This window comes from Malus sylvestris, chromosome 15 (genome assembly GCF_916048215.2).
Source record: "Malus sylvestris chromosome 15, drMalSylv7.2, whole genome shotgun sequence".
Lineage (NCBI taxonomy): Eukaryota > Viridiplantae > Streptophyta > Magnoliopsida > Rosales > Rosaceae > Malus > Malus sylvestris.
In genome coordinates, this window is record NC_062274.1 from 15,260,863 (window position 1) to 15,331,634 (window position 70,772).

General features: G+C 37.0%; 6 protein-coding genes and 1 pseudogene across 13 annotated transcripts; 3 read left to right on the top strand and 4 right to left on the bottom strand.

Moving 5' to 3' along the window:
* Positions 1-4,636: 4,636 nt before the first annotated feature.
* LOC126601562 (probable RNA-dependent RNA polymerase 3) lies at positions 4,637-12,443 on the top strand. Of its 5 annotated transcripts, XM_050268285.1 has the most exons (9): positions 4,637-5,289; positions 5,649-5,771; positions 5,884-6,033; positions 6,208-6,325; positions 6,440-6,569; positions 6,841-6,915; positions 7,561-7,750; positions 8,257-8,455; positions 8,553-12,443. In XM_050268285.1, exons 1-9 carry the CDS (start codon positions 4,779-4,781, stop codon positions 8,731-8,733), a joined length of 1,677 nt encoding a protein of 558 aa, XP_050124242.1. In that variant the 5' UTR covers positions 4,637-4,778; the 3' UTR covers positions 8,734-12,443. The 5 variants fall into 5 exon arrangements, with proteins under 5 accessions (XP_050124242.1, XP_050124245.1, XP_050124243.1 ...); XM_050268288.1 differs by lacking the exon at positions 8,257-8,455; XM_050268286.1 differs by lacking the exon at positions 5,884-6,033.
* Positions 12,444-14,187: 1,744 nt separating this feature from the next.
* LOC126601560 (probable RNA-dependent RNA polymerase 3) lies at positions 14,188-22,986 on the top strand. Of its 3 annotated transcripts, XM_050268281.1 has the most exons (21): positions 14,212-14,604; positions 14,713-14,758; positions 16,292-16,643; positions 16,727-16,859; positions 17,084-17,213; positions 17,328-17,402; positions 17,828-18,017; positions 18,436-18,634; positions 18,824-18,911; positions 19,025-19,165; positions 19,408-19,482; positions 19,599-19,670; positions 20,001-20,107; positions 20,321-20,469; positions 20,596-20,821; positions 21,110-21,335; positions 21,429-21,574; positions 21,745-21,901; positions 22,123-22,261; positions 22,341-22,507; positions 22,592-22,986. In XM_050268281.1, the coding sequence occupies exons 1-21, from the start codon at positions 14,402-14,404 to the stop codon at positions 22,823-22,825; spliced, it is 3,255 nt and encodes a 1,084-aa protein (XP_050124238.1). In that variant the 5' UTR covers positions 14,212-14,401; the 3' UTR covers positions 22,826-22,986. The 3 variants fall into 3 exon arrangements, with proteins under 3 accessions (XP_050124240.1, XP_050124238.1, XP_050124239.1); XM_050268282.1 differs by lacking the exons at positions 14,212-14,604; positions 14,713-14,758 and adding an exon at positions 15,902-16,048 and having other exon boundaries at positions 16,211-16,643; XM_050268283.1 differs by lacking the exons at positions 22,123-22,261; positions 22,341-22,507; positions 22,592-22,986 and adding an exon at positions 21,993-22,067 and having other exon boundaries at positions 14,188-14,604; positions 21,745-21,925.
* A 6,913-nt stretch (positions 22,987-29,899) lies between these two features.
* Positions 29,900-31,053, bottom strand: LOC126602711 (uncharacterized). The gene is made up of 2 exons (XM_050269606.1): positions 30,738-31,053; positions 29,900-30,528 (listed from the first exon to the last, which is right to left on the bottom strand). The coding sequence occupies exons 1-2, from the start codon at positions 31,051-31,053 to the stop codon at positions 29,900-29,902; spliced, it is 945 nt and encodes a 314-aa protein (XP_050125563.1).
* Positions 31,054-32,965: 1,912 nt separating this feature from the next.
* LOC126601561 (NADP-dependent malic enzyme) lies at positions 32,966-37,469 on the top strand. The gene is made up of 19 exons (XM_050268284.1): positions 32,966-33,240; positions 33,699-33,819; positions 34,023-34,097; positions 34,304-34,455; positions 34,533-34,638; positions 34,751-34,816; positions 34,942-35,037; positions 35,130-35,201; positions 35,301-35,384; positions 35,480-35,578; positions 35,698-35,745; positions 35,848-35,901; positions 35,997-36,095; positions 36,183-36,272; positions 36,378-36,455; positions 36,554-36,628; positions 36,725-36,815; positions 36,940-37,068; positions 37,182-37,469. Exons 1-19 carry the CDS (start codon positions 33,104-33,106, stop codon positions 37,268-37,270), a joined length of 1,761 nt encoding a protein of 586 aa, XP_050124241.1. The 5' UTR covers positions 32,966-33,103; the 3' UTR covers positions 37,271-37,469.
* A 532-nt stretch (positions 37,470-38,001) lies between these two features.
* On the bottom strand, positions 38,002-53,495 carry LOC126601563 (2-oxoglutarate-Fe(II) type oxidoreductase hxnY-like). 2 transcript variants are annotated; one of them, XM_050268291.1, is made up of 11 exons: positions 53,256-53,495; positions 52,957-53,152; positions 52,753-52,851; positions 52,563-52,614; positions 51,950-52,071; positions 51,764-51,864; positions 51,595-51,653; positions 51,258-51,314; positions 51,044-51,089; positions 50,594-50,673; positions 38,002-38,287 (listed from the first exon to the last, which is right to left on the bottom strand). In XM_050268291.1, the coding sequence occupies exons 1-11, from the start codon at positions 53,361-53,363 to the stop codon at positions 38,197-38,199; spliced, it is 1,011 nt and encodes a 336-aa protein (XP_050124248.1). In that variant the 5' UTR covers positions 53,364-53,495; the 3' UTR covers positions 38,002-38,196. The 2 variants fall into 2 exon arrangements, with proteins under 2 accessions (XP_050124248.1, XP_050124247.1); XM_050268290.1 differs by lacking the exon at positions 38,002-38,287 and adding an exon at positions 50,088-50,430.
* On the bottom strand, positions 38,516-41,630 carry LOC126605598 (2-oxoglutarate-Fe(II) type oxidoreductase-like; annotated as a pseudogene).
* Positions 53,496-65,503: 12,008 nt separating the features above from the next.
* Positions 65,504-65,899, bottom strand: LOC126602712 (E3 ubiquitin-protein ligase RDUF1-like). Its single transcript, XM_050269607.1, has one exon. The coding sequence runs from the start codon at positions 65,897-65,899 to the stop codon at positions 65,504-65,506; it is 396 nt and encodes a 131-aa protein (XP_050125564.1).
* Between the last annotated feature and the right edge of the window lie 4,873 nt (positions 65,900-70,772).

A 70,772-nucleotide genomic window follows, 5' to 3' on the forward strand; every position in this document is an offset into this window, starting at 1 on the left:
GTGAAGTTACAATCTTGTCAAGGAAGCCATCAATGCTGATTGGCTTTTCGTGAAAAGCATTTTCTTACTTAGCAACAATATTTTCTTATGAAATTCTTGCCAAGGGGCGTTCTTGATTGTTGTAACACATTTAGTTATTTTACAAACACTTGGGCTTTATTTGAAACTACTTTTTCATAAATACTTATTTAGCTATTTTAGAAACACTTTAGCTCTCTCTTTTTCATAAATGCTTATTCTCAAAGACTATGGTTAGAAATAAACACATTAATCAATACTTAAATAATAAATCAATCATCAACAACCACTTCATGTAATTTATAAAATTTGGCTTACAAAGTTGATCTTGCATTGCTCATAGAAAAAATATATTTATAATAAGGTGAAGTACCGATTTAATTCCTGAATTATTTTTTTCGATAAAAGAAGTACCGGAATTTATTAAAAATCGCTAATTTCATCCCTACTATCATATTCAAAGATATTTCATCCAATTTTTCATTAACTTAAATCACTTGACACATTTTAGAGCATAATACCTTTTTTTTCTCGCCTATAAACCTTTAACATTTCACATAGATTGCGAATCTAATGTCTAATCTATCCTCCAAAGTTAACTATATACATTATTCTTTATGGAAAATTACCAATCTATCCTCAAATGTTATCACATACAAGTAACGTGACTTAAATTAACGAAAAATTGAATATAGTAGCTTCAAATATAATATTAGGGATATAATTGATAGATTTTTAGAATTCAATGATTGATTTTTTCTGAAAAAAATTAATTTAGAGACCTAATTTTCGTTCAGAAGATCATTCAGAAACTAAATTGGCAGTTTACCTTTTATAATATTGTCATGAAGAATGCATAATTGAAAATTTTGGATTTGAGATGAAAATCTAGAACCTTGAGGGACCATTTTTTTTTTTTTTTTTTCGTTTTTTGCAGGAAACAAGAGGGTCACTGAAGGGGTTAAAAATCATTATCTTGGGGATGTTAAGGAGCGCTCACGTAAACTTAATATTCGGAGACGCACATATCGAGTACGAAAACTAAATCATTTAAAGTATTTAAATATTCTTCGTTAAAAGGCAGGGATGATTGTAATTTCGGCCTTCGTGAAAAAGACCGAACTCAAATTCTTTGGTTTTGTTTTTGTAGAACAAATTGTTTGGTTGTGGAATCGATGATGGCTGCCAAGGAACCTTTCTTTATCCAAATCAATTGTCTCCCAATTCCCAAAACATATGTTATTCCATTCATAGAACTTATTACTTGTTCCCAAATCCCAAATCCCAAATATTATTTGGATTATTTCAAGTAACCAACAACGCGACAAAGATCAAAGTGTCTCCATCACCATAAATCCTTTATATGTTATATACTAAGACTTTTTATCACAGATGGTTATGTATGTTAACAATTTATCAATTTATCATTTATCTGTCGGGATCCATATTAATATCGTTCTTGCCGTTTAATCTGTCAAAATTTTGTTAGTGTGTTAATGTGGCATACGTATGAAATCCCCAAAGCCAATGACATTATTTCATATGAATTAATGACCGACCCAATTGATAGAAGACTAAATTGATGAGCTTAAAATATGAATGATCATCATATGGATGACATGTTAAAACATAAAGAACCAATTGTTATAAAAATCTTGTATGTTATTGGTGCTTGAAAAGTATTTCCTAGTCAAAATTTTATCGGGTGAAACTTTTGAACATACGATATTATTTACACTAAGGGGAGGGAGTGGACTTAGCCTCACAATATGCTAGCAATAATGTGGTTCAAACTCACATTTGGCGAGAATCGAACCTAAGACCTCTTATTTACAAGTGAAGAAGAATACTACTAGATCGCAGTACTAAGTGGCTTATTGGGAGAAACTTAAAGTGTGATTACTATTGACGACGCTTTAGCTTTTATGTGGAAATCATATTCTTATTCAGGAATGTTTTTACTCACTGCCTTCTTACTCAGTGTGCTTTGTTAGTTTTCTATTAACACATTCAGCTATTCTATAAGGGATAGTACTTTGGTACTCACTAGTGAGTGCTCATTTTGATTTGTACAATCGTCTTTTAACGCATCTTTTCTTGTTTTGAAAAAAACTGGACATCTTATTAATTTTTGTTGGACTTTAAAAAACAAAGAATGTATGACAATTTTTATTAGGTTAAATCAGAAAGTGAGTACATAAGTATTATCTTTTTAGAAACACTTGAAAATTACTTGAGACTGTTTTTTCACAAATACTTATTCTCATAAACTATACTTAGAAATGAGATTAAGCTTCAGTTGAATTGTTTTTTATTTTCTTTCTAAATGCTCGCACTTATAATTACTTTCACTAAAAACATGTTGAAATGTTTATTAAGAATTTTCATGAAAATAAACATTTGACAAATGTTTATCTAAAAAACACTTCTATGGCTCGAAAAAAAATCTCAAGTGTTTCTTAAAAAGGTAATTACAAGATGCAAAATATAATATGAAACCTCGTTTAAAAACCTTTTTAAATGTCTTAAAGCTCTTTTATAAAATTAATTTTGAATTGCATAAAGCACTTAACGTGCTTTTCATATTTCATTTGAATTTATAGTTTAAAAAAAATTCATCAAAATTACTTGCAGAAATAAAATCATTTTCAAACGAACAACTTTGTTTTCTTCAATTCCAAAATAAAAAAGAAAAAAAAAGGGGGAAATTTTATTGGAACCTATTCAACCTGTTTCTACACCCAATATAAAAAATATTTTCTTAAAATTCCTAATTCACCATTTGATTAAAACTGAAAAAAATAAATAAATAAACAAAACTGAAGTCTCTTTCCACACCCAGTGGTTCTCTTCCACCTCAAACCCCATGAAAGATTCACCGGCGATTCTCATGGCAACTTCAATTCAATTTATTTTAGCGTCACAACCACCTTATATGGCACACCATTTAGTTTCCACAAGTTTTGACTTCGAACTGTCTATACAAGATAAATGATCCCTCTTCAGCTTAACTCCTTCCTCGTCCACGACTTCACCATCCCTTCTCGGCCATAGACATTTGTGGTTATCCGCATTGTCGGCTCTGTACCACTCAGAAACTTGTAACTAGAGAGGAAGTTCTACACCAGGGTTTTCTCAATCTGCTTATCCTCTGCATTATCAAGCACTGTGCTTCGGCTTCTTGCTCTTGATCTTCACGTCTTTGACTGTTTGAATGAGTTGCGGCAAACGTAGAGCAGAAGCACCACACTCATCGACGTACGACTTTTGGTCTCCATTTGTATGGACTCGACGATGTATGCCAAACGCCTTGACATGGAAGTTGCAGAAATGAGCTCCTTCTTAGCCAAGGATTACTATGACACACCACTTGTGCAAGTTTCAATCGAAGAAGCGGTCCTAGGCATGTTTTCCGGCGAAGGGAGGGGCGGCTGCCACTCCTCGTCTTCACGTAGCTTTGACTATGCTTGTAGGCCTCTGATGCCGGCGTTATGATTGAAGAGTGTGAGAAATAAAGGAGGGAGTGGGACAAATGAGGAGGGAGATAATACGAAAGAAGAGGTGGTTAAGAGACGTCGGCGCACCGGCACCAGCGAAGAAGATGCCGAAAAGTGGTGGGCATATATGTGGGTTCATGTTCTTTTAATTTATTTTTACTTTATAATTATCGTCGGGGCAAAATGGAGAATTTAATGGCAACAATATTTAAGTTGGGTTTAAAGATAAGATAGTTGGGTTTAAATAAAATTTCCCAAAAAAATGAGAAAAATATGGAGGTAGATTCTCTGCCCTTCCACTTTCCGTACCCTACTGTTTTGTGTGGTCACGGTTAAACCATGTTAACATTTTATATTATTATTTTTTATAGAGATAATAAGATAAAAATAAATAATAATATAAAATGTTGATATGACTTAACCGTGACCACACAAATATGAAGGAACGAAAGTGAGAGGACAGAGAATCTGCCTTCGAAAAAAATTGGTTTTGCCAGAGGACAGTGACCTACTGTCAGTGACAGTCAGTCAGTCAGAGTCCTTTCCTAACCTTTATAATTTCAAGTGGAAAGTATCTCCATTAAAATCTGGTCCGATTCCAACAGGATCCTCCTCCTTGTCCTCTTCCGTTTTTTTATTTACGAGGTTAGAGCATTTATAAAAATACGTCAAATTTAAAATATTAAATTTAAATTTGATGGCTCACTTAATAATTTAAGATATTATCAATATTTTATATGTTAAAAATTATTTATTTATTTATATTTAAAAAAAAATATATAATAAAATAATATTTAAATATACTAGCATTTAAGATAAGACAAGTGGAATGTTTTTAAAAATAGTAAAAATCAAATTTGAAAGCAGCTTCAAATTTGATATTTCTTTGTCTATGTTAGCTTTAGCCATATTTTTCATATCATCTTTGATATTTCGATAGGAATAAATGATACGTTATTTGTTATAGTTATATGTCTATGTGATATTTTTAACATTTTCTTTGCAAAATGATTTTAATCTTATAATGAACTAATAATAATATAGTTAAAATTCATCTTTGATAAAAATTAAACTTTCATTCACAATTAAAAAGAATACCAGTAACCCATGGTAAAGGGCACGTCAAGACTTTGTCCTCAATTCAACGTCCACAAAATCAATCAAAAGCCCAAAGCAGCATTAGTGCCGTAGTATTTGCTTGCTCCAATTATTAGTGACGAAATCTTCATCTCCCACCAAAAAGAAGCAAGCTTGACAAACTCAATGGATCACCACCATCATCAGAACAACTGCAAAGTCAGTAACACAGAGTTCGCGGATGTTGATTTCGATGACCCCATCTTCTCAACTCCCATTCTTTCATCTCTCAACTTACCCCAACGCAACACCACCGCCAGCGCCACAGTTGCGCTGGCCGACGCCGACTGCCCACAACCGCAACTGCACGTGCCGCTGCCGCCGAAGGTGCAGCAAAAACTGAACACCATATGCGAGGAAAAAGAGCAGCCGCAGCCTGACGCCGAGTTGAGAAGGAAGCTGGGTTTGCTGGGCGAGGAGAAGGCACTCGAACTCCTCGGTGAAATTTACAACACGAAAACAAAGATCAGAACCCTCAGTGGATACATCGGGTTCATGCTCCGCCAAGAAAAATACCAATGTGCACCTCATTCTCCTTCTCCTTCTCCTTCCCTTTCCCCTTCTAAGTCTGCCCCCGCTGCTTCTTGTCTTCTTCACAGCCCGTCTTCTGCTTCCTCCATCACTCCTGGTCGTCAAGGTCAGATTTTTACTTCATGGGTTGTTTTGTTTTGATTAACTAGTGATGGGTTTTCTTTGCTGATTATTTTCGAAACCGATCTCTGATCTTTTTGTCGAAGAATGCAAGAATCCCACGTCGGAAAATTGTCAATTGATAAAAGGAATTACAATATATAAGAATGGCTTCTAATAACGCTGATGTCTTTTATGATACACCCCTCGTTTGTTATAGAAAATAGATGCAAGTTAGGACAATATCGGTGTGATTAGCAGTGAACTGTTATCATTAGTAGTGGACCGTTACGATAAGTAGTGGACCGTTACGATAAGTAATTGACCGTCTCTTTGAAATAATGACACTCTCTATGTGATTTGCAGGGAATACTAGTGGAGGACAGAGGGAACTGTATTCCTGTTTGTCAACAACTCCATCCAAATCTGCTCGAACTTCTCTTTTCCAAGTCCCATCATCTGCTCCGCATAATACATCTGCTCATCAAGGTCGGATTTTACTTCAAATTCTTTCATGGTTGTTTCATTTCTGATTGATCAACGTCGTTGCTTTTCTTTTAAATAAATAATTGTTTGTGAACCCATTTTTGGTTCTATACAGAGCACCTTGGGGACCGTGGAAGAGGGGTGAGGCCACTTTATTCCTCCTATCACTCGCTTTCTCCTTCAAAAGCTGCCAGTACTTCTCTTTTTCAAGCCCCCTCTTCTGCTGCTCCTTCCACGTCTCTCACTCCGGATCGACCTTTTCAAGGTCACACATTTTTCACTTTCTCGGTTTCAGGCTTTGCATTCATGGTGATCAACTGTTTTTTGTTTTTTTTGTGATAACTGATAACTATATATTTTTTAGCCGTTTTTGTTATTGCTGGCCCAAACAATAGAGAACCCACGTATCTGTTAGAGTCTTGAGTGTGTGTTGGTGCAGGTGAGGCTCTCACTAATCGGTCCGCGGACCAACCCGGACACGATGGGCGGGCACAATTGGAAGCTCTAGGCGAGCTTGAATTCAGGAAACAGTTTCTAATATTAAATTACGCCGGAGGGTATGCGAAAGTTAGACTCTGCCTTATTTGGTTCTACTTGTGCATTTCCACTCTATTAAACCGTGTACTTACTTGCTTTTGTGCATCTTTGTTTGTGTACGTATTTTTTTTCAGAGAGAAGTTAGAAAATGTTATAGCGCCAGAAACTATTAGGAGTTGGAAAGGTATGCCGATGCAGCAGTTTGAGAACACAGTTTGGGACGTTTTGGATAGCAAATATACTCGAAAGGAAGACCGACAATGGGTGAGTATCACTCTCAAGGCTGGTTTATCTTTAAATTAGTGAATTACCATAATCTTTGCTGGTTCGTTTTCACTCTTGGCCTACTTGTTTTTCAAATTCCTGTAAAGAAAATTGGAATTTTAACTCTGCTCACTGCCACTGGCATCCCAAAATTTTCACTGCCACTGCCACTGGCTTCTTTAGTACTGGCATCAGCCAACCTTATATCCATTATTTTTAGTATATATGCCTAATGCCCTAATGCCCCTTTCATGTTTTCGGTGGGATGTAGACTTTGGATTGGGATTCTCGACAAGCATACGTCTACCATTGTGAAGTCGCTGTGGATGGGAGCTACAAATTCAAGGTTTTTACTCCTACCCCCAGTATATGTGTGATCGCCCACAAACATGTGTCTCCATGCTTGCACATGTATAATTGTATGTCCACAAGGAGAAAGTTGATAGGTTACTTAAAGAACCTGTAGTATAGGTAATCATAGTGTAAGATCCAATAACGAAATGTGGTACCGGTACACGATACCAATAATCTACGCCTGTGGGTACTGAAGGAATCAGGTCTTCTGGTTAGGGCTTGTATTTCAAGTTCGAATCTTACCCATCTATAAGTAATTGAAAATTTTAACATCTTAGATTGGATTTCATGTGTGATCATTTGGTAGCAACTTATTTCTGCAATAAACCGGAGGAAACTTTCTTGTCATAACAGCTTAGAGTTCCGGTGATTTTGTTTCATTTCTTCAAGGATAAAGCTCCCACTGAAAATGGGTAATCAGCTGTTTGTAGTTCCTTTCTGGAAAATGCGTTTGCTTTTTATTGCTTGTTTTGATTTAGACATGGGAAACCTAGTATGTATACTATCAATTAACCAATTTCCACTGGATCCTATTGATTCAATTTAATCTAATGGCAGTACTTTTATGTTTCCGTTGGCAATGGTGACCACTTACTTTGCTGACGCTGAATAAGTGATACACTGTTATTTTCTTCAGGGCCCCTATCAACACACCACAAAAAGAACTCTCTTACAGAAAATTTTAGGAGATGACAGCACTTTAATGGTGAAATTTGCTGATGCGGTGAATGACAAAGATCCCGGGAAGAAAATGGGCCTTTATGTTAATTATAGCAAGGTCGCAAGAGAAGGGATTCTTGTTGGTTTGCGCCGATATTGTTTCTTTGGTATGCCTTTAATACCTTCTTATGGTAAATTTTGAATTCACAATTTTGAAGATGTTTTTACTTCCTTAACCACTTATTTCTTTCGTGCACTTTTCCTGATTGGGCTCATAAGTGTAGTTGCCTTAAATACAATTGTGAGCTTATTGCAACGCTTGAGTCGTCGTACCCAGTGCACAAGGCTCCCGCTTTACGCAGGGTCTGGGAGAGGTGAATGTCGGCTAGCCTTACCCCCATTTATGGAGAGGTTGCTCCCAAATTGCAATGCTTGAGTAAAAAAAAAAAACGTTTGTTAAATCATCATAGTTGATTTACGTCCCATGGTTTAGACTTAGGATGAGAATGATCCCATGGTTTAGACTTAGGATTTATGTCCAGAAACTGCTTTTTATGTTATTTAGACCCCTTATTCCTGGTGAAGTTTTAATATGCATTCGTTTTATTCAGTGTGTTGAGAATTCTAGTACAATTGATCGTTGTTTGTCTTTCGTAATATGGTTATGAATCAGTGTTCAAAGATGGTGGTAACAAAGAGAAGAAGAAAAACCCAACTTCATCACCTGTGAAGTGTTACTTTGTTCGTTTGGGCTCTAATGCCACAATTGACAGGGGTGGAGATTATATTATATCTAATAGAACAGCTCATAAAGCAAGATGCATTTTCATGCATCCACATACCGTGTCTAGTGTGAGCAACTATATGATTAGGTAGGTCATTGTTTATAACATAAGAAGTTTATTTTCAAATGTTGTATAGAAGCATTTTTCCTTCAGTTTCTAAACGATCATCTTTCTTGGGATTCAGGTTTTCACTCATTTTGTCGAAGACAGAGAGCTTAAATAAGAATTTGCTAGAGCCTACGTCGAAGGCACATTTGTTGGGGTTCAACCTCATTCGATACCTCTTCAGAATGGTGAAAGTTTCAGATAGGTTGGTGATGTGTTGGTCAGCATGTTTGCTCTTGACTAACATATCATCAACGTAAACTTCCATGTTCTTCCTAATCTGTTTAGTGAACATTGAATTGACCAGTTTCTGATAAGTCGCTCCTGCATTCTTTAGGCCAAAGGGCATGACTTTATAGCAATATAGTCCCCTGTCGGTAGTGAAGGCTGTGTGTTCTTAGTCAGGAGGGTTCATGAGGATTTGGTTGTATCCTGAGTAAGTATCCATGAAGCTCAAGAGTTCACACTCTGCCGTAGAGTCTATAAGTCTGTCTATGAGAGGAAGAGGAAAGGTATCATTCAGGCATCATTTGTTTAGGTAGGTGTAATCAACACACATTCTCCACAAGACCTTTTGGAGCATGAGACTTTTCTTGGTCGGATTCTTCTTAACAAGGACAACATTTACTACCCACGTTGGATAATTGACTTCACGGATGAAGCCTATGCCTTTGAGTTTTTCAACTTCTGCCTTCATTGCCTCGTACCGTTCATCGTAATAAGATTTTCGCTTCTGTCTCACTGGCTTGGTCTTGGGGTCAATACTTAAGTGATGACAGATGATATCAGGATAGATGTCTGGCATGTCCTCGTATGACCAAGCAAAGACCTTAGTGTTCTCTTGCAAAAAAGAGATCAATGCCAACTGAATGGGTGGTGACAAGGTGGTGCCAATCTTCACCATGCGATCCGGATAATCTTTTGAGATAGAGACATTCTCCAACTCTTCAGCGGGTTGTGCTTACTGGGTGAAAGAGTCATCTCGAGGATTGTCGGGTTGACTGTTGCCACCATGAAGATCCAAATTGGCTTCGTCTGGGCTGGTCTTTATGACTTGGTCATGTATAGAAAGGGTTTCCTTGGGCACATACATGTGTTTTTGCTTGACCGAAGTGTTGTAACATGATCGTGCACTAAGTTGATCTCCTCTGATGTAACCATTGCCATAAGAGGTTGGAAATTTCATCAACAACATATGTGTGGATACCATGGACTTGAGATCATTGATGCCTGTGCATCCGAATATGACATTGTATGTTGTTGGGCAATCAACCACCAGGAAGTTAGTGGTAATGGAATCTGTGTAAGGGCCTGTACCAATGGTAAAAGGTAAGTGTATGCTCCCCAAAGGTTGCACGATATCACCGGAGAAGCTTATCAGAGGAGAAATTGAGCGATCGAGCAAGTGTTCAGCTACATTAAGTACCCTGAAAGCTTCAGCAAACATGATATTGACCGAAGCCCCTTGTCTACCATGATTCGTCGCACTTCAAAATTGGCTATGTGAGCTTCCACGATCAGTGGGTCGTTGTGAGGGTAGATGATACCTCTTTCTTCCTCAGGGTAGAAACATATTGGATCCCAGTTAGGCTTTTGATACTTGCCTCCCCTAATGTCTTCCACGTGAAACACTTGGTGGCCAGACCTTAAAGCTTGTTCATTATTTTTCATGGCCCTATTGGAAGATTTAGATATAGGTGTGCCACCACTTATGGAATTTATCACGTTCACTTGGTGTTGGTTACGGTTACCCCTTGGAGGGTGAAAGAGGAATTGATCAATTTTCCTTCATGTGCCAAAGCTTCAATATGATCACGAAAGGTGATACACTTATCACCGTCATGGCCGTTATGCTCGTGGTAGCAGCAAAACGTGCCCCTGTTTTTCGTGGGCTTGTAATCTGGGTGCCTCGGCTTTGGCTTCGGTAGCAGATGTGCTATGTTGGGGTAAATGGCCACATATGTGGCATTCAAAGGTGTGTATGCCTCATACCTCGAGGTAGGGCCTATCTTGACATGTGCTTGACCCACTGTGTTGACTGCCTGGGGTCAGGGATTATCGTGGCAATACCCTTGGTTATAGTGGTAATGTCCCTTACTCCTTTTACTAAAATGAGACTGGTGAGGATGGAAATCTTTCCCTTTACCTTGAGATTGATATGTCTGTTGACTTGGCAAAGTATTAAGTAAGGCAGGGGGAGGCACCGCTGCAGTGTTTGGAAGGTTGAGGTCTTCTTATTTGGGTGGGTCTGGCTTCCACCCCCCACTTACTGATAGGGGATGGTTGTTGGGGGTTTCTCTTGGTATGTCATTGCCTCGGCGGAGGCATGATTATAAGCCTACGCCATCACCTCAGAGTAAGTCTTCAAAGTGTTGGCATTGATCATGTACTTAAAGAAACAGTCACGTAGGCCTGCCGTGAAAGCTTTGAGGGCAGTCTTGTCATCTACCTCGGCACAACAGGAATATTCATGGCTGAAGCGGCTAGCATACATACGTAATGACTCGTCTGACTTCTGGCGAATAGTGTACAAGTCATCCGCAGAGTGCAAGCGATCGGTCTGGAAAATGTGTTGAGAAACAAACAGTTTCCTCAATTCCTCAAATGAGTCTACCGTCTCAGGTGGAAGATGGCAATACCAGTTTAGAGCTCCACCAGAGATGGTGGAGAGGAAGAGAAGACATCGCTCTTCGTCGGTGTGCATCCGGTATGCCATGGTGAACTCAAAGAGGTTAAGATGTTCAATCAGGTCCTCATTTACAGTATAGAATTGCAAGCGAAGCTTCTGTTTTGTCTTTGCTTGGAAGGGGTGTCGAGGATCCTCCTTGTAAGAGGGTCATGCCTAGGTTGGTTCCAATCAGGTATCTCAGCTTGTCGTTCGGCCTTCAACTTGTTTACTTCCTTAAGGAGCTGTAGGACAAGAGGGTCCTGAGTAGAGTCATGTACCACTAGAGTTTTCTTTCGTAAATCTCCATCTCTACTTGGAAGTATGAAGGTTTGATCAAGAGCATGTGATTTTTCCCTGGACTCGCTGTACTGACTTCCAAGGTATGTCTGTCGAAACATCTCTGAGTCCCCTATACCTTCGTGTTTCTCTAGGACTTTTTGCCCCTTCCCCAAATTGGTAGCCGGCCTGGGACATAGGAGGGGATCGAGTCTTTCAGAGACCCTTGGGTCATTGATCTTTGAGCTTACATGGATGAGATTATCTCGACGTTGCTTTAGGAAGTCTTGACAGTTGCGAAAGACGGTTTTCGATCCTTTCACTCATTATGTAAGGAGGTGTATTCCTCCACTCTTTCTGCTTCGGGTCGAAGCAGCTGGGTTGAGAGAAGTCTTATGTTGGTCGCCATTTCGATGAGTAGCTCGCTCCTCAACAGGAATACCCATGTCGAGTGCAAATGACCCTCCGTGTTGGGGGGCACCCAATTAATGGTTGACTTCCACAAGGGTGATGAGCTCGTGTGTTTTAGTATATCTAGCATCATGGAACATCTCAAAGACCTTCTCATACTGCTTTTGGAAGATCTTATTCTTTATCGCTATTTTGTTGTTCTGAGCCTCCAACTCATCGACTTTAGCTTGAAGAGCAAACTTCTTTTGTTCCTTCTTTCATTGCTTCGCACCAGGTGCAAGAGGGGTGTCATTCTGTGTGTTATGACTTCTTTTGCTCCTCATGTTGGAAATGGATGCCTGATCAAAAGAAAGTGTACATATGGTGGAAACCAGCTTAACAAAGCTGAAGAGAGTGGGAATAAGTTTCGTTCCCACAGACGGCGCCAAATGTTGATGCATAAAATCAGTGAGGACTTTGGTACAATAGAAAATGTCAAGTTTGTGACCTTCGCTAGATTGCTCCGATCACTAGTATGGATAAATATGTAAATGGATAAAGATAGGGAAGCAAACATAATATGTACGTGGTTCACCCAGATTTGCTACGTCCACGGAGTAGATGAGCTCTCATTAATTGTGAAGGGTTTACACAAGTACATAGTTCAAGCTCTCCGTTAATGAGTACTAGTGAATGATTTAGTACAAATGACATTAGGAAATATTGTGGGAGAATAATCTCATTTTATAGAAGAGTGTTTCTAGCTTTGTTTTGACATTGACACGTGTCGTGTTGTGATTGGCTTCCGATGTTGACATGTGCCGCGCTATGATTTGCTTTCGATGTTGACATGTGTCGCGCTGTGATTGGTCTCCTGGTTGGAGGGAAACTCTTCTAGGTCCTTGATGGTATAACGTTGACCGGTGCTCGGTAGTTTCGAGATTGGTCAAGTATGATACAAACAAAATGTAATATGCGTGAATTGAAAAAATGAAAGTCAAATATTTGAAGTAAATGAATAATCTTAGATCATATTAGAAAAAACTCCTAATCATGATGGAAGGACCATTGCTACAATTGGGTTAAAATTGAGGGACCAGTGTTCAAATTGGGTTAAAGTTGAAAACCATTTCTTTAGGTGGGTTAAAGTTGAGAAACCATTACTACAATTTTTTCATTTGGTTTTCCATATGTGCCACTTTGATTCAGCGTCGCGTGCGTTCTTTGATAGAATTTTGACTAGGAAAGACTTTCCAAGCAGTAATGACATATAAAGATTTTATCACTAATAATATTTATGCTTTTAAGCCTTTAACGAGATGCCAGTTTAGCTTTCTATGTTTCAAACACATCAATTTCATCTCTGGTTTATTGGGTGAGTCATCAATTTCGTCCTCACAGTTTGTTCTATTAAAAGTTCCTTTGGTGGCTTGATGTAGCACACCTATGATGCCTATAAAAACCTATCACATTGCACCCATGTATAATATAAAAATTAGTATTTAAAATTTAGAACCCGTATTGAAAAAGGAAAAGCAAAGCTAAATTTAAAAGCCTAATAAAAGTGAGCCATCATGGATTCAACTAAGAAAAAAATTTGTTTGACAAAAAAAAAACGAAAAAAATTGTTTGACATAAAAAAACAAAAGAATTTGAGTTTGTTTTCGGTGAATTTTTGTTCTAGAGAAGTTGCAGAAGAGTCTATTGGACTTATTAGTTGATTCAGTTTTTCAACTCAATCATGTGCTACATCGTTGGTCATTTCCACCAAAGGCGAAATTACAATTTACATCTGCCTTTTAACGAAGATTATTTAATGTGATGGTTGTTCTATTAAAACATATTTTATTACCAAAAATCATATCCCTAGTATTTATATATCTTTGTGTGTTGAGAAAATTGTAGCAATGGTCCATCGATTTTAATCTAATTATAGTAATGGCCACTCAACTAAAAATCTTGACTATTGGTCCCTTAACTCATAAAAAGTGCAACCATAACCCTTTTCGTCAACTCCGCTAGAACCTTCGTCAAAATAAGTCATTTAGGTACTTGGAAAGTATCTCCTAGTGTGTGATTAGCAAAAGCTAAGAAAAAAGAGAAACATGAGCGGTCTAATATAAAAAAAACTTAAATGAAACGAGTTGTTTACTATATAGTATCTTAATTTATCATAATAATAATAATTTAAAAAAACTGATATGTATGATTGTTTTATTGAAACATAACTTTGTAATGACGGTGAACTCACATTTATTGAACGGGTGATTAGGCTTTTGAACATCAAAGCTAAAAAAGCCGACATGAAACGAAAGAGTTGAAAATGAAAGATAAACTTGGTGAGGAATGTATTGTAAACAATAAAGCTACAATCTTGTCAAGAAAGCCATCAGTGCTGATTGGCTTTTCGTGAAAAGCATTTTCTTACTCAGCAACAACATTAGTTTCTTATTAAATTCTTGTCAAGGGGCGTTCTTGATTGTTATAACACATTTAGCTATTCTACAAACAATTGGGCTTTATTTGAAACTGCTTTTTTATATATAAAGATTGTTGTTTTCTTGGGCTGCTGCAACTTAACGGTGTATTCAACCATGGATTCTGCTTCTGTGAAAACGTTCCTGCTCGATGTTAGAGCTTCTGCGAATTCGTTGTTGTCGCAGTACGAGCCTCTGGTTCTGGTTTTTGCTGCTCTCTTTGCTCTCCTTGTCTCTTCCGCGCTTCAATGGACTATCCATGGCCTGCAGGAGAAGGGACTCAAAGCCACACTCCTAGGGTTATTCATGAGCTCCATCAAGTGAGTGACCCTTCTGCACAATAACACTCAGTTCCGCTATTATTTGTTAAATTTGGATATAATCTATAATTGTATTTGTTGGGTTTTGTTTATTTTTGTAAACTGCAGGTTGGTTCCTGGCGTCAAGAGTTACATCGAAGCTGAGAAGCAAAAGGTCTGTTTTTTATATATAAACATTTCACCTTTATTTCAATTTCAATTTTTTTGTTTTAAATTTTGATTTCTGGCACCTGTTGATTGGTTTCTGCTGCCAATTTATTCATTTTCTTGGGAGAATGAATATTAGTGCCACACAGAACTTTGCATTTTGTTGTCCCTTGGAAGATGAACATGCAATGCAGTTCGTTCGGAGGCTGTTGATGTGCAATCAATAGCTCAGTTGTGATTTATTTTTAAGGAACTTTAATGAAAAGATTCTGTTACCGTTTACTTTAATAAAAATTATATTTTTACATTAAAAAGTTAATTATGGTATTATTCATTTTACTTTTTATTTTGTCTTTATGGTTAAAACTTAAAAATTTTAAACGTTTTTCATTAATTTTCCTTTACTTTTGTCTCAAGGGTTTTATTGTATTAACTGTCTGAACTGGTCCCCCTCCCTTTAGTTCTTAATTGCAAAGAATTGAATTTTAAAGGGGGATTATCTTTAGTAAGGTAATCTCTAACCGAAGGAGGATCATATGACTCCTTTTAGTCCTATAGTCATTCAAAAAATTAATATTTTAATGATCAGTGTCATACCATATTTCTTACCATCTTCAATCGAAGGGCCAGAGTGCCATAAGCCAAACATAGCCCTGTGACAAAAAATATCTTCAACCGAACGGACCAAAAGACCATAGGGCAAAATATAATTTATTATTTTAATTGAATTAATATGGTTACTTAAATTAAACTACTTTAATCATTTTTCGAGATTGAATGTCAATAATTTATTGTCGATAAGGAATCTCAATAATGTTACGTTTCAAAGATCGAGTGCCACGTGTCGATCTGTGAGTAACTTTGCAGATTTCTTGTCGATAAGGAATCTCAATAATTTTACGTTTCGGATTTCGATTTGTTTTTTGATATTGTTTAATATTACTTAATGTTATTTAATGTTGTTTAATGGCTTAAGTAGTTATAGGAAAAAAATATATAATTTTTAAATTTAAAAAAAAATTTGGAAAAAAAAATTCAAATATAACGGCTAACTAGCATCAACAACTAACCTTTGGGATTCAAACCTTTGGACCGGGCGGGGCTGACTGGTTTGGGCCAGCCGGGGCCGGCTGGTGCCCGATTCTCCTTTTGTGGCCTGGTGGGGCCCACGAATTCTTTGACCTAACCTTCTATTGGAAACAATGTGCCATTTAGGACTATTTTCAACCTTATGGTCATCTTGTCTTGGAGATTTTCAAATTTCATCCCTGCCGTCAACAAGTGACAAAATCTCTTGGTTCCCAATAAAAAATGAAATTTTAATGAAAAGCTTCCGGTACTGTTCATTTTAATGAAAAACCACATTTTTACACTAAAAAGTCAATCCTGATACTATTCACTTTACCCTTTATTTTGTCCTTATCGATAAAACTCAAAATTTTCAAACACTTTTCATTAGTTTTCTAATAAAAAAAGCTGCACCCTTTCAGTCAGAAACTCGACGACTGATTGCACGATCACCCTATGTATATTGATACAGATGGCCATGGCGGATTCCACCGTCTCAATAAAAAACCCATCTTTCTCTCCTCCTCCGTCATATATGGCCGCCGCCGGCGGTCTAAATTTGCAACCGCAACCATACATTTTCCTGCCGCAGTCGGTGGAGCAGCTGCTGCGTCGAATTTGCGAAGAAAAAAAGCGTCCCTGGCCAGAAGACGACGTTTTGCGGAGGCTGAGTTTTCTGACGGAGAAGCAGGCGCTCGAGCTCCTCCGTCAGATCGCCCGCGCCAAAGAAGTTAAGACTCTCAACGGCTACATCATCTGGCTCTGTCAGACCCAGTATTCCTCCTCCTCTCCTTCGCAATCTTCCCTTGCTTCTCAATTCCAAGGTTTCAGACTGATTGATGCTGTTGATTGTGACCATTGGTTTGGCTGACTGAATGTCTGAGAGTGTGTTGACTTGGGGGTGCAGGTGTGACTCTCAATCATCGCTGCTCCTCAGCTGTTGAGCAACCTGTGGCTATAGGCAATGCAGAAGCAGAGCTGGAAGCTTTGGGAGAACTTGAATTCAGAAAACAGTTTCTGATTCTAAATTACTCTGGAGGGTATGTCAAAGTTTGTTCTCTCTCTCTCTCTCTCTCTCTCTCTCTCTCTCTCTCTCTCTCTATCTGTTTGCTTATTAGGGTTTATCTCTCTGTTTGTTTACCGGGTCTCTCTGTCTAGTTGCATATTAGGGTTTCTCTCTCTCTCTCTCTCTCTCTGTATTTGCTTATTGGGTTTTGTAGCTCACCTGCTTTTGGGTGTCTTCATGTTTGTTTGGTTCCTTTAGAATGCAGTTGGGAAGTGTTATACCGGCGGAGACTATTAGGAGTTGGAAAGATCTGCCAATGCATATATTTGAGACCAGAGTTTGGGAAGCTTTGGGTCGCAATTATATTGGCAAGGAAGACCGCCGTTTGGTGATTATGATCATTCTCTCTCTCCTCTGTGATTCTTGGTCTTGTGTGAATTAATGTTTTACCATAATCTTCGCTTAACTCTTGTCCTTTTTCGCTTTTTTCGGTGTATTGCAGACTTTTGAATGGGATTCTGGAAAAACACACCTCTATCATTGTTATGTTTCTTTGGATGGGAGTTGCAAATTCAAGGTTCTGTACATTCAACACCCACCCCTCCCCCGGCAGAAGTATATTTATAATCAGAAACATGAGTTTGCACACACACACAAAGGCAAAAGTTTAACAATGTGGTATATATCAGTAATTACTATGGGTGTTTCAAGTACTACTGATTAGTTTTCAAATTTCTAGATCATTGGTTAGGTGATTGGGTGGATTTTAGTTGACAATTTAAAATGTAGCGTTTGATATATCTTCATGCTCTGAAAATGGACATCCTTTTTACTTGTGTTGATCTTAATAGCTCAGCAATGGGCACTAAATGTTATCCTATCACGTACCAATATATGCATTCAAAATTTTTAATGGTATTCATGTTGCCATTGCCCATGTTGTCATTTGGCAGACGTTGCATTTGTGATATGTTGTCATTTCCCTTGACTGTTTTTTTCCAGGGTCCATTTCTAAACAAAGAAAGAACTCTCCTACAGAAAGTTTTAGGAGACGACAATGTTTTAATGATGAAATTTGCTGATGAGGGGAATGGGACAGGTCCCTCAAATTCTGACAATAATAAGTATGTTACATATCGCAAGGTTGCAAGAGAAGGGATTCTTGTAGGGTTGCGACGATTTCGTTTCTTTGGTACGCCTCTAATGCCTTCGTATAAGGGATTTTTGAGATATTTCTCGTGGGTACTTTTCTTGATTGAGTTCACAAGTCTAAGTACTTAATATGAATTATATGCTTAACATAATGCATGTTAACAATCTTAAGATGTATTGATGATCCTTTTCTCTATATTCTCCTTCTGTAAACACAAACATAGGATGATATGCGTCTCCATGCTTTTTTACTGATTGTGTATGAGGAACCCTTGTTCTTGAATTCTTTTTCATTCTTCTCATGGTTTAGTTTTTGGGTACTATCGGTAAATCAACAAATTTTATCATAGACCATTTTTTCCTGGTGAATCTAAACCTGTATTTTCATACTTCAATATGTTGAGGAACCTAACAGCATTGGTTTTTTCTTTGTCTATCTGCATACGGTTATGACTCAGTGTTCAAAGATGGTGGTAAAGAGGAAAAGAAAAAAAACCCAACTTCATCACCCGTGAAGTGTTATTTTGTCCGTATGGACTCTGATGCTTCAATTGACAGGGATGTATGGTATATGTTAACTAACAGAACAATTTATGAAGCAAGATCTCTTTTCATGCATGCGCATACTGTGTCTAGTGTGCCCACCTACATGGCTAGGTATGCAAATTTTTTTTAGCACAAACAAATTCGATTCTTCATTTCTTCTTTTCTTCTTTTTGTTTGGTCAGACAAACAATTTCTATTCAATTAGTATATAGTGACAAGAATTATGCAGACATTATTCTTGTCATATTGAAGCATTGTTTACTTTATGAATTTTAAATTGCATCCTTGTTTCAAGTGCAGGTTTTCGCTCATTCTGTCAAAGACAATCAGATTTCCAGTAGATCTGTCAGCTGTGAATGTTGAGTTTGTTGATGAGGAATATTGTAGGGTATGATTCTTAAACTATTTTTCCAATGAATTATATTGATGAGGAATATTGTTGGTTCATTTTTCAATTTAAAAACCCAGTTTTTCATTTCTTCTTGTTTCTGTGAACTGCAGGATGAATCTGGTAACCTTATTTACAGAGATGACAAACCGCTTATACATACAGATGGCACTGGATTTATATCTGAGGATTTGGCTTTACTTTGTCCGAAGAACATATCCAATGGAAAGCGGATCAGTAATCAAAAAATCGAGGTTTGTCATTTTATATTTCAAAGTTAGAAATAGAAGTCAAGTAGAAATGCAGCCTTCTCGTCCATCCATATATCGCCCTATGCAAGAAGAGTTTGTTACACAGCTTAGAACTTCGTATGTTAAGCTAATATGTAGAATTGAGTAATCTTATTCCCCATAATTTTATTTTCAGTATTTTCTAGTCTGAAAGTGCAAAAGTCTTCTACTCTTTTCATGGCTTATCCTTTGACTTGTGATATCAGAGACTTCCGAATCATAATGAACTTGATGGCAACGGTCTGGAAAAGAAACAGCCAGGTTCTAGAATCGGGGAACCGGTATGTAGATGTAGAGTATTGCAATTGCTTTTATCTTTTCAAGATTCTGATAAACTTACATATTTGGTCGGCAATATATTCTCATTTCCTTTTGCTCTTATCTTCCCTCCTTGCAGCCTTTGCTCATACAGTTCCGACTGTTTTACAAAGGCTGTGCTGTCAAGGGAACATTTCTTGTCAACAAAATGGTATGGTTTCTATCATTTTCTTATGGAATAGAAAACATGATGCTGTTAGCTTTATGAAAAAACACCTCACTGTTAATTGAATTATCTCAATTGGGACATTTTGTTGTATTGTTCAAGTCGAGGTCACACACCAGTCTAACGTCGTTGATTAAATTATTTGTTTCATTTTCGAAGTAAATTGATGTAAAACAATATAATAAGAAGTTTATGCCTAGTAGTTATGCAAATTTTTGGGAATAGTTATATGTGCTAATTTGGTTGTTTTCTCTTCATTCTCTTAGTTTTACCATATTGTACACCATTTTCAATTTTCTATATTAAACCTTGTAGCTGCCACCGAAAACAGTCCAGATTCGACCTTCAATGGTTAAAGTTCAGATAGATCCAGAACTTTCAGATAATGAAACAGTGAATGCATTAGAGATAGTTGGAACAAGGTAAATCCTTCAACTAACACTAATATTTGCATAATTTGTGTTCCTGTTGCTGAGCAACTGGTGTCAACACACATTAAAATTTAAGGGCTCCTGTTTTAATGTTCAAGCCGTCAAAGTTCACAGAAAAAGGAAAATGGGGGGGGGGGGGGGCATTAATGTGTCTATCACTACTATTGGTTAATTAACATCTTAACTTCAGTTTTTATCTTCCAGTATTCTACCTGGGAAGTCATATTTATCGAGGAATTTAATTGCGCTTCTATTCCATGGAGGGGTGCCAAAAGAATATTTCTTGGAAATACTTGAGAGAGCTTTGGAAGATGCTCATAGTGTTTTCTGCAATGCGCGTACCGCACTCAAAGGTGTTAAGTTTTACCATGACCTTGTTATCTGCCTTTGGGATAAATAACAAACTAGAATCCTATTTCTTTTGTGGATCAAATAGCATTCTAGTTCCTTGATTCCCCCATTCATTTTTTTATTTGCAGTTGCCGTTAACAATGGTGAGATTGATGACAATTCCAATACGGCAAGAATGATCCTATGCGGTATTCCCTTAGACGAATCATATTTGCAATATCGTCTATCGATATTAATAAAAGAGGAAATGAAAGGTCTTAGAAGAGGGAAACTGTATGTTCCCGATTGCTATTACTTGATGGGGACAGCTGATCCAACCGGGATTCTAGAGAAAGACGAAGTTTGCATTATCCTGTATGTATTATTTCTGGCCCATTTTCCTCCCCGGTTATGTCAAATCATGCAAGAATTTGATAGCATATTTGAAATTGATATCTCTAGCAATGGTGTAACATTGAAATGTATTGTCTATGATTTCCGTAACTGTATTATTTCTGTAAATTTGTTACTTATACATGTTTCCTTTCTTGATTATCTATCCTATGTTAGTTTTGTTCATCTATGTAGAGTTTTGAGTCGCTGAATATAGTTCACTTATACTTTTGATGGAATTTTTTTGGCCTAATGAAACGATATATGCAGTGACAGCGGACAAATTTCGGGCAAGGTATTAGTGTATCGGAATCCAGGTTTGCACTTCGGGGATATTCATGTTTTGAAGGCCACTTATGTGAAGGAGTTAGAAGATGTTGTTGGAAATGCCAAGTATGCTATATTTTTCTCTCGCAAAGGTCCGCGTTCTGTAGCTGATGAAATAAGTGGTGGAGATTTTGATGGTGATCTCTACTGGGTTTCAAGAAACCCTCAGGTTGGTTGTTGCATAAAGTTCTGTTTCTACTTTCTACCCAGTTGTGTTTTGGTTTGTAACACTTTGTGACCGGAAATTCGGAATTACTTCCAGCTACTGGAGTATTTCAAACCCAGTGAACCTTGGGTTCCGGCTTCTTCAGCTCCTAAAGCTGCCAGTGTCAAACCAGCTAAGCTTTCGAAAGAAGACCTAGAAGAGCAGCTCATAAATCTGTTTTTGACAACTAGATTTAAACCAAGGTAGGCATTTGACTTTGTTTTGTAGCAATTGAATTGTATTACATTTAGTCCTGGTTGATTTTATGGACGGTGAATCTCACCTTGTTGTCGGAGTAATTAAGCAAGCATTCTCTAGCGATACATTACAACTCTTTCAATTATAGTTCACAGAAGAATTTCTTCTGTCTCAGTTATGCAATGAGTGAGGCAGCTGATAGCTGGCTGGCCATGATGGATTGCTACTTGACCCGAGGAGATAGTAGCATTGATGAGAACTTGGTGAAGAACATACTGCGTTTGGTTGATATATACTATGATGCGCTAGATGCGCCAAAGAAGGGTGGAAAGGTTAGTTTTATTTTTTGTTGCTTCGCTTGTGTCTCCAGTGTAGCCGACCCCACTTAGTGGGAAAAGGCTCTGTTGTTGTTGTTGTTGTTGTACTTGTGTCTCCAGTGCTTGGTCATACAAAGAAATTCTGGCTCATTTGCGCAATCCCTAATCTCCCAACTTTCATCCTTTCAAGTGACTGGCTTTGCCTTGAAATTTGGTTTTTTACTTGTGAGCGACAGGTCGAAGTTCCCAAAGACTTGAAGGTGTCGAAGTTTCCTCATTACATGGAAAAGAAAAATTCATACCGTTCAACTTCGATTTTAGGATCGATTTATGACAGGGTGAACGAGTACCAACCAGACGACCTCTCAACCAAAGGTGATAAAAGTATTCTAATATTTGCGACCCGTGAGAAAATAATAGTTTTAACTTGCTCTACCTCTTTACCTCTCTTCAGAAGTTAAGAAACTTCCCATTTTCGACATTGAAGTCCCTGAGGAGTGCTTGATCAAATGGAGGGAACAATACAAACAGTACAGGCGTGACATGACCTCGGCATTGCGAGATGATGATCGAGAGGGGAAGAATCAGGCTGCCGGGGAGGTCATAACAAAGTATAGAGAGGTGAGATTGTAGATACATGTTCGTAATTGAATATGAACAAACAATTTGGGACAACTAGTAACATATTCGGATTTCTGACTGTAGATTCTGTACGGTGGTGATGATTTCGACAAGAGCACAAGGCCGATGGGTGAAATATTTGACGAGGCGATCGCGATATATAATATCTGTTACGACTATGCCAGGAGTGCAGGTGTAAGTAAATGCGTGTTTGCATGGAAAGTTGCAGGGTCAGCTCTCATCAAACTTCACTTGATCAAACAAGGTGATGCATGCCCTTTTCTGGTGTCACCCGCTGTCTTGAAGGATATTCTGTAACTAAGAAATGGATCTTGTAATCTAGCTAGCCTTTAATGACTGTTTATGGTCAAGAAATGTTGTATATATAAATCCATGGTTCCCAACCATGGATTCCTAACTAGTTTGGAATCACAAGCTCAAATGTTGAGAATAAAATCTACCGTAAAGTGAAGATACTAGCAACTTTCTCACTTGTTTATTTTTTATTTACTTTTTGAATCATTTGTTTTATCTTATAATTTGCATGATAATCGGAATAATCTATTTCTAGATCACTTTTTAAAATCAACTAAATTTGAAATCGTTTAATCAATAAACTTGGATGCAATCATGCAAGGGAGTCAACTCCACAATCCTAAATAACTTGCTTAAAAATCATCTGCATTCTGCACTCTATTAAACATTAAACACTCGCGTTTGAACCCTAATTGGAATATGATAGATAAGGACCTTGGTAAGTGTATGTCCAGAGGACGCCTGTGCAAGAACGTGATCGGAACTATCTCCACCAGATGTCATGCTTCAATCCAAACGTGCCCTAATCTGGAAAACCCACCTCAGTTTCCTGCGAACCACGTGGAAAAGAAAACTCACTGGACAAACACTGCATATCTGTCATGGCCGGCCCTATCTTAAACAAACGGATAATGTTAGGAAGATTAAAATTTTAAATTAAATGATATGTTACCGATAAGAAATAAGTATGTTAATCAATATTTAAATAATAATTTAATGATCAATCACCACCTTATTTAGTTTACAAATTTGATAAAATTTTTAATCTCCTTAACATTAACTAAACAAACACGCAACTCAAAATTCAAATGATGAAATTAAATAGTTCAATATAAAAAAATCTTATCAAATGATATGAAAGTTTGACTCGTTATCCAGTTAGTTAGAATATATAAAAAGTAATACTTCTATTGATTACTGAAATTTTAATCCCGACAACTTGAAAGCGTGATATGTTAATAATTGTGTTAGTTGGTGGTAGTGAGTGGTGTCTCAAGATACGTGGTTGTGTGATGGAATCACAGTGCAAGAAAGTAAATTAAGTAGAAGAATACAAAGGAAGAAACAGAAAATAGAATAATGTGTAATGATGTATTATTCTTTTAAGTTTTAAATGGTTAAGCAAAGGGTGGTTTATGAGAATGCCAACTACTACATGTAAGAATCAAGTTGCCTGAATTTAAATCCATTTTAATTGGTGAAATTAAAATTTTCGACAAACTGTTGAAGACCTTAATCATAATGTACTTGTATGTATAATAAAAAAATGATGAAAGTTACAAAAAGAAATGGTATGCATACATACAAAAGTAACTTAATTGTGATTCGCATCCAAGAAAATAAAAGAGGGAAAATAATTTTCTTTTAGGTTTCTATTAGTTGAGAAATGTTAGTAATTTTCTCATTTGAACTTTCTTGTTTCATCTTCTCAGTACTTATCCTCATCTTGCTATTTTGCATGATATCCGAGTTGCTAAATTTTTAGATTACTCTTTAATGATCAATTTTTCAAAAGAGATGTTTTGATATAGACGTCTCGTTTCTAAATGTCATTAACTAAACACCTATTTCTTTTGCAAATTTGATTAAACATTTTCCTTACAATTTTGGTGTTTAATTTTATTTCACTAGAAGTCTATTCACGTTAATTAGCATTCCCTTTTTTTCTCCTATTTTTATGCATCTCTTATTATGATGATTTAAGATTGTTTTATTTTTATTAAAATATTTATTTTAGTAAATTAAATAGAATGTAACAAAACTCGTTATTAGGTACGTTTGGTTATAGTAGTACGTTTGATTATAATGATACATTTGGTTACTTGGTACATTTGAATTTTTGGTCCATTTGGCTTCTTGGTACATTTGAATTTTTGGTACATTTGGTTTCTTGGTACATTTTAATTTTTGATACATGTTTGCACCATACTTGACTAATCCCGAAACTACCAAGCACCGGTCAACATAATACCTTCAAGGACCCACTGAGGGGTTCATGCTGAGGCACCTCTGCTGAAGCACAAGAGTTTCTCTCCAACCAGGAGGCCAATCACAGTATGACATATGTCAACGTCAGAATAAAGCTCATAGAGTCTCACATCGACCGCAGACGAAAACTGGAAACTCTCCTCAACTATAAAAGAAGATCATTCTCCTACAATTAATTCCTAATGTCATTATTGTACTTAAACTAGTTATTAGAACTCACTAATGATGATTATGCTTGAACCTATGTATTCGTGTAAACCCTTCACTATTAATGAGAACTCTTCTACTTCGTGGACGTAGCCAAATTTAGGGTGAACCACATACATCTTGTGTTTGCTTCTCTATCTCTATCTCTTTACATACTTATCCTCACTAATGATCGGAGCAACCGAGCGAAGGTCACAAACTTGACACTTTACATTTGAATTTTTGGTACGTTTGTTTTCAAAACATAAGTTTTATTATTTTTTTCCTAATAATGAGGAATCACTTTAATTAATTTTGTTTTTATACAAAAAGTTGTTAACAATGTAAAAGTTTAAATTACTTTAATTAATTATTTTTTTTATAGAAAGAATCATTAAAACGTAGGAGTTTAAAGGACCAGGAAAATAAAATTTCCTATATTGTAGGCAATTAGTTACAAGGTGAAGTGAAGATGCCTTTAAACAAATTATATGTAATTTAAAAAATGTGGCAATTGGTCAAAGCCTCTTAATCAAATCTTAGAAAGGAACCAATGTTTGATCTAAAATGTATTGAAAAAAAGTAAGGGGTTCTAATTTCTCCTTTTCAAAAGGAACCAGATTCGAAATCATTTCGGCATCTAACTATTATACAATAATCATGCCATATTATTCAGTTAAAAATTGAAAGATTAAGAGCGTTAATCGAGCTGTTAAATACATTTTATTTGTAGAATTAGTCTCTAACAATTAATTAGAAATAATAGTACGATAATATAATTTAAAAGGAGAACCGAAAAAAGATAAAACGAAGAGAAAATAGTAAGGAGAATTTTATTTGTACTCATATAACATTTGTCTACACTTGACTTACTTTTTGCATCCATTTGATTTTTAACTAAAATATCAACATTCTTTAACCCCAAATTTATTGCTTAAAATACCCTCACAAATCCAATTCAATATGAAAATTTATCTTTACTACCATATGATTTTTTGCACTATTATTATAGAAATTATGGCTTTAATTTGTAATGTATTTCATAAGTTTAATGTACAATGGTTCAGGTATATATAAGGATGGAGGAAGAAAGAAAGAAAGAAGAAAGAAGAAAGAAATGTGAAATGGCTACTACAAGCAGCCGACAAAGACAAAGAAAAAAGCAAAGCTAACTAGCCTAGTCTAAAGCCTTACAACAACAACTTTCATCAATCAATCATCTCCCTTAAATCAAGGAAAAGAAAGTAGCCTAGTCTAAGCCTTACAACAACAATTTTCACCAATCAATCATCTCCCTTAAATCAAGGAAAAGACTAACCCTAGAGAACATGGTAGCTGACTCTAGAGGCCAAAATATACTCAACACTTTCAACAATTATAATGACATTAAATTGTATTGGAGCGTTCATCCTCAAGTCCCAAAGCTTAATTTTCTTCTCTTTCCCATATTTCACCATGAGATGCTATTATGGCGGAATGCGATTGCAGAGACGAGTTCCCTGTGACACAGAAGTCTAAGTAAAGGACCAGAGCTTGTAGGCTTCCACATGAAAACTATACCAAGTGATTGACCCAAAGCAACAACCCCATTATAGGGGTTCACCTGTTAGCCATTAAGAAGGAAAAATGCAGATTTCTCAGACAAGAAGAAGAACCGAAACAAGCAATTTCGAGCAAGAAAATTTAGAGAGAGTTACTCTGCAACTTCTTCATCTATTTCTAAGAGTGAGCTTACAAAACATGAGAGCACGCATACCAACAAAATAACCGTTGGTAAAGAGAGAGAGAGAGAGAGAGAGATCCTCAATTCAATCGCAACCATCCATTTACATTGCTTAGATTACGACACTTGTCCACTATCAAGTCCTATGAGACTTAACTAGCACATTACAATTTGATCACTCAATCTCAGCCTATGAGCTAAGACACAACACTAATCAAACTTGTAAACCTTTTTTATCAATTCATCAATTTACACATTAACACTTCTCCTAAATTGTGAATTGATCTTACTCCCAATTGCTCTCTGAGATGACAAAACTGTTCCTTGGCCAGTGCCTTTGTGAATATATCTGTTACTTGATCATTGGTTGGACAATACACTAAGTTGATGATTCCATTTTGCAAAGCCTCCTTGATAAAATGATACCTTTGGTTGATGTGCTTAGTTTTCTAGTGAAAGACAGTATTCTTGGTGATTGCAATAGCATAGGTGCTATCACAATTCAAAGGTGTTGCCACAGTCTGTGTTTCACCAAAATCTTCCAACACAAACCTTAGCCAAGTTGCTTGTGCAGTAGCTTCCGCTGCATTGATGTACTCTGCTTCAGCTGTGGATAATGCAACACAGTGTTGCTTAATTGAGGACCAAGAAAATACCCCACTTTCGAAAGTGAATGCATATCCTGAAGTGCTTCTCATATCATCTTCGGATCCACTCCAGTCATTGTCACAGAATCCAAACAGCATTGCACCTTGACCTTTCTTGTAATCCAAACCATAGTCTAAGGTTCTTTGTATGTACCTCAGCACCATTTTAGCAGTTCCATAGTGCTTATTAGTTGAGTAGTGCATAAACCTTGCTAATAAGCAAGAAGCACACATGATATCTGGCCTAGTTGCAGTAAGATACAACAAACTACTAACAATTTTCCTGAACTGAACCGCATCAAAAGCTTCACTATCATCATCTTTTCTCAGTTTTTCTCCTGGAACAAGTGGAGTACTAATAGGTTTACAATCCTGTAATCCAAATTTTTTAAGTAAAGAAGTAGCATACTTCTTTTGATGAATGAAAATGTTGTGTTCAGTTTGCATAACCCCCATTCCAAGGAAGTGGTGCAACAAACCCAAATTTGTCATTTCATACTTATGCATCATATCAGCCTTGAATTTTTCTATCATTTCAATGTTACTACCAGTATAAATGATATCATCAACATAAACTGACACAATAAGTATTCCTTTACCCTTCTCCCTTTTTGTATACAAAGTTGCTTCACTATCACTCTTATTAAAATCACACTCTTCAAAATAAGCATCAATTTCACTGTACCAAGCCCTTGGTGCTTGTTTCAGTCCATACAAAGCTTTGTGCAACTTGTACACCTTGTCTTCTTCTCCTTTTACAATAAACCCATCTGGTTGATCCACATACACCTCTTCTTGGAGTACACCATTCAAGAAAACAGACTTAACATCTAGTTGAAATAGCTGCCAATTGTTCTTTACAGCTAGAGCAATCAATGTTCTTATTGTGTCCAACCTTGCAACAGGAGCAATGTCTCGTTGTAATCCACACCAGGCTTTTGTGCATATCCCTTGGCTACCAACCTTGCTTTGTGTTTCTGTACAGATCCATCTAAGTTCAGCTTTGTCTTGTATATCCATTTTACTCCAATCACTGGCTTGTCAAATGGTTTATCCACCAAGTTCCAGGTCTGATTTTTCTCTATTATATTAATTTCATCTTGCATTGCAGCCTTCCATGCTTCATCTTGTGCAGCCTCATCAAAGCTTTTAGGTTCAACAATGCACATATTGCAGTGTTCATATACCTCACTCAGATTTCTCCATTTCAAAGGTGTTGAATCAAATGCTTTAGTATCCACTGGATGCATTTGTACACTTGCACCCTGAGCTCTTGATCTTTCACAAGAAATATGAGATGATATCCTGGTAGACTCTTCAATTTCACTAACATTTGTTTCTTTAAACTCAGATGGAATTAGAGGAACACAGATTTCCCTCACTTTGTTTTCTTCCCAATCCCACTTCCCATTCTCATCAAACACTACATCTCTAGACACAATCACCTTCATTGTGGTTGGATTTAGAATTCTATATCCCTTCTCACAAGCTCCATATCCAATAAAAACTCCTTTTACACTTGATGCTTCCAGTTTATGTCTCAAATCTCCAGGTATTAAAGAATAGCATACAACTCCAAATACCTTGAGATGTTTAATCCCTGGTCTTCTTCCACTATAGGCTTCAAATGGTGTGACACAGTTTAATGCACTTGTAGGACACCTATTTAATAAGTAGACTGCAGTGTTGACTGCCTCTCCCCATAGTTTGTAGGGTAAATCTTTTTCATGCAGCATGCTTTTGACCATTTCCATTATTGTCCTGTTCTTCCTTTCTACCACTCCATTTTGTTGTGGAGTATAGGACACAGTGAGTTGTCTTTCCATCCCAATTGATTCACAAAATGCATTAAATTCAGTGGAGGTGAATTCTCCACCTCTATCACTTCTCAATTTCTTCAAAGAGTAACCACATTGCAGTTCAACCATTGCTCTAAACTTCTTAAATATCCCAAATACTTCTAATTTATTCCTCATAAAATAGACCCAACACATTCGTGAATAATCATCAATGAACGTGAGGAAGTATCTATTCCCACTTGTGGTTGGAACCTTCATAGGTCCACATACATGCAAATGTATCAGTTCCAATGGTTCCTGTGCTCTCCATGTGATCTCCTTTGAAAATGGCTCCCTATGATGTTTCCCAAGTACACAACCTTGACATACATCATTACTATCTTGGATTTCAGGCAGCCCCAATACCATTCCTTAACTTTGTAATAGCTTGATGCTCCTGAAATTTAGATGTCCATATCTTTTGTGCCACATCTTTGCATCTCCATGCACATTTGTTCTCAATGCAAGTTCTTTGTTGATGCTAAAAATCAAAGGAAAACATCTATTTCCCTTATGTTTCACACTAACCACCGGATTTCTGAGAGACCTGTCATCAAACAATCCACTTTATTATCTCCAAACAAAAGAAAATAACCATGCTCTGTCATCTGTCCTACACTGAGCAAGTTCTCTGTAATATCAGGTACAAGCATTACTTCTCTTATGTATCTTCTGCCCTTCATTGTTTCAATGATCAGTGTCCATTTCCAGCCACTTTAATCAAATTTCTAGTGCCTACTTGAACTTTGGCTTTCACATTTCTGTCAATGTCAACAAGCAAATCTTCCCTGGATGTCATATGATTACTACATCCGTTATCTATGTACCATTCATCACTTATCTTCTTCATTTCCCCTGAATGATTAGCATAAAATAGATTTCCAGTTTCCTCTACCTGATTAGCAAAATTCACTTGTTGCACAGCCTTGTTTGTATTGTAGTATCTTGCAATATGACCAATTTTGTTACACTTGTGACACTTGACTTTGTTCTTAACCCAACATTCTCCATAGTGTAATCTATTACAAAATTTACACTTATCTCCAGTGTTATTAGCATCATTCTTCATAGGAAAACTAGCCTTATTTCCCCATTCAACCTTGTTTCCCCACTGTTTCCCTTTTGGCTTAAAATTCTTCCCGTGTTTGCTACTGTTTGGTTGACCATTAAACCTATTTGATTTCGATGCAATATTCAAACTAGCAAATGCTTTCTCCATACTACTTTCCCCATGTCTATCAAGCCGTTGTTCATAACCCTTTAAGATAGTAACAACATCATGTGCATCTATGGTGTCTAAGTCCTTAGTATTCTCTATCACAGCTACAATACTATCATAAGACTTAGGTAGACTGATTAACAACTTTGAACAATTCTTTGATTACTCAAATCTTCACCATAACTTTTCATTTGATTAATCAGATCAAACAGTTTAGCAATATACACAGAGAGAGAATCATTATCATTCATGCTATTATATTCAAAATCTCGCCTAAGACCTTGAAGTTTCACAGATCTTACTTGCTTATTACCAACAAATTCTTGTTTCAGAATGTCCCACGTAGCCTTTGCACTTTCCTGGGTTGCGATCCTCCGGGAAATCTGATCTGAAACGACACCTTGGATGATTCCGATTGCTCTAGCATCCTTGACCACATTCTCACGCATCAACTTCTTCTCCGTCTTCGTGAGCTCCTCCTCCTTCTTCGTCAGAGTTTCGTACCCATTTTCAACCAGATCCCATAATTCGTGTGAACGGAAAATGGTCTTCATTTCGATTAACCAGAAATCAAAATTCTCGCCATTGAAGACTAGCACTCTGAGTTCTCCTCCTCCAAATCCAACCATGTTAGACTCGATCACAGATATGAGCTCGAATCACTGCAATGAGCTTGTTGCTGTGAATCCGAGCTTAACCTTAACAAACACGATGCCCAGAAATTTAGACCCAACCTGGCTCTGAGGCAATGTTAGCGATTAAGAAGGAAAAATGCATATTTCTCAGACAAGAAGAAGAACCGAAACAAGGAATTTCAAGCAAGAAAATTTAGAAAGAGTTACTCTGCAACTTCTTCATCTATTTCTAAGAGTGAGCTTACAAAACATGAGAGCACGCATACCAACAAAAATAACCGTTGGTAAAGAGAGAGAGAGAGAGAGATCCTCAATTCAATCGCAACCATCCATTTACATTGCTTAGATTACGACACTTGTCCACTATCAAGTCCTATGAGACTTAGCTAGCACATTACAATTTGATTACTCAATCTCAACCTATGAGCTAAGACACAACACTAATCAAACTTGTAAACCTCTTTGATCAATTCATCAATTTACACATTAACATCACCAGCACTGCATCGCATCAGTCCATTAGACATACACGTATTCATCACCTCGAATCGCATCCGCAGCTCCTTTTCTGTCTTCTTCAGCCTCATTTTCCCTCTCCTTCCAACTCTCGTACGACTTTGGTGCCAATTGATGTAAATAGAAATTACTAAACCCCCTTTATATGTTGGATGAATACGAGTTCAAACAACGCCGGAGCCTTGAGAAAATTCTGGAAAAAAAAAAGCCTAAATATTAAGAATCATAGCCACTAACTTTAACATAGATATTTTGTGTATATACCAGAAATTTAGGAAGAGGGAGGAAGGAAAAGATGGGGAGGGAAGAGATGGCGGCAGCAAGGAAAAAGAATAAAAATATAATATAAAAAGTTTGAAATTTGACCCAAAGAAAAGCAAATGGAATCGAAAAGTCCTTGCAATGTCTGTAAGTTCTTTTGGTGTTTTGGGTTGCAAAGAATACCGGGAGAATGTCTGCAACAACTTGCTGTTGAAATTGTTGCAGAAAGTTTAACGAACTAGGGAAGATTCATGAAAAAACCTTGAAAACCCAAATACTCATCTTTTAAATTTTAAAAAGATTAGAAATCAAACAAATAAAATTTTTATAAATCGAGTCATATCTTAATTAGAGGATTCAAAACTTTAAAATCACCATCCATCAATAAAAAGACTTGTCTTTCGCTATAAGAGCTATTAGAGTTTTAGGCAGAATGAGCTTATGGATAAATAAAGAGAGATGGTAGGGTTTAATTATAGTGGGTGGATTTATTGAGAAATTTGAGTTTTATTATTAATTTTATTTTATGCATAATAGTAATTATACAATCGGATAAAAATAACAATTAATATTTAAAATTTAAGTAGATGTAGAAAGAAGTTACATGAATTTAAATAAAAAATTTCAAATAGTAATTTAGAATACTTGCATGATTGACGGACAGCAATGGACATGTGTATTAAAATCTCATTATCCAAGTGATTCACTCCATATAAAACTCTCTGTCCTCCTCTCTACACAGACAAAATCTCATGTCTCTGTCTCCCTCTCACTCCCACCATCTTTCTCTCTCCTCCTATCCTATCCATTCCCTCGATAGTTTTTCTCATTGATGCATTGCCTCAGAAAAAACCCACTCATCCAAATCAATCATATCATTCATCTACTCCACCACCTCCACTAATATATTAAAGAAAGTAGTTTCACACTTTAAACCCCTTCCCCCGTTACTTTTTCCGTTCTTTTCTGCCAATAATTCAGGAAAGAGAAAATGATTGATTAGTTAAATCGAAAACGACCCCTACCCTTTTAATTTTCTTTTTACCATTTGACTTTCCATGTAATAACAAGCCAAAGTCTTCGATTTGTATATGTGGGAATGTTACAGCGCTCGTAGTTTCTTTTAGTATTAAAACAGAGCACTCCATCTGCCTCTGCTTCTTGTGCTCCTACTTCTGCTTCTCTGATAAGCGCTTTTGAGCTCAAAGGGTCACTGAGAAAGGTTGGTGCTGAATCTGATCTTAAGTTATTACTTGGGCCGTTGAGAATGGCGAGCAAGGTCACGGATTCTACGGTTGAGATCGACCCCAAGTCCACCGTCGGCGGCGGCGTTGAGGATGTCTATGGTGAGGACACTGCCACCGAAGACCAACTTGTCACCCCCTGGACTTACTCCGTTGCCAGGTCATCCTCTTTCATCAATTTACCTTTTTACCGTCTTGGTTTCGTACTTTCATTTTCTTCTTGATGCTGTTTGTTTATTTTCTTCTTGATTTTCGGGAAACAACCGAGTTACAAATTTCAACGGCGGAAATGATCGCTTTTTAGTATTTGTGAGTTAATGTTTGATCAATATATCATCACGATCACTTTTCATTATTTGATCAGTTAATATTTGATCAGTCTATCGTCAATATTTGATTTTGATCAGTTTAGCAATTGAGATTTGTAAATTAATAATTTTGGCCAACTTCCAAAATTTTTATAGTATTAACCTTAGGAATTCTCAATCGGATCAAGCATCACATTTTGGTTTAAATTAAGAATTTGACTGCAATACTTACATTTTTTTTTTTTTTTTTTTGTCGAGGCTGCAGTACTTACATTTATTTTATTAAATTTTTGGTGGGTTTTTGACACAGTGGATATTCTTTGCTGAGAGATCCTCAATACAATAAAGGGCTTGCATTTACAGAGAAAGAGAGGGACGCTCATTACTTGCGTGGCCTTCTGCCTCCAGCAACTGCTTCTCAACAACTCCAGGTTTCAATTTTTTTCTCAACAGCTTTGTTGTTCATTTTTTAACGGCTTAAACTTTTCGAGTATTTTAACATGGTATGGGAGTTTTGGTTTCACGAGGTCCATAACTTTAGTGCATTTCGTAACTAATTTATGCATGGTATAGCAATGCTGAATTTTGATCTAACCGTTGGTTTTTCTTGTTTTACTGCAAATTTGCTAACCAGGAGAGGAAGTTGATGAACACTATCCGACAATATCAAGTCCCGCTGCAAAAATACATGGCGTTAACGGAGCTCCAGGTAGTTTTTCTTTTACCAGTATTGGTTTTGTTGAAGGTTGAATTCGGGTTTACATGTGCAGTTGGACTTGTACTCTGTGACTGATCGGTGTTTCAAACTTTCAAATGTGTTAAATGACAATAGGGGTTTACTGCTTACATTTTGCCTAATCACTTTTTGCTGAAACAAAGATGTAGAGGACCATTCAAGTTTTCTTTGATTAACAGGAGAGGAATGAGAGGCTGTTCTACAAACTGCTCATTGATAATGTCGAGGAATTACTTCCGATTGTCTACACTCCGACTGTTGGTGAGGCTTGCCAGAAATTCGGAAGCATCTTCAGGCGCCCTCAGGGTCTATACATTAGTCTGAAAGAGAAGTATGAACATCTATTTGCACAGTGATTTTCATTTCTCTCAACATAAACTTAACGTGAAAATCCCTTGAACATTATAGGGGTAAAGTTCTAGAGGTATTGAAGAACTGGCCTGAAAGGACTGTTCAGGTTATTGTCGTGACTGATGGTGAACGTATATTGGGACTTGGTGACCTCGGTTGTCAGGTAAGGTGTTGGAAGCATCTTCCCTTTGATTTAAGAACTTTTTTTTTTTTTTAAATAACAATGAAAATGGATAGTTACCTGCCCTCACATGACGCTGTTGAACTTGTTTTAGGGGATGGGAATTCCCGTAGGGAAGTTGGCTTTGTACACGGCACTTGGAGGAGTTCGCCCCTCAGCAGTAAGCGTTTTCCTATTTACTAATTACCAATCATTTTTTACACTTGAAGTGGTTGCATTGCAAATCATTGATGTCATAGCGTTTTTATTCATTTTAACCAAGAATTACATGGACTTTCTCTGCAGTGTTTGCCTGTGACGATTGATGTTGGGACAAACAATGAGCAGTTGCTGGAGGATGAGTTTTACATCGGACTCAGACAAAAGAGGACAAGGGGAAAGGTTTCCCTTACTCTAGTCTCTTGTTAATTTACGTGCATGATCTAGAATTATACAGCTTAACTTAATGTGAGAGATTTTGATCGTACTTGCAGGAGTATGAGGATCTTTTACAAGAGTTCATGAGTGCCGTCAAGCAGAACTATGGCGAAAAAGTTATTGTACAGGTTACCTCTTATGTTACATCATCTACTCATCAGATTTTTGGGGTATAAATTTTCACGTAGTTCTGAGGTTGTCTAGTCCCTTTATATTGAAATGTGCAGTTTGAAGATTTTGCAAACCACAATGCTTTCGAGCTGCTGTCCAGATATAGAACATCTCATCTCGTCTTCAATGATGACATACAGGTACAAATTAAGTAACTGACGGAGCTTGCACGATAGCCTTTAGGTTAGGTACACCTTGTTTCTTTGCCCTTTGAATCATTGTTTCCTTGTATCAGGGGACGGCATCTGTAGTTCTTGCAGGAGTTGTGGCAGCACTTAAATTGATAGGTGGTTCCATGTCTGAGCACAGGTTTTTGTTCCTTGGTGCCGGCGAAGTAAGACACTGTTAATATATTTGTCAATTTGTATCTTTACTACATCAGATTGGTGGAGAATTAAGAGTAGTCTAGCTCTAAATTATAATTCTCATCCTACTGTTACTTCGTGGTCGTAGGCTGGTACCGGTATAGCAGAGCTAATAGCTCTTGAGATCTCAAAAAAGGTATTTACTTTTTAAAATCATATACATGCGGCATGCCAATTCGGGAGATGGAAAGAACTTCTAGACATGATTGATCAATGGCCTTCTGTTTATCTTTTGTAGACAAAAGTTCCTGTGGAAGAGACCCGTAAGAAGATCTGGCTTGTTGATTCAAAGGTGGGTAGCATGCTCGATCAAGATTCTGACTGTCCGTTATCAAATTTTCTTACTGCCTCTCACATACTTAATGCAGCACACGAATTGTCTTGCAGGGATTGATTGTTAGCTCTCGTAAAGATTCTCTTCAACATTTTAAGCAGCCTTGGGCTCATGAACATGAGCCTGTTAAGGATCTTCTGGATGCTGTCAAGGTTTGAATCAGTCAATCATCTGATATATTTATAGATACATAAATTTGTATAAGTCTCGGTTTTTATCGCACATTCATACTTCATCAGGCAATTAAACCAACTGTTCTTATCGGATCATCTGGTGTTGGAAGAACATTTACAAAGGAAGTGATCGAAGCAGTTTCGTCCTTCAATGAGGTAATCGTCTCCTTTCTCTTACCCCCTTTCCGTGTATATCTTATTGTATATGGGCGTAACAATTTCAGCACCGGTTTTATTGATATCAAGACATGAATGCTGCAGAAACCTCTTATTTTGGCTCTTTCCAACCCAACATCACAATCTGAATGTACCGCTGAAGAAGCTTATACTTACAGTGAGGTATAACAATTACGTTCACATCTAATCTGTTGTTACTTGATTGAGGACAAATGAAGTAATTTCTCTTTCGTGATTCTTGTCTGGCTTCCATTTCCAAGGGTCGCGCAATTTTTGCCAGCGGAAGTCCATTTGATCCTGTTGAGTACAATGGCAAAGTTTTCATTCCTGGCCAGGTAATGCAAATGTAGTTTGTAGTTTGAAGACCAACTTTAAAAACATTGGTTTGAGTATCAATAACTGAGATTTTTTTGTCGTCCTTCTTAATTCAGTCCAACAATGCATACATTTTTCCTGGATTCGGTCTGGGTTTGGTTATCTCTGGAGCAATCCGTGTTCACGATGACATGCTTCTGGCAGCCTGTAAGTAGATGGCAGATTTTGAACAACTTAATTTTGAGAAAGCATGGAAAGTAGAACTTGTATCGCATATTCCAACTTTGCGTTTACCATTTGTTCAAATTTTTGGTTCTTCTCCTAAAAACAGCGGAAGCTTTGGCGGGGCTAGTTTCTGAGGAGAATTTTGCACAGGGGCTGATTTATCCACCATTGTCAAACATCAGAAAGATTTCTGCCCAAATAGCTGCTAATGTAGCTGCAAAAGCATATGACCTTGGTAAGTATTCTTCTTCTTCTTTTTTTTACTTTGGTGTTATCGGAGTTCAAACTGAAAAAACTGTCATTTCTTCCATGCATCATGCAACTCTTTTTCATCTTATGCTTTTGCAGGGGTGGCTACGCGTCTCCCTCGTCCTGAGAATCTTCTGAAGTATGCCGAGAGTTGCATGTACAGTCCCATCTACCGAAACTACCGCTGAGCAATCCGCGGCCCCATCTTTTGTTGTGTGTATGCTTCGCTTCGATGCTAATTATCAAGAATGTGTTTTCTTAAAATGTGTTGTATGAGTGCTTGTGAAATTAGTGAGAGATGATGCTTGTATATCATCTGTTTCCAAATTCGAATAAATATGCTAATTGTACTTGTTCCTCCATATCAATTGCATTAGCTTCCGTTCACATTTTGCTCTTTGATGTCGGTGACGACAGTCACCCGGGCTACAATTCATACGTTAGTTCCGATAGTTATTCAAATGTGTTTCTTCAAAGAGTGCACTTAAGTTGTTAAAACGAGCAATAAAGCAAAGAATTAACATAGGATCTCGATTGCAGGGGCAAATACTCTTGAGCCACTTGAACTATAAGCTGCCCTTTGCAAGTGTCAACTGCGCACTCAACGCCACTTTCTAAAAGCAAATGGAATAATATATGTGGCACCAAAGACACAAAGAAGATGGTGGTTTCCTTTTCATTCATTGGAAAATTAGGGTTCTTACCCCACCATTGTGGGCACTAACATGGCTAGAAGCCAAGTAACGACTATAGTGTTGATATTAATCATATGAGGAAGTGCATTCTTCAATTACGACTATAATGTTACCGCACTCGGTTTTACCGTGAACCCCAGATATGCAGCCGTACGACACACATTGTACCGTACGTTTAATTGACAACGAATTATATGTTTTGTACCAGGTCAGTACGGTACAGAATCTGCAACAAAATTGGTTGAAATTGCATTGTGGTTGGGTACCAGATTACAGGGTTATATGAATTTATAAAGTGGTACAGTTGGAATACTAATGTAGCACATTATCAAGTGCAACAATGGTTGAACTATATGGAAACTTACGTTTGCTATCTGAGAGGACGGTGATTCATCTTCATTTGCAGGAGAACGACAAACTTAATTGTTATGTTCCGTGTAGACATTCAGATCAGCGTAAGTATCGTAATAGCGCTGCCTCAGGTAAGTTTGGCACAAGATCGGAGGAAACCTGGAAAAGTAGACAGATACAGGAATGCAGCGAACAGTAAGAATATCATTCTAAATGCTTTATGATTCGAATTTCAAAACCGCCATGCTTTGGCTACATAAATTTTTTCAGTAGCTAAAATACCTATACAATAGTTCCAGCATAATATTTATGTCAGAACTTACTTGGGAGGGTACTTTTCAGATTTGCAGGTAGGCAAGCACTCAACAAGACAATCATGACTTGGTTCTATAAAGTATGCGATCTGCCAAGGAAGAGAAGCAAATGAGATGTATCGTCCAAAATGCGAAAGTGTGTGCTGTAAAGAAAGAAAAATAAAATTGGTATATCGTATATGTGAAAGTTAACAGAACGAATGCCATGTAAAACCCGAGAAAAGAAAACAAAAATCGAGTAATTGAGCCCATGTACAATTCCGGCACAGATAAAATAAGCGAAATTGATGGTTTACATTTGAATCAGATGACTGGACATAATCAACAAGAGAATCTTACACAGCATAAAAACACTGAAAACTGATAAAAAAGAATTGCACAGCTCCAAACTGCCAGCATTCATATTCTATGATCATATAATGAAGACAGAACTAAGGGAGAGGAGCAGTACTTGAAAACACCGTTGCTCCAGCGTTCCAGCATATCACTAAGATTCACCTTAAATGATCTGAAATAATAGACAGAATTGCCACTCAATCAAAAAGGTGTCGTCGCATTATATTTGCTACTATGGACCTGGCATCTACAATTTTTAACCCTTCTAAATCGTGAAATCTTCAAAATATGTTACTAGCAATGAAGCTAACTTGTGCTGGTGTTATAAACAGTATTCAACGGACCATATATCCGCAAGCAAGGATATAACTATAGCATATATGAGTCATACCAACTTAAGCCACGTTAATGGTATCGATCTCCCTCGGAGAGTACAATGACTAACCCTTTTATTGGTGGTACATATTCCCATATTTGAGGTTTCGCATCCTTATCCTTGCGTATCTGCGAAGAGATATAGGTGGAATAACAGATTAATAATGCAATAGTTATAACTGCCTTCTTAATAATGGTAATATAGCTGAAGTTCATATCATCCTTCTTACTTGGAGACCTACAACTTCATCCGTTGCCAATAGGGTTATAAAACCAAAGTCCGAATGAGCTCCAGCTCCAAAAATTCCATTCGCTGGATCAGAAACTTGACCTATATAACAAATGAACACCATCTTATGAGTTAAAATAGTTGTAGGATTAAATTACAAAACTTTTGATTGAAAATTTACCATCGTAGTGTAGTAACCCTAGTGTTTGTATGGCCTCGCCAAGCATTTCTGGCTTGTCGCAGAAACGGATGTCGAGATCAAGAGCAAGGGCCACAAGCCTACCAACTGATTTAGCCACTTCCCTAAAATGATTTACATGAAAACAGTTCAACTCAGCGTATATCATCCACTCTAGAAAAGACTAATCTAGAAGAAATGTGGAAAAGGAGTATTGAAAGTTAAGATGCTAATCAATCATTCATCCTAAAACCTTGTCACTAGAATTCGGACCCTACGATATTCTGCCGAACAGAGTTGCAAACTTGGCAGCAGATATGAGTAAAGAGCGCTATTTAAAATGCCGAGAGGGAAACCAGCGATTTCTGACATGGAACGAACATTGATCACATGCTTATCGACACACATGCACAAGCACTCTGATCCTATAAAACATATATAGTTCCAAGTACAAGCGCATAACTTACAAGCATTGTCTATGATATTCCTCCATGATCTCCGTCCAACCCGGCAACACATCTGCAACGACAACAAAAAGTACAAAATGATCAATAAGAGCACTTCCACTGTGGGCAATAGCCCTATGGATTGGCTCCAAATTAATTCCAACCCCACCCCCACACCCCCCCTCTCCCCCAAAAACCCCTCCAGCCCACCTCGGGAGCCTGACCAAAAGGTCAGGCGTAAATCCAAGGCCCGAGTGCGTGATGTGTGATGCAAGGCTAACGCCAATAATGTTATTAAAAAAATTTGCGCTAGGCACGTGGGCAGCGTCACTAACATATTTTTTCAGATGGTGGGGCCCATGTGTCAGCCCCACTCAGTTACTGTAGCTTGAGTAACGTGGCTGCTTCTAGGCCATTGGATTTCCAACATCTATTTTTTCTGGGCCGTTGGATTTCTAATTTTTTTTAATCTAACAATCCCGATTAATTAAGTTAATAAAAAGTTAAAAAAAATCAAAAATCAGAAAAAAATTTCAAAAAATTCATTTTTTTTCTTTTTCTATAAATACCTTACCATTTTCTCCCACCTTACACCACATTTCCATATTTTCAACGATTCTAAACAGGTAAGGTCATGTGGTGCGGTAGAATTGGTTAAAAATCTTATCAAAATCTATCCACAAAAATTGTACTTTCGGATAATGACACATGACATGACGAGATCGGTTAAAAATTCTATCCAAAATTAAAAATAATCTAGTTCTACTATAAAAGTACAAAAAGGAACTATAAAACCAAAAACCAGCATTAAATTCTACATCTTGCAGTTATTTACCTGGAGGGCCTAAAACGGCTTTTTAGCTTCTGGGTCATCTTCTTGTAGCTCAACTCCTATGTAATACCCCCTCCTTGTAATCTCCTACTCATCGAAACCCCGAAATTTACAAAACAAGAACAAAAACCCAGAATTTTAATCCACAAAAATAAAAAATAAAAAAAAACCAGAAATTGTACTATCCGAATGATTTAATACAAACCGTGAACTTGGTTTTCATGATCGAGATGCTGGTCGAGATAAGGGGTATATCCCCTGTAGTTCTTATTCCTCAAGAGCTCCATTTTTGCACTCAATGGCAACTCGAAAAGCCTCCTACTCTGATCAAACACCTCCGCCATGAACTCCTCGCTTATTCCATGATTCAGCAAGTAGAAAAACCCGCAATCCAAACACGCCTAAAACAACCGAGAATTCAGTTTCCTTCACTACCTAGATTAGAAAACCAGAAACAATTCAAAACCCAGAAAAACGTTGAAGAATTTATGTGGGAGTCGTAACCTGTTTGAGCAAAGAGACGGATCGGTGGGTGTCAGAGCTTGAGAGATCGATGCAGTTGAGGGCGGAGACACTGGTGGCTCCGTCGCCGTTAGTGATTTGGGTTGCCATTTTCCGGGGGAAGTGAAGTGGCAGGAATTGAGAATCGAGTGCATGAAATGGATTGTGGAGGAAAAGCTTTTGAATTTCTGACTCCTCTGTTTTCTTGCAGGTCTCAAACAATGCGTATGTGGGAGTTCGAACTGGGGTTAAAAGTTGCAACTTTTTGCTCGTCAACGCCAAAGCATGAATCGTTTCGTGTTATACTTCGAGAGTGGTGGGGGTACAAACATAATCTTAAAATTTTAAAAAACAGTTCTGATGATGTTTTTGTTCGGATTTTCTTCCCTAAAAACAAAAAGATAAATCTTAAAATCTACGCCAACCCGCGTAAATATATCCAGGTTTTCAACACACGCTAACCAATTAACCAGTCCTGGCTGCTGCCACCCCTGTGTATCTAGTGGAACAACAGATTAATAGTGCAATAGTTATAACCGCCTTCTTAATAATGGTAATATTGCTGAAGTTCACGGCAGCCTTCTTACTAGGAGACCTACAACGTCATCTGTTGCCAATAGGGTTATAAAACCAAAGTCCGAATGAGCTCCAGCTCCAAAAATTCCATTCGCTGGATCAGAAACTTGACCTATATTACAAATGAACACCGTCTTATGAGTTAAAATAGTTGTAGGATTAAATTAAAGTTACAAAACTTTTGATTGACAATTTACCATCGTAGTGTAGTAACCCTAGTGTTCCTATAGCCTCGCCAAGCATTTCTGGTTTGTCGAAGAAATGGATGTCCAACGATATTCTGCTGAACAGAGTTGCATAGTTGACAGCAGGTATGAGTGAAGAGCGGTATTTAAAATGCCAACGGGGAAAACAAAGATTTCTAACATGGAACGAACATTGATCACATGCTTGTCGTCACACTTGCACAAGCACTCTGGTCCTATAAAACATATGTAGTTCCAAGTACAAGCGCACAACTTACAAGCATTGTCTATATATTCTAGAGGAAATATGTTGAATACTTCGTTATATTATTCATTCTTTAGGGTTTACAATCATATAGGTACACATACCTTATCCTACAAGGAAAGTAATTACAAAAGATAAAGAAACTAAATCCTAAAGATTACGTATCCTAATCCTACCTAAAATAGCACTCCAATAACATTTACAATTTAGACTCAAATTAACACTCCTCCTCAAGTTGGTGCATAGATATCATACGTGCCCCAGTTGATAATTAAGTCTTGGAAAACCTTACTAGACACTGCATCAGTAAGAATATCAGCCAACTGCTCTCCTAAACTCACAAACGGTATAGACATAATCTTCCTTTCAAGATTTTCCTTGACAAAGTGTCGATCAACCTCTACATGCTTTCTTCGATCATCTTCTACTGGATTATCAGCTATCTCCCTTACAAATTTATTGTCACAACATAGCCTCATTTGGTTCAAAACCAAGGTATCTCAAAAGTTTACATAACCAAAGAATTTCACTTATTTCGTGTGTCGTACCTCTATACTCAGCTTCCGCAGAAGACCTTGACACCACTTTTTCCTTCTTATTACGCCACGTAACCAAATTATCTCCAACAAACGTAAAATACCCAGATATAGATTGTCTGTCAGTAACATTGCCAGCCCAATTTGCATATGACCCCTCAACCTTTAGATGTCCATGTTTTCCATAAAGTATTCTTTTACCGGGTGTAGACTTCAGATATGCCAAAATTTGCATTACCGCAACCATGTGATCTTCACTGGGTGAGTGCATAAACTGACTTACAACACTCACAACATATGCAATATCAGGACAAGTATGAAATAAATAAATTAACCTCCCCACAAGTCTTTGATATCTACCTCTATCAACACGAACCTGATCTGGGTAAATACCCAAGTAATGCTTTTATACCATAGGAGTATCCACATGTTTACACCCTAACATACTAGTCTTTTTCAACAAATCTAACACATATTTTCGCTGCGATAAGAAAATACATTTAGCTGAACGAGCAACCTCAACTCCAAGGAAGTACTTCAATTCTCCCAAATCTTTCATCTCAAATTCAAATGCAAGATTTACTTATAACTTCTGAATTTCTTCGAAATCATGCCCTGTAATAATCATATCATCCACATAAATGATTAAAGCAGTCAATTTGCCAAGCCTACCCTTCAGAAACAGAGTGTAATCTGAATGACTCTAGCGATACCCATATTTCTTCATTACTTGAGTAAACTTATCAAACCAAGCACGGGGCAATTGTTTGAGCCCATAAATAGATTTACGCAATCTGTACACTCTTGTATTACCACTCGCACCATATCTTGGTGGAAAGACCATATACACTTCCTCTTCTAAGTTCCCATGAAAGAACGCATTCTTCACATCAAACTGTTTAAGAGGCCAACCATATTTACAGCTAAGGAAATCAAAACACGCATTGCATTCATCTTTGCTACTGGAGAAAAGGTTTCATGGTAATCTACACCACACGTTATCCCTTTAACCACTAACCTTACTTTGTACCTATCCACTGATCCATTAGTCTTGTACTTGATCGTAAACACCTAACGATAGCCAACAGGTTTCTTCCATTTTGGTAACTGCACTACCTCCCAAGTTTTATTCTTTTGCAAAGCTGATATCTCTTCATTCATCGCTTGTGTCCACTTAGAGTCTCGGAAGGCTTTTTCTACCTGAGTTGGAATTTTGATTGATTCCATATGATTTATCAACGCCCTACATTCTGGTGAACAACGCTCACATGATACATACTTAGCAATCAAATACTTAACTTTTCCTTCCGGAGAGAACCTATGAAGTGGCATACCACGATTCTGTCTTGCTGGCAATTTATAAGTATTCACACCAATATTAGGATTAGTTGTATTATCATTTAAAATACTTACCTCTTAGATATTCAAGGGAGTTGGAATGGGCACTAAAGGATCAGAAAGATGGGGTACTACAGACATACTGGGCACTTCAGCAGATTCTTGCTAAATTAGGTTGTACTGTTTGGTAGAACTCTGCTAAACATCTCTGATTTCTTTGGTTGGGTTGTTGGTTCGATTGGAGCCTGTTGAACTGAGTTACATGGTTCGGTATGCTCCGGTTGAACAACTGGGCATATTTCCACAACTTCGGTTTCTCCCACTGAAGTATATTCTAGCCAACTTAAATAACCAATATCACTAATCTCCCCATGGTGATCTAAATTGGATACAGAAGAAGAATAAAAATATTCAAACTCCGAGAAGGTCACATCCATGGTTACAAACATACGTTGACTTGCATGATGATAACACTTGAATCCCTTCTGATGTAGGGCAAATCCAAGGAACACACAACGGAAAGCACATGGATCAAGCTTACTACGATAAGTTTTCTAAATGTGAACATAAACCACACAACCAAAGATCCGAGGTGACAAAGTATTTGTATAAACCACTGGAACATGCTAAGTAAGATCTTGAATTGGTGTTCGATAATTCAAGACCCGAGAAGGCATACGTTCATAACATAAACTGCATGTATAACTACTTCAGGCTAGAAACGTTTAGGAGCAAATGCACCAATAAGCAAAGCATAAGCTATCTCCAGAATATGACGATTCTTCCTTTCCGCTACCCTATTTTGTTAGGGGGTATGTAGACCGGTAGTTTCATGAACAATCTCACAATCTTGTAGAAACCGGGATAACACAAAATTTATGGACTCTCTCTATTGTCAGAACTCAAAACTTTAATATAAGAGGAATATTGAGTTTTAACCATTTGATGAAATAGATGAAACACATCACAAACCTCACCTTTATTTTTCAACACGTACAACAACGTCATATGGGTGCAATTTTCCACGAAAATAACAAACCACTTAGTTCCCGAAGTAGTATTAACAGGGGAATGCCTCCACACATCAGAGTGTACTAGCGCAAAAGAAGAAGACATTCTATTCATACTTGAAGGGAATGAAGCACGATGACTTTTGGCTAAAATACATGTTTCGCATTTCAATTTTGAGTCTTCAATACCACTGAACAAATCAGGTAACACATGTTTCAAATAATTAAACGATGCATGCTCCAAACGACGATATAATAACAAAACCTCTGTAGATTACTATTACGCGACACAAGAACCAAATTAGCTCTTCCAGGAATCACGTCATCCACATAATATAGGCTATCTCTCTTAGTGCCACGCCTAATAATCTCCTTTGTTTGAATATCCTCAAGCAAGCAAAATGAAGGATACATTAATACAATACAATCCAATTGTTCAATTACTTGTGGTACAGACAATAAGTGATGGGACAATGACATAACCAATAAACAATTGTGTAAGGGAAGAGATGGTGTAAGACACATTGTTCCCGCTCCAACAACAGGAACAATAGTACCATTGGCAGTTGCCACACACTTTATATGAAGATATGTCATAGATTGAAACAAGATTTTATCATATGTCATAAGATCTGTTGCACCAAAATCTATTAAACTTAATAGATTGGAAGAAAAAAAGATATTAGACTTAATAACATTATTAAATTTCTTCTATTAAACTTGACATGGATATATATAAGTTTAAAAAATGGATTAGACATAGGATTTGAATGAATTTTATATAAAAAATGGGTACATTTTATATTAAAAAATTGTACATTTTTCATATAACAAATTGGTATATTTAAGAATGGGTACATATAAGATTAAAGAATTGATACAAACTTAGTCTAATTTTATTTTTTATATTTTGGAAATGTTTGAATTGAAAATTAATTAGGAGTTTAATAAGGGTGTGAGTATTAAACTCTAAATCAATTACTAATTTTTATTATAAAAATTATGTAACTTCCATGTAATTCATTAATATATTAATGCTAGGGACTTTGATCAAAATCTAAAATTTGATAAGATCTTAGTCAATGAACATCAGAAATTAGGACCAGATACTAATTTTTCCTAAAAATATTATATAAGGAATATTTTTTTTCTTCATATGGCAATGTTTATTTTTGGGCAATTAGCAGGAATGATTAATGTTTACTATGTTATGATTAAACATGTGGCATAGTTTTACTAGGTGTTGGGTCCTACATTTGTTTTAGAAAGCAATCTATAAGTTTAAGGGAGAAGAAAGAGTCTACAAATCAAAGTGGAACGAATTTTGAGTTTCAGAGAGTAAAGTGGTGACTTTTGAGTTATAAAGGGAAAAATGAGATCAAAAGTTTCAGGAGACGTAGCTAAAAATAAGCCTTTTTATTTTAATCTTGTTCTTCGATATAAGAATGGATGAATAAGGGTGATGTAAGAAAGGTGACGAAGTAGGAGTGAAAACAAAAATTTTGCGTTGTTGTTATATCGTTGTGTAGCTATTATATTATCGTTGAGTCATCAATATGTTGTCATTATTAAAAACTAATCATTTCTGCAACCAAATCAGAAAGACTAATCATTCATGCTAATTGCTTTTGTTTCTTTGATATAGGAGTTATCATAAGACCCATTTATAACGGGTAAGCGCGTACTCATTGTACCCAAATCAATTGGTGCACCAAAGCACAACCAATGGCCTCAAGAAATGCGTATGCAGGAGTTTGAGCACGGGCTAAAAGTTCCAAATCTTTGCTCGCCAAAGCATGAATCAGTCGTGTTATGCTTCGAAAGTAAGTTGCCTTTATTCTCCAATGGTCTCATTCCTTCTCCATTTATGAATCAACCTGAGCTTATATCCTACAATATGATATTAGTATTTGCACAGGTTATAATAATGATGAATTACATAGACCACACGATTGTATTTGGAGTCTCACCAATATATAACTCGAGAAAGTAAATCTTCTTAATCAACTGAGCTATAATAGAACGACAACAAAATAAACATTTAACTGTTAAGACTAAACAATTTTAGTTTTCTTTTCGGGTCACTTTTTCTTCTTTTTGGTAGATTTTTCACATGAGTGATCCAGCAATCGCTGTATTTTACTCGGCCCATCTTCCGTTTCTATGAGGTAGTCGTGATCCAGTGGTATTGATTTTGTGCCAAAATGGTTGTCAAATTATATTTCTATATTTTTTGGTCATATAATATTTTTCGGCTAATGTTAAGGAGATTAAATTTATAGACAAAATTTGCAAATTAAATGATGTGTCACCAATAGGAATGAACACGTTTATCAAACGCTTAAGTAATAATTCAATCATCAATTTCTATATAATTTAGTTTATAAAATTTTGTTTACAAATTTAATCCCCCTAACACTATCCATATTTTTACAAATGGCTCTTTACCACAATGGTGGAAGGAGTTGAGTCTTTGTATAACGGCGTGGACTTGAACTTAGATGATGATTAATCTAACATCTAATCTAATAAAATGTAACGTTTGATAAAAAAAAAACACTACCCATATTTTTCTTGTTGTGGAACAAAATATGAAAGTCCTTATACATTGTATGGTAGTAAACCCCTAGACTTACTATGTTGCCAGGTCATCATCTCTTTCATTAATTTACCTTTTTGCCGTCTTGGTCTCGTACTTTCACACATGGGTCAATACTTACCTAATCGATGAAGGATTGATGTTCACAAAGTAGCATTTTTACTCATCATCATTTAGTGTGGTGTATACTTATCATTCTATTAATTCTTGTTAAATAAGTTTGAATTTTGAAATTTGTGTAGTGGATAAGCACAAATCTCAAAATTCAAACTTATCTAACGATGATAAATAGGATAGTAAATATACACCACTCTAAATGATGGTGAGTAAAAATACATTTAAAAAAATATCTGTTGTGGGCCCCTAGTTAATTATGATCCCTTGTGAAGTATTTTTGAAATTTGAACCTTCCATTTTTTGTTTCTGAAAAGTGAAAACTAAAAAGGATTTTTTGTTTTTGTTTTGTTTTGTTTTGTTTTTTTTTTTTTTTTTTTTTTGGTCAAAGCTCCAAAGAGCGACATTTATTACAAACTAACAACACAAACTTTACAAACCAACAAAACAACACAAACCAGGCCCAAAGCTAGCATATGAACAAGCAACAAATGGGCCAAAGAAAAACAAACAAATATATAAATAAGTTCAAGAAATCGATTGCAGCCACCACTGCAACATTCCAGCACGATCCGTCCAATTCCACTCCTTCAACCTCACGTCAGCTCGTCGATCGTAACATCCAACTCCAAGCACCACCAAGTACGCAACCTCAATTGAAGAAATCCAACAACCAGATGAAGAAATCCAGCTACCAGAAGAAAGAAACCCGTGAGAACCCACAGACAACACTGCCGGTGAAGGCAGACAGAGATGAGAAGGTGGTGGTGTTAGGAACACTCGAGCCTGTGCAAGCACCGAAGCTCTACACACCGTCTCAGTAAAGCAAAACTGCAGATAGGAGTAAGGATGAACGAGAAAAAAGGACGCAGGTGGGATGAGAAGAAAATGGCAAATCGAAATAGAGAGCAGGGAAAACGCAGTCGAAGGGTGGAAAAGGAGACAACGAGAGGAAGGGGAGAACGGCTAACCAACCCCAACCGAAGCTAGGGTCGGCACCACCAGATCTAAGCAAATATGAAGTTCTCACACAGACAGTAAAAACTAAAAAGTTTGAAGAATAATCTTCATAAAAAAAATTAAAAAAAAAGTTTGAGGAATAAAAAATTTATTTGTTGGAAACAGAATATAGAGAAAAGAGAATAGGAGAGACGAGAGAGATTGGGACGAGAAAATTAGTGTGTCTTCTATTATCATTGGCCATATACATATAGGGTAACAAATACATGAGTCATCATCCAAAAGGTACCTAAGAGCCCTCTTTACATAGTGTTTATGATGGTTTACTACCATACAATGTATAAGGGCATTCACATTTTGTTTCACAACACTCCCCATTAGATGTCCGTGTATCAATCATAAGTTATGTCCACTGTTAATAATAATTGCTTCAATAAAACTTTATTTGGAAAACTCAATGGGACAAAACCAAAGTGAAAGAGAAAAACCGAGCACAATTCGGAAAACATTGATAAGGTGTTGGATGCGCATAATGTTGCCTTACTAAAACCTTGATAGAAAAAAAACCCAATGGGATAAAAACTAATTGAGCGGGAAAGAGCACAACGCGCTTATATGTCCATTATAGCATATTGTCGAAGACTTCCCTTGATGAATATCTCCGATAAATAAGTGACTCCCCCTTATGATAGTAAATTTTGATTCGACCGATAACCATTGTCAAGTTTGAAGTAATGTGACTTCAGTCTCCAAAAAATTAAACTTGAATAGAACTTGACCTGGAGAAGTGCGGAAGTTTATAAGGAGTTGACAGAAGCCATTTGTGTTCTTGCAAAAAACAAATAAATATAAAACCTATGATATAAAATAAATTAGGTGTAGCATAAAACTTAATAGTAAATATGAGTCATACAAAAACTCTTTAACTCTTTTAAGTATGTTGCAACAATATAATTCAGTTTGAACTAATAAAAGTACTCGTTGAGAAAATTTATACCAACTTATCTAGAAGAGGTATTGAGTACATATTTTGAGCTTTATGCTCTCATATTTAAATCTTGGAATAAGAATTTCATGACATTTTTATGCATTAAGAAATTATTCAAGAGATATGCTAAAACTTCAAAAATCTCAAGTAGCATGCAACCTCCACATGCCATGAGTCTCACGTTCAAGATAACATTGTACTTATAGAAATGTGGTTGCGCTTACAATAGTAGATTATGTCTCTAGTGATTTTATTCACTTCATCACATACACCCAAGAATAACTTTTGGGCTAAAATATACAAAGGGGAACAATTGGAACACTGATATAGCACATTATCAAGTAAAACAGTAGTTGAACTATATGGAAACTTATGCTTGCTATCTGAGAATGCGGTGATTCACCTTCTATTGCAGGAGAACCGACGAACTTAACCGTTGTGTTCGGTGTAGACAATCTTATCAGTGTGAGTATCGTGATAGCGCTGGTTCAGGTAAGTGCGGCACAAGATCGGAGGAAACCTGGAAAGTAGACAAATACAGGAATGCAATGAACAGCAAGAATATCATTCTAAATGTTTTATGGTTCGAATTTCAAAACTGCCATCCTTTGGCCACATAAAATCTTTCAGTTGCTAAAATACCTATACAAAATTTCCAGCATAATATTTGTGTCAGGACTTACTTGGGAGGGTTCTTTTCGGATTTGCAGGTAGGCAGGCACTCAACAAGACAATCGTGACTTGGTTCTATAAAGAATGCGATCTGCCAAAGAAAAGAAGCAAATGAGATATATCAAGTCCAAAATGCGAAAGCATGTGCTGTAAAGAAAGAAAAATAAAATAAAATTGGTATTATTATCACATATGTGAAAGCTAACATAACGAAGGCCATGTAAATCCCGAGAAAACAAAAAACAAAAATCAAATATTGAGCCTACGTACAATTCAGGCACAGATTAATGATACATATAACCAACAAGAGAATCTTACACAACATATACAACAACAACAACAACAAAGCCTTTTCCCACTAAGTGGGGTCGGCTAAATCTTACACAACATATAAACACTGAAAACTGATATAGTCTAGTACGCCATGAAATAGAAAAAGCATAGAAGAAAAGTAGTCATACAGAATATCTGTCTTGACCGTTCCCTACAACTCTATGCAATGTGGACCTGAGCACAAAAACAAAGCAGGAGCATGCGTCACAATCGTTCATATGAAAATTCTAAAAGGAGAATGCACATATATAAAGATCCAAATGAATTGCACAGCTCCAAACTGCCAGCATTCATCTTTTATGATCATATAATGGAGATAGAACTAGGAGAGATGTGCAGCACTTGAACACGCCGTTGCTCCAGCGTTCCAGCATGTCACCAATATTCACTATAAATGCTCTGAAATAATAAACACAACAAGAATGTTACCACTCTGAATCAAAAAGGTGTCTTCGCATTACATTTGCTACTATGGTGGCACCTATAATTCACACCTCTAAATCGTGAAATCTTCAAAACATGTTACAAGTTTGAAGCTAACTTGTGCTAGTGTTAAAAACAGTACTTAATGGACCATATGTCCGCAAGCAAGGAAGGATATAATTATAGCACATATGAGTCAGCCAGACTTAAGCCACTTTAATGGTATCGACCTCCCTCGGGGGGTACAATGACTAACCCTTTTATTGGTGATACATATTCCCATATTTGAGGTTTCACATCCTTATCCTTGCATATCTGCAAAGAGATATAGTGGAATTAGGTCGAATAACAGATTAATAATGCAATAGTTATACCTGCCTTCTTAATAATGGTAATATAGCTGAAGTTCACAGCAGTCTTCTTACTTGGAGACCTAAAACATCATCTGTTGCCAATAGGGTTACAAAACCAAAGTCCGAATGAGCTCCAGCTCCAAAAATTCCATTCGCTGGATCAGAAACCTGACCTATATAACAAATGAACACCGTCTTATGAGTTAAAATAGTTGTAGGATTAAATTAAAGTAACAAAACTTTTGATTGAAAATTTACCATCGTAGTGTAGTAACCTCACTGTTGCTATAGCCTCATCTAGCATTTCTGGTTTGTCGAAGAAATGGATGTCGAGATCAAGAGCAAGGGCCACAAGCCTAGCAACTGACTTAGCCACCTCCCTGAAATGATTTACATGAAAACAGTTCAACTCAGCGTATATCATCCACTCTAGAAAGAACTAGTCTAGAAGAAGAAATAGGGAAAAGGATTATTGAAACCTTGTCACTAATCAATCATTCATCCCAAAACCTTGTCACTAACAAAAATGATATTCTCAAAGCACTCGGACAGTACGATATTCTGCTAAAAAAAAAGTTGCCAACTTAACAGAAGATAGGAGTAAAGAGCGCTATTTAAAATGCTAAGAGGGAAAACAGAGATTTCTAAGGCTATCTCCAACCGAATGGGCTATGATGCCCGGCTATATTTATATACCATCTTCAACCGAATTTTTAAGTTTGTTCTTTAACTTTATTGGCTAATTGAATTAAACCCATATTAAAATAAAGTTATCCAGACATATTTTGAGTGTCACTTGTCGCAAAATGAATACAATAAGGTTATTTGTTAAATGTTGTAACCAACTTCCAAGTATAAGTGCACAACTTACAAGCATTGTCTATGATATTCCTCCATAGTCTCCCTCCACCCCGGCAACACATCTACAACCACAACAAAAAAGTACAAAAAGATCAATAACACCCTTCTAGTTCCAGATAATAAAAGTACAAAAGGGCACACTATAAAACCAAATTTTGCTAAAAAGCCAGCATTAAATTCTACATCTTGCAGTTATTCACCTGGAGCAGGCCAAACATTAGGGCCATAAAACGGCTTTTTAGCTTCTGCGTCATCTTCTTGTAGCTCAACTCCTATGTAATACCCCTCCTTGTAATCTCCTACTCATCGCAAACCCGAAATTTACGAAACAAGAACAAAAACCCAGAATTTTAATCCACAAAAAACAACCAGAAATTGTACTTTCCGAATGATATAATACAAACCGTGAACTTGGTTTTCAGGATCGAGATGCTGGTCGAGATAAGGGGTATATCCCCTGTAGCTCTTGTTCCTCAAAAGCTCCATTTTTGCACTCAATGGCAACGCGAAAAGCCTCCTACTCTGATCAAACACCTCCGCCATGAACTCCTCGCTTATTCCATGATTCAGCAAGTAGAAAAACCCGCAATCCAAACACGCCTAAAACAACCGAGGGTTCAGTTTCCTTCACTACACAGATTAGAAAACCAGAAAAGATTCAAAACCCAGAAAAACGTTGAAGAATTTATGTGGGAGTCGTAACCTGTTTGAGCAAAGACATGGATCGGTGGGTGTCAGAGCTTGAGAGATCGATGCAGTTGAGGGCGGAAACACTGGCGGCTCCGTCGCCGTTAGTGATTTGGGTTGCCATTTTCGGGGGAAGTGAAGTGGCAGGAGTTGAGAATCGAGTGTACGAAATGGATTGTGGAGGAAAAGCATTTGGATTTCTGACGACTCTGTTTTCTTGCCGGTCAAATGATGCGCCAAAGCATATGTGAAACCCCGTCCTTAATTTACGTATTTCGTATTACTATCGAACGTGTGAATTATCAAATTGCCCTTAAGGCTTGAACATTGACTTTCTTTGACCATGTCGTCGAAACACGTATTACTAATCTTCTTATTTTATTCTTATTGTACTCATTGCCACGAACGTGTGGGCGCGAACGGGTTCAAGTTTAGTTTTATAATGAACGTCGAACATTTTTTGGATATTTCAAGTTTCATCTCTTGTGACATTAATTTGTGAACCACTGGGGCTCACAATGAATTTTTGTCCTCCAATCCTTTCCTTTTACTCTGTGACCCCCTCTCATTTTTCCCCATTTCTGAAATATCTCTCCCTCTCTCTACAAACTCTCCCTCACCTTTCGGCCCTCCTCTTTCTCTCTCAAAAACCAGCCCTCCCCGAGGGTACCACAAGCAACAACAACACACAACAACAATCTTGACTACACAACAACCTCCCCTTGTAGTCCTTACGAGTTCTTGAACCATAAAATAGGAGAAAAACTTTTCGAAAACTCAGTCCCGAGCTGCACTATTCAAGGAACTTCTTTGGCGATTTCTCGCCATTTTCGACGAAGGTAAGCGTCGAAATTGGTCCCAATCATTGTAGATCGTGTCTAGGTTCACAATTAGTAAGTTTTTGGGTGGTCTTGGTGGTGTAGGAACACGGAAAAGCTCAAAGAAAGTCACTGTGCAAATTTAGAAATTTTCAGGCTGTGGTCGCTTAGCCATCTTACAGGTCATTTTTTGGCCAACTCCAGCCACCACTCCGACCCTACTTGGTATGAATCTATTCTCCACATTCCTAACTACATTTTGGCTTTTGAATCACTCGATTTGGACTTATATCGAGCTCGAAATGGGCTCTTAAAGTTGGGAGAAAAATCTGGGATTTTTCTAGTTTCAAAGATCAGTGCGTGGGCTGCGCATGGGCTGCGCGTGGGCACTTTCTATGGCCGGCGCGTGGAGCACACGCATCTCCGTTAGAGGTGTTGTGCTCCACCGTTGTCCAAGGAGGCATCGGTGACTTTTTCGGCGACCAATCTCTGCGCGTGTCCTTCGGGCCGCCGCCCCATGGCGGCGCGTGGGGGAACCCCAGGTCCCCCCTTAGGTTTTTCGACATCCTGAGTCCGTTTACAATTCCCCAAATTCAATCGTTTTAGTAGAGTTTTATTATTTGGTCCCTTTATGTGCTTAGGTGTGTTTGTTAGTGGCATTTCTATCCTACCTAGTTCAAACGGCTCTTTGACGACGGAGTATATGTGAGTGGACCCCTTCCAAAATGCATGATTTAATTACTAGAAATGCATCATGAAAAGCATGTTTTTATGACTACGTTTTATGAAACGTTTATGGGTAAATTGGATTTACGCTTTATGAAATATCATGCTTTATTGAATTTATGTTTACTAAGATATTTATGAACATGGATTATGTTATGATGTTTGAGCTATTAAGCTCCGATAAGATATACTTTGGAAATATTATGTTCATGATTTTATATGCTTACTTAGTGGATATTCATTTATATGCTTACTTAGTGGATATTCATTTATATGCCTTCGGGTGGGTGATGAAGGGCCTTCGGGTGAATGATATTTATATATGCTTTCGAGCGGGTGATGAAGGACCTTTGGGCGAATGATACTTATATATGCCTTCAAGCAGGTGATGAAGGGCCTTCGGGCGAATGAAAAATTTTATATGCCTTCGGGCAAACGATGAAGGGCCTTTGGGCGATTGTGATACCACTACTAAGCACATTACTATGATATATGTTTTATGAAGCTTTATGGCACACTAGGGTTTTCGGAAAACCTATTACTACTTATGCTATATGAGGTTTCTAAACTGGGGGTTAGTACGTTGAAAAATAACTGTTTTAGTATTACATATATATAAACTAGGTCTACTCATGTTTTGTTTTGCACCCCCTCAGGACCTAGGAACGATGCATACAACCCAAGCTACAAGGCATTCCCATAACAGTGAAATTTGTGCCCTCCTCTCTGCGTAGAACATCTCTTGTAATAGCACTTTCCAATATTCATTCCGCTTGTACTTCGAATTAGTAGTATGCTCTAAACATGTCATGCATTATCATTTTTAAATTGTTGACAGTTGAATAGTATATTTTTATTAAAGTTTGTACTTGATTACTATATTACATTGTTATGCATGAAAATTTTATGCATCTTTTACATGTTCTCAACATTTACATTCATGAAATGGCTTGCGTCACCCTCGGGTGTCGGTCAGCACGTGACCATCCCGTTGTCCTTCGCATAATCGGGACGTGTCAGATTGGTATCAGAGCATACTTAGGACTTTATTCTTTCCACTTGGTAGTCATAATCCTTCATGCAGCCACAATCTTTCGTCTTTCTAAATCTTGTTTGCCTCTTATCAGAATCATGGATACTAGTGGTAGGAATGTGCCTCGTCGGCCTCGTTCTAGTTTGATGGGTGGAATTCAGCATAGCCGTACTTACATGGAAATTTCTTAGAGTCACAGTATTACCGAGATGAATGTAGTTGAAGTTTGTGAGGAAGCCGAAGATTGGCTCAAGAAAATGGATGACACTTTTGAGGGTAAGTCCTGCCCAACGGCTGAGTGGGCGAAGACCGCAGGCTACTTCCTATAGGGTAATGTGAGATTTTGGTGGAAATCAGTGAAGAACTCTCGCCCATGTAACTCGATGATGACTTTGGCTATTTTCAAGAGATTTTTTAGTAAATACTTCTTAAGTTTACGCCAGGGCAACTTAACGATTACGGAATTGGATAGTACTTTTTGGTGATTGGCGATACACTACCTCTCGGTCTATGGGAACCCTCAGGCGATGATGGTGCAACTTGAAATTGCTCTAAATGATGACATATGCGAACTATTGGCACCACAAACTTATACATCATATGAAGAGATGATTCAGGCAGCTTTGACGGTTGAACAGTCGTATTGGAATAGAGTTAGCCAGGATCAGCATCAAAATCAGAACCAGCCTCGAAATCAAAATCAGCGGGGTTAAGGTTTCAAATCTCGAAGCATGAGGGAGCATTCCACTCATTCATCTTCTTTCGGCTCTAGACACTCATTTTCTTTCAAATGTCATGGCCAGGGTTCGGGATCATCCAGTAAGGGATCTGGCAATGAGATGGTAAGACAGTCATTCATCCATTTCAATATAGCGATCACAATTTGTGCGTGTTGTGGTAGGCGTCATAGATGAGAATGTATTGCAGATGCAAATGTGTGTTTCAGGTGTGGTGGCACTGGATACATTGCCCGTAATTGTGCTACTGCGTGTCCATCTGAGAATTATACTTCTGGTTCAGGTTATGGTGGGAGTAATAATTCGAGTACTTAAATTTATGGTGGAGGTAGCAGTTCGGGTACTCAAAGTTCTGTTCAGAGACAACCACAATATTTTAGTGCAGCTTCTGACAGTCATGTTCAAAGTAACCGAGCAGGCTGCAATAATATGGGTACTAGGACTTGTAGAGCTCGTAGCGGTGGTTCAGGACGACAGGCCTACAAACGTATTAATTCCATAACTCAACAGGAGGCAGAACAAGATCCCAGAGTTATCACAGGTACGTTACTGGTTTTTGGCCATTGGGGTCATGTTCTTATTGATCCGGGTGCTAAATATTCATTCATGTCTCCACAATTTGCAAAAGTTGTGAACCCACAACGTACATCGTTTGGGTTTGATATGTTTATACAATTGCCTCATGGAGATTTATTTTGTGCACAATGGGAATTTAGGGATTGCCCAGTTATAGTTGAAAAGGAACTTATGGAGGCCAATTTGATTCCTTTTAAACTAGTGGAGTTCAATATCATTCTGGGAATGGATTGGCTATCCAAGCACAATGTGTATGTCGGTTGTATAGATAAATTAGTGACATTTGATAGGCCTAGACGACCATCAATCAGGTTTCAGGGTGAGCAAAAGATTCTTCAAAATAGTATTATTTCCGCCATCAGGATGACAAAGTTATTAAAAATGAGTTGCGTTGGATTCTTAACTCACGTGGTCACGCAGGGCGAACCTTCTTTGTGTGCTGGGGATGTGCCAGTGGTTAATGAATTCATCGATGTTTTTCTTAAAGATTTGCCAGGGTTACCACCTGCAAGGGAAGTTGAATTCACCATCGACTTATTTTCAGGTACTAATCCTATTTCTTTGGCACCATATCGAATGACACCAGCTGAATTAAGTTAAAGATTCAACTTCAAGAGCTTGTGAATAAAGGCTATACCAACCCAGCATGTCTCCCTAGGGTGCTCATGTACTATTTGTGAGGAAGAATGAAGAGTTAATAAGACTCTGCATCGACTATAAACAACTTAATCGAGTAACAGTGAAGAACCATTATTCCCTACCTCGTATTGAGGACTTGTTTGATCAATTGTGAGGTGCTCCAGTATTCTCTAAGATCGATCTTCGTTCGGGTTACCATCAGCTGTTGATCCGGAATGAAGATGTACCGAAGACTACTTTTCACACTCAGTATGAACACTATGAATTTTGTGTCATGCCTTTTGGATTAACAAATGCACCTGCATCTTTCATTGATTTGATTAATAGAGTTTTCAGACCGTATCTTGATCAGTTTGTGATTGTATTTATCGATGACATCTTAATTTACTCCAAGGGTAATGCCGAGCATACTTAAAACATTTGAAATTGGTGTTGGAGAAACTGAGGAAGCATCAGTTGTATGCGAAGTTTGGTAAATGTCACTTTTGGCTGGACTAGATCAGTTTCCTCGGGCATTTGGTTTCCGCTGAGGGAATTTGTGTGAACCCTCATAAGATTTTTGCAATGTTTATGTGGGAACAACCGAGGAATGTCACTGAAGTGAGAAGTTTTCTTGGGCTAGCTGGTTATTACCAATGCTTTGTGTATGATTTCTCATCGATTGCCTTGCCTCTTACTAGATGGACCCGAAAATGAGTTAAATTCGACTGGCATGAAAATTACGAATTGAGTTTCTAGAAGCTTAAAGATCGTTATACTCATGCCCCCGTCCTTACTTTTCCGGACGATGGCGGTGAGTTTGAAATCTATAGTGATGCATCCTTGTCAGGCTTTGGTTATGTTCTAATACAGCATGGGAAACTCATCGCCTATACTTCCAGACAACTCAAAACTCACGAGAAAAATTACCCCACTCATGATCTGGAACTTGGAGCAGTAGTTTTTGCTTTGAAAATCTGGCGACATTACTTGTACGGTAAAAAGTGCCACATCTTTACAGATCATAAGAGCTTAAAGTATGTCTTCACCCAGAAGGAGTTGATGGAACTTATTAGTGACTACAATTGCACTATTGAGTATCATCCTGGACACGTAAATATCATAGTGGATGCTCTTAGCCGAAAATCCTATAGACAGCTTGCCTCTCTACGAGCTATCCATATCCCGCTATTATTTTCTCTTAGAGAAACCAACATTGCGGTGACGCCATATTCCCAGGGAGCATTGTTGGCGCACTTCTAAGTTATACTAGTTTTGGTGGATCTGGCTAGGGAAGTTCAAGAACACGATCAGCAGTGTACAGACCTAAAAAAATAGGTGCATAATGGTCTGAGACGAGATTTGAGAATCCAAAGAGATAGAGCCTTGATGATGGGAAATAGATTATTCGTGCCTAAAAATAATGATGTCATATCCCAGTCCGTATAGCAAGATATTGTCTACTTTGGGCCACGCCCTTACGGATTTGTTCTTGGGTGTCCACCCAAAACGCGTCTTACTATAGGGAGGTGAGATTGTACATATAAGGCACATCACCTCCCCTCCCCCGGGCGATATGGGATCTTACAAATGAAGTTGTGAAAAAGGAAATTATTGATGAAGCTCACATTTTGGTGTATGCCATGCACTTGGGAAGTACTAAGTTGTATCACATTATCCGTCCGTTCTACTATTGGTATGGGATGAAACAGGATGTTGCGGAGTATGTGAAGAGATGTATAATTTGCTAGCAAGTGAAAGTAGATAGACAGCGACTAGAAGGGTTAATGCAGAATATCCCTATACTAACCTGAAAGTGGGAAGATATCACCATGGATTTTGTGTATGGATTACCGAGCACATGGTCAAGGTTTGATGGCATTTGGGTGATTGTGGGTAGGCTTACTAAGACCACTCATTTCCTACCAGTTCGACATAATTACACATTGCAGAAGCTAGCACAGTTGTTCATTGATAACATTGTTAAAGTTCACAGTGTACCCGTCACCATTGTTTCAGATAGAGATCTAAGATTCAACTCCAGATTTTGGAGAGCTTTCTATGACGCCATGAATACTCAATTTTTGTATAGCACTGCTTATCACCTTCAGACTAATGATCAATCTGAGAAGACAATCCAAAGACATGTTGAGGGTGTGCATTCTCCAATGGAAGGGTAATTGAGATAATTATTTGTCATTGGTCGAGTTTGCCTACAATAACAGTTACTGCTCCAGCATCGGCATGGCACCTTTTGAAGCATTGTATGGAATGACGTGTCGGACACCTTTGTGCTAGACTGAGGTCGGTGAACGGGTGTTAATAGGGCAAGAAATCTTCGACACCACTAATGCTAACATCTGATTGATAAAGAGGAATTTGAAGATTGTGCAAGATTGACAGAAGAACATCACTAACCAACATTCTAGGGATCGTGAGTATGTGATTGGTGATTTTGTCTTTCTGAAGTTGTCGCCCTGGAAGAGTGTGGTTCGTTTTGGTAAGCGAGGGAAGTTGAGTCATCATTATGTCGGCCTTTATAGAATCAAAGAGAGAATTGGCGTGGTTGCTTATAGATTGGAATTCCCACCTGAGTTGTCGCAGATACATGATGTATTTCATGTTTACATGCTTCGGAAGTACGTACCGGATCCATCTTATGTTTTACAACCACAACTGTTAGAAGTGAGTAGGACATGAGTTATGTTGAGGAGCCAGTGGCGATTATCGATCGACAGGAGAAAACGCTAAGAAACAAGGTCATTCCGTTGGTAAAGGTGATGTTGAGGAACCATGCAGTTGAGGAAGTGATGTGGGAAATGAAGGAATTGATGAGGAGTCAATATCCGTACCTGTTTACTTGAGGTAGTAAATTTTGGGGACCAAATTCTCTTTAGGAGGGTAGATTGTGAAACCCCATCCTTATTTTACATATTTTGTAATACTATCGAACGTATGAAATTACCAAATTGCCTTTGAGGTTTGAACGTTGACTTTTGTTGATCGTCTCGTCAAAACATGTATTACTAATCTTCTTAGTTTATTCTTATTGTACTCATTGCCATGAATGCGTGGGCGTGAACGGGTTCAAATTTAGTTTTATAACGAATATTTTACGTTACAAAATGTCGAACATTTTTCGAATATTTCGAGTTTCGTCTCTTGTGACCTTAATTTGTTAGCCACTGGGGCCCATAATGGATTTTTGTCCCCCAATCCTTTCCCTTTACCCCATGACCCACTCTCATTTTTCCCCATTTTTGAAATATCTCTCCCTCTCTCTACAAACTCTTCTTACCTCTCGGCCCTCCCATTTTTCTCTAAAAAACCAGCCCTCCCCGAGGGTACCACAAGCAACAACAACACACAACAACAACCTTGACTACACCACAACCTCCCATTGTAGTTCTTACGAGTTCTTGAACTAGAAAATAGAAGAAAAACCTTTTGAAAACTCATTCTCGAGCTAAACTATTCAAGGAACTTTTCCGGCGATATCTCACCATTTTCGACAAAGGTAAGCCTAGAAATTGGTCCCTATCATTGTAGATCGTGTTTAGGTTCACGATTAGTAAGTTTTTGGGTGGTCTTGGTGGTGTAGGAACATGAAAAAGCTCAAAGAAAGTCACTGCCAATCTGGAAATTTCCAGGCTGTGGTTGTTTAGCCAATTTTCAGGCCATTTTTTGGTCAACTCCGGCCACTATTCGGTCCTCACTTGGTATGAATCTCTTCTCCACATTCCTATCTACATTTTGACTTTTGAAGTTGGGGGAAAAATCTAGGATTTTTCCAATTTCGAAGGTCGGCACGTGAACGTACGTGGGTTGCGCGTGGGTGCCTGCCATGACCGGCACGTGGAGCACATGCGCCTCTGCCGAGGTACTGTGCTTCACCACCGTTAACGGCAGCGTTAACGACTTTTCCGATGACCAATCTTGGCGCGTGGCCTCCCAAGCCTCCGCCCCGTGATGGTGCATACGACAGCGCGTGGGGGAACCCGAGGTCCCCCTTTAGGTTTTTTGACGTCCTGAATCCATTTACGACGTCCGTTTTCCCAAATTCAATCGTTTTAATAGAGTTTTATTAATTGGTTCCTTTATGTGCTTATGTGTGTTTGTTAGTGGCATTTTTGTCCTACCTAGTTCAAACGGCTCTTCGACGACAGAGTATCTATGAGTTAACCCCTTCCGAAATGCATGATTTAATTACTAGAAATGCATACATGAAAAGCATATTTTTATGACTACGTTTTATGAAACATTTATGAGTAAATTGGATTGACGCTTTATGAAATATCATACTTTATTGAATTTATGTTTACTGAGATATTTATGAAATGTTATGTTGTTTGAGCTATTAAGCTCTGATAAGATATATACTTTGGAAATATTATATTCATGATTTTATGTTCTTACTTAGTGGATATTCATTTATATATGCCTTCGGGTGGGTGCTGAAGGGCCTTCGGGTGAATGATATTTATATATGCCATCGAGCGGGTGATGAAGGGCCTTCGGGCGAATGAAAATTTTTATATGCCTTCGGGCAAACGATGAAGGGCTTTTTGGGCGATTGTGATACCACTACTAAGCACATTACTATGATATATGTTTTATGAAGTTTTATGGCACGTTAAGATTTTCGGAAAACCTATTACTACTTATGCTATATGAGTTTTCTAAATTGGGGATTAGTATGTTGAAGAATAACTGTTTTAGTATTACATATATATAAACTTGATCCACTCATGTTTTGTTTTGCGCCCTCTCAAGACCTAGGAATGAGGCATACGACCCGAGCTACGAGACACTCCCATATCAGTGAAATTTATGTTCTCCTCTCTGCGCAGGACATCTCTTGTAATAGCACTTTCCAATATTCCATCCGCTTGTACTTCGAATTAGTAGTATGCTCTGAACATGTCATGCATTATCACTTTTAAATTATTGACAATTGAATGGTATATTTTATTAAAGTTTGTACTTGATTGTTATATTACGTTGTTACGCGCGAAATTTTTATACATCTTTTACATGTTCTCAGCATTTGCATTTATGAAATGGTTTGCGTCACCCTCGAATGTCGGCTAGCACGTAATCATCCCATTGTCATTCGGACATCGAAATCAAAGCGTGTCAGCACAGCTAATGCCTAATGGCCTCAAAGAATGCGTACGTGGGAGGTCGAACTGGGGTTAAAAGTTGCAAACTTTCGCTCGCCAACGCCAAAGCATGAATCGTTTTGTGTATAACACTTCGATAGTGGTGGGCTACAAACATAGTCTTAAAATTTATAAAAAAAACAATTCCGGTGATGTTTTTGTTCCGATTTTCCTCCCCAAAAACAAAAAGATAATCTTAAAATCTACGCCAAACCCGCGTTTACTACTTTTCATCAACAAATTATTTTGAGTTTATCACAAAATGTTAAAAGTGATGGGGGTACAAATTAATTAAATTTGACCATCCAAATATACCTATGTGGTTTTTAACACACGGCTAACCAATTAACCACCCCTGGCTGCTGCCTCCCGTGTATCTAGTTGAACTTTATCAAGATTATTGTTGTATTCTCATATGATGTTATTATTTTTTAGAAAAAAATTATTTAAATCCGTATAATTTTTTTATATTTATATTATTTTTAATTAAAGAATTAATATCTCTTTAAACTCGAATTTATTACCTAAACTATCCTCACAACTAAACTATCCTCACAAACCCAATTTAAAATGTAAAATTATCTTTACACCCATTTAGAAAATAAAATCTCAAATTAAATAGTTTGTTAAAGTTTCTACTTGTTTATGGTAATGAAAGCTTTTTGGAGTTTGCTTTCTGTGGACAAGTTGAATAATTTGGTGAGGTTTCTACTTGTGTATTAATCTTCCATATACGAATAATAATTTTTCTTTGTTTCCCCTTCAAATTGTATGGTATGAACTTGACGAACTGTTGTGTTTGATGAGAAGACAAGATGTGCATCACTGGCAAAAAAGTCAAAACAAACTTCAAATTATTTAAAAATATATCCAAAAAAAATATTAGAGGTGTTTTTTTTGTCAAAATTGAAAGAATATTAGGTTTAAAAGGTGAAAATCCTTCAGCCTGCATCCTTATCTACTCAATATCATTGCTACTCCTTTGTATACTTCTCCATATTTAGTCAAATAAACGAGAAAACAGGAAGAAGAAAATAATAATATTCCCTTTATAATATTTGTCAAAACTGCATGAAAGAGATGAGGCAAGTAGTATGTGCCTAAAACTTCGAGGAAACCAAATTGGCAGGGGACCAAATTGCATGAGAGGATGAGAGAAACGTGAAATTATAAAATTTGCCTAAACCTTTGAGGAAACCAATTTGGCAAGGGAGGCTTCGCCACCATATACAGTGCGAAACCCAAAAACGTATCTTGTCAACTTCCAGCACTGACGGCCGTGAATTGAACACCAAAACTCATATTTTCAACTCTAACTCTAAAAAAATTGAAATCAAACTAAAAGTTATTTGCATAAATCGATTCACGTCTTAGTTGGAGGATTCAAAACTTTCATTTTGGTCTTCTGTTAATAATTCCATGATGTTCAAAGCATATAAAAAAAATTAAATATCTAAAAAGAGCTACATGACATACAAAGCGTATGACCAACTTTTAGAGTAATATATGAACTCGTTTGGAAATGTTTTTAAATGATTGAAAGCGGTTTTAATAAAAAAAAATTTTGAATCAATCCTTAATAAAAATATAAGTGAATTCTATAAAAACACTTGAAGTGTTTCTTGTAAAATGCATATAACCGGTGCTTCTTGCAGAAAGTACTTCAAGTCAAGTGCTTTTGGAACCCAAAATCATTTTCTCTAAAAGTGCTTTCGGTCTTTTTAAAAGTAATTCCAAATGAGTTCTATATCAACAAAGAGCTACATTCACACTAAAATATGTAAATAATTGGAACTTTGTTAATTGAGTTATGAGACAAAACTAAAGAGGAATTGAAGCTTAACACATTTTTAGCAAATTCAAAGGTTTATACTGATGGATTGCTTTGGTAGTTAAGATCTTCTTCTTTAATCAACTGCATCTCGAGTTCAAACTCTTCCTCCAACACAATGTGACAATTTGCAGAATGATCATATGCGACTGTCACACTAGCTGAATGACTTGCTAAGTTAATTACGAAAATGCCACCACTTGATTATACAAATTGTCAACTTTCTGTTTAATCAGCAAGAAAAAAATTGTTTTCTTCATAAAAGAAAAATAAATTCCGGGCCATACATGCTTGTTTGTAATAGGAAGAAGTCGAAACATCATACATATACATGAAAATATCGAAGATTATTTTACATTAATTAATATCTTGTAAATACCACTACAACAACAACAATTAAACCTTACCTATTAATTGGGATCAGTCGTATGAATCATAAAACGCGACTGCGCTCGATTATGCGCCATATCTTCTGTTAGATTCAAGTACTAATCCATATCTTTTATTAAAATCTATTTTTAAGTCTTCCTAGATCTTTCTCAACTCATTTTACCATAAGCCTCCGTCGTATCTTCTAAACAAAGTATTTGTAGGTCTTTAATTCATGTGTCCAAACCACTTTAATCAATTTTCTCTCATCTAGTAAAGGCTACTACAAATTAATTTTATTGCTCCAAACCGAACCTACAAATTACATAAACAAACAGCAGAAATTAAACTAATTAATTATACTTAATATTGTGGGATGGCGCAAACTACAAAGTCACTTTTCGACGACGGGGGTCATGGTGGAGCGGCAGAGAGGGCAAGAGTTGCAGACGATGAGCCAGGAGGAGATACACGTGGCATGATATACATGGCCACATGGGACCTGTTTACCAATAATACTGTGATCCTGCTGATCACCACCTGATTGCATCCCTTCCATGCAAACGGCACAAACATCGTCGACTGCAGTAACAGGACTCGGCATGCAATCAACTATCAACGAGCTGCAGCTTGAATTTGATGTTGCAATGATACTGTTGTTATTGCAGTGGACAGAATTCGAATTCTCTTCAAAAGACAAAGTTAAAGCTTCATCTAGATCAAATTCATCGAGGTCGATATGGTAATTTGATATGGTGTTGAGCAGTTGACCTGAAAATACAGTTGCCATGGAAAGTTTTAGGGTTTGGTTTTTTTGGCCTTGGACTCGGATGAAAAAAGATATCTAAATTTAAAGAGGAGCAGGAGGAAGAAGATGTTATATCTATATATAATATATAGAAAGATCAGGAAGGCTTAATTTTTCAAAGAGTGCAAGTTGTTACAAACTTGATTGCTTGATTCAAGAAGTAATCTATTATTTGGAGGAAAGTGTATGAACTATGCCTGTCTAGCTAACAAATTCCCAATTGGGCTGCTTGTAAAATCATAGTTCAATTGTTTAATAGATGATCAAATTGGACTTGTGATAATCTATATTAATTATGCTGTTGTTGTCACGCCCAATTGGATTGAGCTGGTCAAATACATATTATATATACATAGATGTAGTACTGTACGTGCTTTAATTTGAAGACAATTTTGAATTGCCAAGTATTGTATTGGATATTACCTACAATATCCGAAAGTTACTAGGTGATAATGATACAAAATACTGTCATGTGGATATACAACATGTTATAATATGGATGAAGGATCATATTATGCGTTTTCTTTTAGGAAAATGAATGATACGATTATTACACTAAATTCGTCCAAACTATTGATTTAAACTTGGATACGGATGGTGCACTGCACTGTTCTAGACAACTTAAATAAACTTAGGTTTGCAAGAAAAAGATTATACTTTAGGATTTCACAATCCGATGAATCGACATGCTCAAAACATGAATGAATTAGTTATACAACTTAATTGTGTTTCAGTACTGCGCTACAGTATCTCATGGGCGAGAAGCGTATAGCTAGTTAATAATGCAGGTAGGGCATGAGACTTCGACTCGTCTACTAGCGAGGATGCGGATTGGGATACAAATTTGACTTTAAAATCTTCATGTCTACGTTAGCCACCGCAGATGTTGAGGTAGAAAGCATGAGCTTGATGTATAATAATGCAACTATGGGGGACCATAGTTTTCTGTACTTAATACATAATTTTACACTTGATAAGAATAAATTAAGAAAGCTTATAAGTTCTCACAAGTACAAATTGATAAATTTAATAGGAATAATTTTATTGGGTTTACTTATGATTTAAATGTTAAGTAATACAAGTCAAAACATGAAAAATATTACGTATAATGGTCCATAGCTTACCTCCTGATAGTAGTGCTACCTTCTTAAAACTATGATTTGTCTTTTGAAAAAGAATCTTGCAACTAGATTGATCAAAAGCATAGACATTTGTTTGGTTTGTTTGTGGTGATTCATATTTATTGTTTTGTAATAAAGAAAATAAATTTCAATACAGAGAATTATGTGTATTGGATAATAAATAGCATATTATATATATGGATCTGATCCGTGGCATTATATTTTTTACACAAATTTTGACATACATTTTTGTGGAGCTATTATTGACAATATCATTTAGGACATCACCCACAAGTCATCCTTGCAAAAAAAAAATATTAGTACATCGATATTTTTACACTAAGAGAAAGGGGAGTTCAGTTAAGCCACATAATGAGCAGTCTAATTTGGTATCGAATTCGCCATCCACGAGATTCGAACCTAAGACCTCTCACTTCCAAGTGAAGAGGAATACCCATTTTCAGTGGTTCCGACTTGTATGTAGTGTAGTGCCGTATAGGTCACTAGAGGTGACTCCGGCTTATGTGCTAGCAATGATTGATGAGCTATGATTTAGTCATACATGTCACTAGAGGTGACTCCAACTTATATGCTAGCCATGATTGATGAGATACGTGATAAGATATGAATATGTCGTATAGGTCACTAGAGGTGACTCCGACTTATATGCTAGCCATGATTGATGAGATACATGATGAGATATGAATACGTCGTATAGGTCACTAGAGGTGACTCCAACTTAGGTGCTAGCCTATATGTGATGAAATGCTAGCATATATATTTATGATGGGATATGTAATGAAATGCTAGCATATATAATGACTATATGTGATGAGCTAGTATATGTGGTGAATACGTGATGAGCTAGCAGACGTGATGAATATGCGATAAGTTAGCATATGATTATAAATATGTGAAGCATGACTTGAATTGATATATATATATATATATTTTATATTCGAATTCTGGAAATTTTACAGGTGTTGTAGTGAGGGGTTATAGAAATTTATATGGTTTCTATTAAAATTTTAATTACTGGGCCACTCACATTTATCTTGTCTTCACCATCCAGGTCTTCTTAGTTGAACTTTCTTATCGTTGAGGAATCGTGGTGATTCTTAGTATTGGAGATTATTTCGAGGGTACAATTCTTAATTCACTCTTTTGTACTTGCTTATGCTCTAACGTCACGTGTGAAGTGAGTTCGTTCCCGCTCACCAGTGCACTATGGTATTTAGGCACTCTTAGGTTTAAATTTATTCACTATATTTCCACATCATCACACTTTATGGCTTCGTTACCTTCCAGGTGTAGGCCAGCATAACTCGATTCAAAGTCTTAGTAGACATTCCGGGTCGGGATGTGTCAGTTTACCTATATGACGTTCATATATATATATATATATATATTCATGCACAATGCTACATATATGATCAAACATATTAAACTAATTAATCTACCTATATTTAAATTTATGATGAGCAAATGACATATATTTTGTAGGTAAATTAATATTGAATCAAATAACATTTTTACACTTCCTTGTAGCCTTTAGATTTTATAACATTCAATGGTCTAGATTAAGAGTGATGTGGAGAGTTTTAAAATTAAATGACTTGGATGATGATGTGGATTCTAACTAATAAGGAAAACACTAATCTAAATTAAAAATTAATATCTAATAGGATAAAATTGAAAAAAACCAATAATCAATTGAGTTAGGATAAAATTGAAAACAATAATCTAAATTAAAAATTAATATAAGGGAAATTTTAATTGAACCCATACAACCTCTTTCTACACCCAACTTACTTTTACACCCATATTATTTTTAATTAAAGAATCAATCTCTCTTTAAACCCAAATTTACTATTTAAACTACCCTCACAAACTCAATTCAATATATAAAAATTCATCTTTATACCCATTTATAAAATAAAATCCCAAATAAGTGAATGAAGAATTAAGATTTTGTCATGACAACCAATTGTTATAGATGATCAACAACATCAATTTGTTTTTTAAACTTTTTTGACGTCGGTTTGGAGTGCAAGGTTTTTAGGAAATGATCTTCGCCAAGCTCTTAATAGAGTAGTCCAAGTAGCTAGCCTGAATGTGATTCGTGGAATTGAGTGATGAATTTGTAATTCAAGATTAAACAGTTCAGTAGCTGCTGGGTAAGCAGTTGAACTAGTGAAAGTAAATTTCAGTAGAACTTCTCATAACGTTTTCTTAAAGGATCATGGCAATAATTTTCATTTGAGCAATATATGCTGCTTTTACAGGCATACATAGTTGAATGAAGCAGAACTAAACAAATAGCGAGAAGAGAACTCATACTTTAAACATGCACTCGTAATGACATGGAAAACATTTCGATGTGTTGAAAGCTTTCTGACTCTTTTGTTTCTTGTGGTGATATTGCTTGTAATTATTGCTCTTCTTGAATGACTTAACATGAAGCTAGAGAGGAAACGAAAAGCAACCGGATTTGATTATTAGGTGATCGTAGGGTTTTATGGCAGCTCGTAGGAGTTTAGTCATAATGAACGTAGGATAAAAATTGTGTGATGGTAGAACTTGATTATTGAGTATGGGTTTATTGATAAATTTTAGTTTTATTCTTAATTTCATCTTGTACTTGATGGTAATTATGCAATAGGATAAAATAGACAATTCACATTTATAATTTAAGTTGGGTGTAGAAAGAGGTTAGATGAGTTCAAATAAAATTTTCCATAATATAACTGCTTTCACTAACTTCAACCTGCTTCTGCTTTCTGGGTTTTCGCTTTTATGGTTTGTTTAAGCAGCAGCAGGAGGTTACGGAATTTAATCCATTGCTGATATGTTGCAATGTTCTATGTGTATGCAGATGCAACCTCAATTGAGTATCAGGAATCCCCAAATTCCAGTCCCATTTAGTAATTTTACTTCAATGATAGCTCAACCCCATTTCATGAATCTACCAAACAACCTTCTTCCAATGCAAAATAACCATCTGGGTATGCCTCAATTTGGTTCTGTTGGCCCTACTTCTCAACCGGCTCAGCCGAATGTTGGGTTTTTCCGTTCGCAAGGTATGCCTCAATTCTGCAATTTGGTGCAGCAAGTGAATCAATTGATGGCATCTCAAGTGCCTGGGCAAATATTAGGGCATAACATGTTAAATTTACAGCAAGAGATGAACCAGAATATGGGTTTGCCGTATGGGCAGTTTTGTTTGCTGAATTCAATCAAAACATGAATAATTTGTGCCAATGCAAATGCAAAATCCATCACAAGTCCGTCCTAATTATGGTTTTCCGGGATCAAATCAAAAAAGATTTTGCAAAACCTAATTTAATCACCCTACATATCTGAACAATAATATACGATTTAAGGTTTAGGATTTTGTACGTTTTGCTTACGTAATGAAGATTAAACAAACTAATAGCTTGATTCATTGTAGAAAGCATCAAAATTTCATATCAATCCTATGAAAGTTGCATACCTCATTGGCAAAGAGAGAGATGGAGATTACAGTACTTTGAATCAATGGAGTTCTACGTCCTTTCTTGTTTACATGCTTAAAACTAGGGTTTCTTCCTTTTTAATTTTATTTTTAATTACCTCCCATGTTTTATGATTTTTTAATTTTATATTTATGTTTGATATTAAGTAAAATCCACTTAAGCATCTATGTCATTTAATGAATGAATATGGACCTTTGGATGTTTTGTAATCTAAAGGTT

Coding starts and splice junctions, on each gene's coding strand:
- LOC126601561 (XM_050268284.1), top strand. CDS start 33,104: ATGGCGAGCAAGGTCACGGATTCTACGGTTGAGATCGACCCCAAGTCC. Junction 36,456..36,553: donor AAGCTTATACTTACAGTGAG/GTATAACAATTA, acceptor TCCATTTCCAAG/GGTCGCGCAATTTTTGCCAG. Junction 36,629..36,724: donor AAGTTTTCATTCCTGGCCAG/GTAATGCAAATG, acceptor TTCTTAATTCAG/TCCAACAATGCATACATTTT.
- LOC126601563 (XM_050268291.1), bottom strand. CDS start 53,363: ATGGCAACCCAAATCACTAACGGCGACGGAGCCGCCAGTGTTTCCGCC. Junction 52,615..52,752: donor TAATGTTTGGCCTGCTCCAG/GTGAATAACTGC, acceptor TTGTGGTTGTAG/ATGTGTTGCCGGGGTGGAGG. Junction 51,865..51,949: donor GAGGTTACTACACTACGATG/GTAAATTTTCAA, acceptor TTTGTTATATAG/GTCAGGTTTCTGATCCAGCG.
- LOC126601562 (XM_050268285.1), top strand. CDS start 4,779: ATGGATCACCACCATCATCAGAACAACTGCAAAGTCAGTAACACAGAG. Junction 5,290..5,648: donor CATCACTCCTGGTCGTCAAG/GTCAGATTTTTA, acceptor TGTGATTTGCAG/GGAATACTAGTGGAGGACAG. Junction 8,456..8,552: donor GTGAGCAACTATATGATTAG/GTAGGTCATTGT, acceptor CTTGGGATTCAG/GTTTTCACTCATTTTGTCGA.
- LOC126602712 (XM_050269607.1), bottom strand. CDS start 65,899: ATGGCAACTGTATTTTCAGGTCAACTGCTCAACACCATATCAAATTAC.
- LOC126602711 (XM_050269606.1), bottom strand. CDS start 31,053: ATGGTTGGATTTGGAGGAGGAGAACTCAGAGTGCTAGTCTTCAATGGC. Junction 30,529..30,737: donor TCTGAAACAAGAATTTGTTG/GTAATAAGCAAG, acceptor ATAGTATTGTAG/CTGTGATAGAGAATACTAAG.
- LOC126601560 (XM_050268281.1), top strand. CDS start 14,402: ATGGATTCTGCTTCTGTGAAAACGTTCCTGCTCGATGTTAGAGCTTCT. Junction 17,403..17,827: donor ATGGGAGTTGCAAATTCAAG/GTTCTGTACATT, acceptor GTTTTTTTCCAG/GGTCCATTTCTAAACAAAGA. Junction 18,912..19,024: donor TTGATGAGGAATATTGTAGG/GTATGATTCTTA, acceptor TGTGAACTGCAG/GATGAATCTGGTAACCTTAT.